We start from the raw sequence: 60,948 nt of genomic DNA, 5'->3' as shown, positions 1-60,948 counted from the left end.
ATAGTTGAAGACCTACGGTCGTTAGAAAACATCACTGCACATCATAATGGCAGCTACACTCTCCATCTTAAAGATCTAAAAAAAATATTTGGGAATGTCCGGCGGGCCAGATTGAAAAGCTCAACGGGCCGCATGTGGCCCCCGGGCCTTAATTTGCCCAGGTCTGCTGTAACGTGACGTGCAAAGAGCGACGCCTTTAGATAAAGCACACAGGCTTCCAGTTGAAGAGTCAGCACAAATTCTGAAAACAGCATCTCCATCCAGTTCAAGTCTCCTGAAGGTCCCATGCCTCCATGACGGGTCCAGGAGGGGAGCGTCTGCCCGCGCAGCACGCGAACATCTCGGCGATCTGCGTGCGCACTTCCCTCTGCCAGCAAGCGTAAACCAACGGGTTGATGAGCGAGTTGGACATCCCGAGTAGCCACAGGTGGTTCTCCAGCAACACGATAAGCTTGCAGCTGCCGCACAGCAGCTGCACGATGCTCACCACGAAAAACGGGCACCAGAGGGCGAGGAAGCAGCCCACCAACAAGGCCACCGTCCTCAGGGCCTTGACGTGGCTCCAGTAGCGGCTCCTCGCCTGCTGGGGGGGAAGCTGGCGTCCGCGGGTGCTGCTGCTGCTGTTGTTGTTGTGGTTGTTGTTGGTCCGAGAGCCTGCCTGGCTGATTTGGAAGATCTGCCTCTGGTGGCTGCAGGCGATCTTCAGGATGTCCATGTAGATGTAGACGAAGACGGAGAGGACGGGGAAGAAGCAGACACTGAATAAAACGATGATGCCCGCCGGATAGATGACGGAGAAGAAGGCGCACAGGCCGCTGTAGCCGTCAGTCTGAAGCTGGCGGACCATGACTGAGGGAGTAAAGAGCAGGATTATGGGGAAATTGCGTGTTCATTTTATATTAAAAAAAACAACAACACAACTAATGATGGCAGACTTCATGAGACACAACGGGACAAATGCTGATCCAGAGCCTTATATATTTTGAGCCTGAATATAAGGAGGATGAGCTACTATTTTTAGAAGTTAAGCGATAAACAGATCCAGAAGTAGCTCGATTGCTAAGTGCTAAACCGGAAATACAAACCACCAACATGAAAAAATAAACAATCACTTACTGTACAATTTCTGCTCTCATTGGGATGCGACTGACGGGATGTTTTAGATCAGGGGTACCCAACGCATTGGGTTAAAAAAATTTGGCCAGGGGCCGGGCTATATATATATATATATATATATATATATATATATATATATATATATATATATATATATATATATATATATATATATATATATATATATATATATATATATATGTCTTAATTAGATTATCCAAAAAAACAGTGCTCAATACCGTGGTAGAGCATAATATGTATGTGTGGGAAAAATCACAAGACTATTTCATCTCTACAGGCCTGTTTCATGAGGGGTTTCCCTCAATCATCAGGAGATTTTAATAGAAGCATTCACATACCATGGTTTATATAGGGCACAGAACGGGTAGGTACAGGCAGGCGTAGGGGCGTGGTGATTGGCTCATGTGTTACCTAGGAGGTGTTTCCTTCTGTGACGGCATGCTGATATAATTTCGCTGATTTCTCCCACACATACATATATATATATATATATATATATATATATATATATATATATATATATATATATATATGTATATGTATGATGTATCTCCTGATGATTGAGGAAACCCTCATGGAACAGGCCTGTAGAGATGAAATAGTCTTGTGATTTTTTCCCACACATACATATTACGCTCTACCACGGTATCGAGCACTATTTTTTTGGGATAATCTAATTAAGACATATATATATATGTATATATATATATATATATATATATATATATATATATATATATATATATATATATATATATATATATATATATATATATATATATATATATATATACTGTATATATATATATATATATATATATATATATATATATATATATATATATATATATATATATATATATATATATATATATATATATATATATATATATATATATATATATATATATATGTATATGTATATATATATGTACATCTATATTGATATATATTTATTTATTTATATATATATATATATATATATATATATATATATATATATATATATATATATATATATATATATATATATATATATATATATATATATACATATATATAGTCAAGGTTTCTGTGGTTTATCCGTTATACGGTGCTCAATACCGGGGTAGAGCGGAACATACGACACTCGGAGTCTATGTTACGTTTCCTCAACGATTTTTCGCCATTTTTTTCCCCTCGTGCACTAATTGACTGAAAGAGTGTCCACGTGATGACGTCACATTATCGAGAATGTGAATGATTGGCAAAATTTCCAGATAGGCAGTTCCCCTTTAAAGGGCCCGTCTAATAATCTTTTTTGACCCACAAATAATGTCTACTGGTCAAATTCCCACCTAAAAAGGCAGAGTAATTTCAGGCTTCTAACAAATTTCAGAACATTTTTAAAACGCTCACTTTTAGCTCCAAAATGTGGACGGGCCTTCATCAGCCTGCTGACGTCACCTCCCCAAAACTGGAGGCAATATCATATTGTGTAGTTTGTGTTTTGGTAGCATCTTCATCCCAAATCATGTTATTTTCAGGCATAATTTGAAGGAATAATCAAATATTGTTGCAAGGTTGTAGCAAAACAACTAAAGAAGGGGTCAGCCTGCATACATTTCCAAATGATGGCAATATGAGGAGAGTATGGACCCCTACTGTCAAATTAACTCTGCACGCACCAAAGTAGAGGAGTGTAATTTGCAACCATCATTGTAATGATTAGGACTTTGAAGAAAAAGGGTTTTGGCCAGAGTTTGGATGGAAAAAATGTATAAGACTTAGATATAATGCAATCCTGAAAATCAGGAGCACCCTTAAGGGGAGAAAAACCGAGACAGAACCTGCAGACATGAGAAGGTAAGCTGTTAGTGTTTTATTTTGCGTCCTCTTCTACTGATGTTTCCTCAAGATGCTTAAGGAAATGCTGAAAGAGCACGAGGAAACAAAGGCTATGGTGTTTGGAAATGGCGATTATTTTAGTTTTAGCTTTGCTCATAATGTTAACCGTATCAGTTTTGAAGTAATAATCGACCAAGGCGACAAAAACATGCAATTAAGTGATTTAAAATAATAGTTTTTATGTCTATGCGTGGAAATGGGCTCCAGTTCTGTAGATGATGTCACACCAAAGGGGGGCATATCGAGTCTGGCAACGGAAAGGGGGTGTTGCAATTGGTCCTTTTATCTATATTGCTACACAAGCTGAACACTGACTACTCTAAAGTATAATATCATCGAGAATAAATTAAAATATTGAGAAAAAAAAGGTGAAAGTGATTGTTTTACCTGGCAGGAACCCAATGAGGACCGAGCAAGCCCACAGAGCCGCCAGCGAGGCCGCCGCCGTGCCCTTTCCGGACAACCTGGAGTAGCTCAGCGGCGCCTTGATGGCGGCGTAGCGGTCCAGCGAGATGAGAAACATGGACAGGATGGACGCGGTACAGGGTGACATCACAAAGGCCATCCGCATCAGACAGCGGGTCTTTCCCGGGGAAGAAGGAGGAGAAGGACAGGTGACGTTGGTCGCAGGGTGGTGGAACGACGTCGACGTCGACGATGTGACGTTGCTGTGGAAGTCCTCGGTGGCCAGGCCGGTGATGGCCACGCCCACCAGGGTGTCGGCCAGTGCCAGGTTGAGGACGAAGCACCAGCTCTGGCTGCTTTTCTTGTGGAGGAGCCGGAGGAGAGCCACGGCCACCAGCAAGTTGGTGGAGATGATGAGGCAGGAGGCCATGCTTAGGATCAGTCCCATCAAACGCGGTCTCACCTCGTTTAAAGTCATGGTCCAAGTCTGTCTCATGTCCTTTTCAAACACTGGCAGCGTGATCAACAGGTCTGTTGTGTCTCCTCCCACATACACACACACACACACACACACACACACACACACACACTGCTCGCCTTGTCGTTATCAACCCTCAGCTTCTAATCAGCTAAGTGAGTTTATAAAATCTGTCTTTTTCTACTGAATCAGTTGTAGTTCAGTCATGAAGAAATGCAGCAGTTTTGCCAGACTTGTTAGTCAAAGTCAAAACCGTGTCGCCCGCAGACTCACGTTCACCCGCCTTACCTCCAGTGAGACATCTGGCATGATGGACCATTTTCCACTCGGGTTCACACACACAAACACATTCAGCTAATGATGCTTTTTTTCTCCGCCCGCACACAAAACGCCTCACTGAAATCAGTCAAAACTGGAGGAAAGCATAAGAAACTTTCTTGTAAAACATTTTTTATATATATTTTTTCGAATATTTTAAAAATAAAAACATGTTTCTATGTTTTTTATTGTATTTCATGTATTTATTTGTATGCCTTTATCCTTAAAATAATTAATTATTTATACTCTATATTATTCTTGAAATTCACCACTTAATTCTCATAATTTTTACTTATTATGTGCTAATAAAATCCCAACTTTTTTTTCAGAACATTTAAACTATTAATACAAATAATTTTTCACAAACCACAAATTTGCTGGCTTTTTTTTTTGTTCTTCAAAAGTCTTTATACAGTTTTTTTGGGGGGGAAAACAAAAAAACACTTTATTTCGTTTTTATTTTACATTTACAGTAAATTCAAATGTTTGTGTACACCTAATGTACTATTGAAATATTTTGAGATTGTTTTATGTATTTTTTTTATTCTCTAAAAATAACAGCTTTACTCTTTTAGTATTTGTACTTTTTCTTCATAAATCCCAAGTCTTTTTTAATATAACAATTTTTTTCTTTCTAAACTAAAAGTTTTATCTTGTACTATTATGACCTTTGCCCCCTCATGATTACAACTTCTTTCAAATTTGCTGGCTTTTTTAATGTTTTTTTAAATATATTTTTCAAAAAATGTCAATATTTTTTTTTTATATTTTACATTTTAATTCTAAAGTTGTTGTATATATAATGTAGCATTTAAAAACATTTATATTTCTGTGAGATCTTCTTTATAAATGACAGCTTTACTCTTAATTGTCTGCCTTTTTTTAATTCTATTTTTTAATAACACATTTAAGATTTAAAACGTTTATTCTCATACTATTGTGACCTTTTTTGTCATAATTGCAACTTTATTCTTTCAATATGACAACAATATTAACTACTTTTGTAAATCAACCATTTAATTTTTCTGATATTGTTTTTTTGTTTTGTTTTGTTTTATTTAAATAAAAATGACAAATATTTCCCCCCCTCAAAATACAACTTTAATCTCATAAAATAATTACTCTTTGTTCTACAAACCCCGTTTCCATATGAGTTGGGAAATTGTGCTAAATATAAATATAAACGGAATACAATGATTTGCAAATCCTTTTCAATCCATATTCAATTGAATGCACTACAAAGACAAGATATTTGATGTTCAAACTCATAAACTTTATTTTTTTTTGCAAATAATAATTAACTTAGAATTTCATGGCTGCAACACGTGCCAAAGTAGTTGGGAAAGGGCATGTTCACCACTGTGTTACATGGCCTTTCCTTTTAAGAACACTCAGTAAACGTTTGGGAACTGAGGAGACACATTTTTTAAGCTTCTCATGTGGAATTCTTTCCCATTCTTGCTTGATGTACAGCTTAAGTTGTTCAACAGTCCGGGGGTCTCCGTTGTGGTATTTTAGGCTTCATAATGCGCCACACATTTTCAATGGGGAACAGGTCTGGACTACAGGCAGGCCAGTCTAGTACCCGCACTCTTTTACTATGAAGCCACGTTGATGTAACATGTGGTTTGGCATTGCCTTGCTAAAATAAGCAGGGGCGTCCATGGTAACGTTGCTTGGATGGCAACATATGTTGCTCCAAAACCTGTATGTACCTTTCAGCATTAATGGTGCCTTCACAGATGTGTAAGTTACCCATGCCTTGGGCACGAATACACCCCCATACCATCACAGATGCTGGCTTTTCAACTTTGCGCCTATAACAATCCGGATGGTTCTTTTCCTCTTTGGTCCGGAGGACACGACGTCCTCAGTTTCCAAAAACAATTTGAAATGTGGACTCGTCAGACCACAGAACACTTTTCCACTTTGTATCAGTCCATCTTAGATGAGCTCAGGCCCAGCGAAGCCGACGGCGTTTCTGGGTGTTGTTGATAAACGGTTTTCGCCTTGCATCGGAGAGTTTTAACTTGCACTTACTGATGTAGCCACCAACTGTAGTTACTGATAGTGGGTTTCTGAAGTGTTCCTGAGCCCATGTGGTGATATCCTTTACACACTGATGTCGCTTGTAGATGCAGTACAGCCTGAGGGATTGAAGGTCACAGGCTTAGCTGCTTACGTGCAGTGATTTCTCCAGTTTCTCTGAACCCTTTGATGATATTACTGACCGTAGATGGTGAAATCCCTAAATTCCTTGCAATAGCTGGTTGAGAAAGTTTTTTCTTAAACTGTTCAACAATTTGCTCATGCATTTGTTGACAAAGTGGTGACCCTCGCCCCATCCTTATTTGTGAATGACTGAACATGTCATGGAATCTACTTTTATACCCAATCATGGCACCCACCTGTTCCCAATTTGCCTGTTCACCTGTGGGATGTTCCATATAAGTGTTTGATGAGCATTCCTCAACTTTATCAGTATTTATTGCCACCTTTCCCAACTTCTTTGTCACGTGTTGCTGGCATCAAATTCTAAAGTTAATGATTATTTGCACAAAAAAAAAATGTTTATCAGTTTGAACATCAAATATGTTGTCTTTGTAGCATATTCAACTGAATATGGGTTGAAAATGATTTGCAAATCATTGTATTCCGTTTATATTTACATCTAACACAATTTCCCAACTCATATGGAAACGGGGTTTGTATAAGGACATGTTTAAACTTCTCATATTACACATGTCTGCTTCTTAAATAAATGTAGAATCTTGTACTTTACTTTTTTCATAATTACAACTTTAGTCTTGTAATAATACATACTTTTTCCTCATAAATAACATGTTTTGTGTGTTCTTTGTTAAAGCCAACCAATAGTAAACACATTAACTTGTAAAAATAAACACACTTTCCTGACAGGATATTACTTCTGCAGCATTTAAAATATGTATAAAAAAAAAACAACAAAAAATGTTGTCTTTACTGGCTTCATCTGCTTGTGTTTCTGGTGTAGCCCCACCGTTCTCTCGTTCTCTGCATGGGCACCTTCTCACCCGAAAGCGGGTAACACCTACCCCGCCTTGCCTCCTCTCTGGATTCATTACCCAACACACCAAAATAGCTCTGACTGATTTCACACAATGTTGGAATGTTATTCACGGCTGCTGGACGTTTCGGGACCTTTTTAAAAGTGCTGTGTCAGCAGTTAATGTGCCCAGTGGTGGTTGCACTATGAGGGCGCCTGTTTACACCTGTACCACCTCTTTCCTGGGGACACCAAGGCCAAGATCCTGAAGACATTTTTATTGATCAGCAAGGTGATGGATTTTGTCATGGGCTTGTTTGGTTTCATGTTGTTTTGCATTGACTGTGTGTGTTAATGTATTTGTGTGAGTGTGTGTGTATGTGTGTGTGTGTGTTACAGCTTGAAGATGACATTAAGGAAACAACTCCTGTCCATTTTCTTGTACTGCGTCCAACGTGTGGCCTCGCTCTTCTGCCTGAACCCCAAACGCAACAAGAAAAACTGCCTCTCTGGGGGAGCCAGGTGAGACGATGTTTATTAGATAGTGTCAGGGATGGGCAACCTATGGGCCGTATACGGTACTGCGGGAGCCCAAAATATTTAGCTCACATAGGGATATTAAAAAATTTTAAAAAAGTTAAACAAATCTCATTTTTAAAATATGGTTAAACGATAATAAATCAATAATTGAATAAATAAGGTACCAATTGTAATATTAGTACACATAAACCGATCATTTAAAAAAAAAAAAAAAAGGTTTTTATATATATATATACATATATATATATATATATATATATATATATATATATATATATATATATATATATATATATATATATATATATATATATATATATATACGTATATATATTCATATATATATATATATATATATATATATATATATACATATATATATATACATACACGTGTATATATATATATTCATATATATATATAAATATATACCGTATGTATGTATACATATATATATATATATATATATATATATATATATATATATATATATATATATATATATATATATATATATATATATATATACTGTATGTATATATATATATATATACTGCATATATATATATATATATATATATATATATATATATATATATATATATATATATATATATATATATATATATATATATATATATATATATATATATATATATATATATATATATACACACTTAGGCCTTAGTATTCCCTGAGGAACATAGGCCGCCGACGAAAGCCTTCCATCCATTCCGGTCTTGTGCCCTTCGGTCGAGTTGTTGCCATGACAGCCCCTCAGCCCTCATCTCCTGTTCCGTGCTTCTTCTCCAGGTTGTTCTTGGTCTCCCTCTGTTTCTTTTTCCCTGTGGGTTCCATGTTAGTGCCTGTTTGGTGATTGATTTATTTGGTTTTCTGAGTGTGTGGCCTATCCAGCTCCACTTCCTTCTCCTGATTTGCAGTTCCACTGGTTCTTGTTTGGTGAGTTCCCACAGGTTGGCATTGGTGATGGTGTCTGGCCAGTAGACTCCTAGGACCCGACGGAGGCAACGGTTTACGAATGTCTGTAGTTTATTGAGTATGCTATTGGTGGTTTTCCATGTTTCTGATCCGTACAGCAGGATGGATTTTACATTTGAGTTAAATATTTTCAATTTGGTATTGAAGAAATGTTTTTTGCTCTCCATATTTTGTTTAGTAAGTTGAATGATGTTCTTGCTTTCCCTATTCTGGATTTGACATCTTCATCTGCTCCTCCATCTACACTGATTATGCTCCCCAAGTATGTAAAACTGACTACCTCCTCTAATTGATTATGGTCCATTGTTATTGGTGTATTGTTCTTGTTATTGATACGCATGACCTTTGTTTTTTGTGAATTGATCTTAAGCCCAAGAAATGCAGCAGTTATTTGTAGTTTTTGTGATTTGTCCTGCATCTGTTGGTAAGTGTGAGCCAGGAGAGCTAGATCGTCTGCAAAGTCTAGGTCCTCTAGTTGTTCGGTAAGGCTCCACTGTATGCCGGTTTTGCTGTTTTTGGTTGTTTGGTTCATGGTCCAGTCAATACAGAGGAGGAAAAGGAAAGGCGAGAGCAGACATCCTTGCTGCACCCCAGTCAGGACCTCGAAGGCCTCCGATGGGCATCCGTCATGTAGGACACGACATCGCATCCCTTGGTAGGTGCTCTTGATGATGTTGATGAGCTTTGGTGGGATGCCATAGTGTGCCATCAGCTTCCACAGTGTCTCACGGTCGACACTGTCAAACGTCTTTTCAAGGTCTATGAAATTAATATATACTGGTGAGTTCCATTCCATGGATTGTTCTATTACAATCCTGAGGGAGGCAATTTGGTCAGCACAAGATCTTCCATTTCTGAAACCAGCCTGGTTATCCCTCAGTTGTGCATCGACCAATTTCCGCATCCTTTCTAGTAGTATGTGGTTAAGCACCTTCCCTGGCGTTGGGAGGAGCATAATACCCCTGTAGTTTTTACACTCCCTGAGGTCTCCTTTCTTTGGAATCTTTATGATGTTGCCATCTCTCCAGTCTGATGGGACTTTTTCTTCCTCCCAGATAGCTTGCATGAGATGGAAAAGCATGCTGGAGGATGTTTCGATATCTGCTTTGAGAGCTTCTGCTAGTTGTATTTGTATTATATATATAGACCAATAATTTTTTTTTAAAAAAGGTAAATAAATGAAAACAAATAGAATAAAAATGGTTAGAAAAGTTAAAAAAATAAATCAATACAAATACATTTAAAAAATAAGGTGGTTAAAAAACAGTAAATCAATACAAATGAATAGACATAATACAATTTGAAAAATCACGGTTAAATAGATAAAAGCTAATAAAATGAATAAATTGTTTTAAGTAAGTTTAGTAAAAACAATTTAAAAAACTAATGCATTTAAAAGATGAGGTAAAAACGTTTTAAAAAAAGAAAAAATGTAATCACTTGTAAAAAGGAGAAATGGGGTGGCTCTGAAAATAAACAGTAAGAAAAAATAAATGACAAAATGTTTGAAAAAATAGTTATTATATAATATTTATTATATAATAGTCCCACTTGCATGCCAGCTTCCGCCATCAGTGTGGGAATGTATGTGCGAATGGGTGAATATGTGACATATAATGTAAAACGCTTTAAGTATCATTCTAGGTATAGTAAAGCGCTGTATAAATACAGGCAATTTACCATTAAATTGTCTATAAAAAAAAAAAAATTATAAAATCCATGTGGAGACAAAAATCTGCATGTGTCAGATACATTTTGTATAACCATAATAATAATACCTGGGATTTATATAGCGCTTTTCTAAGTACCCAAAGTCGCTTTACATGTAGAACCCATCATTCATTCACACCTGGTGGTGGTAAGCTACTTTCATAGCCACAGCTACCCTGGGGTAGACTGACGATAATAAATACTAATAAATACCATAATAAACACTTTTTTAAAACCTCTCATAATATAATGCGTGTACAATCACAAACATGTAAAACTGTTAAATTAATACTTTTCTAACTGTACATGCTAACATCGTGTTTATATATATATATATATATATATATATATATATATATATATATATATATATATATATATATATATATATATATATATATATATATATATATACCTGTATATACTAAAGTTCAGATTATTCTGTTTTCTAACCTTCTGTGGACCTATTAACATTATCTTTATGACAAATTCCAGTTCTTATCCTGAGAATGCACATATAGGGCTATGCTAAAATGGCAATATGAAATTTTTTTTGCCTCCCTTGTGTACATATTTGCTGATCTAGCACCTACACTCCATCAGCTTGTTTGCTCTCTGTTGCCATAGGAATCTGGTGTCTGTCATCCAGCAGCTTGCCCAGAGGGTCACTCGGGGGATGCGGACCACTCTGTGATGCATGTAACCCATGCCGCTGAACAACTACTACTTCACAAATTGGAGCAATTTTATTATTTATATTATCATTTGATGGCATTAAATAAATAATTACAACTAAGTCCTTTATGTATTGTTTTGTCTCTCTAGTACCTTATATCTGCATCCATAAAACAAGAAGTTTCTGACTACTGCAAGGAAGGCCTGTAGTCTAGTATTTTATTTTGAAACTTGTTTATTTCAGTCAAATGCCAAGACTTTGATTAATTGATTGAGACTTTTATTAGTAGATTGCACAGCACAGTACATATTCCGTACAATTGACCACTAAATGGTAACACCCGAATACGTTTTTCAACTTGTTTAAGTCGGAGTCCACGTTAATCAATTCATGGTCATTCATAGGGCTGTGAATCTTTGGGTGTCCCACGATTCGATTCAATATCGATTCTTGGGGTCACGATTCGATTCAAAATCAATTTTTTTTCAATTCAACACGATTCTCGAATTCAAAAACGATTTTTTTTCCCGATTCAAAATGATTCTCTATTCATTCAATACATAGGATTTGAGCAGGATCTACCCCAGTCTGCTGACATGCAAGCAGAGTAGTAGATTTGTGTAAAAAGCTTTTATAATTGTAAAGGACAATGTTTTGTCAACTTGCTATAATGTAAATTTGTTTTAACTATTAAATGAACCAAAAATATGACTTATTTTATCTTTGTGAAAATATTGGACACAGTGTGTTGTCAAGCTTATGAAATGCGATGCAAGTGTAAGCCACTGTGACACTATTGTTCTTTTTTTTTATAAATGTCTAATGATAATGTCAATGAGGGATTTTTAATCTCTGCTATGTTGAAATTGTTACTAATATTGATACTGTTGTTGATAATATTCATTTTTGTTTCACTACTTTTGGATTGTTCTGTGTCGTGTTTGTGTCTCCTCTCAATTGCTCTGTTAACTGCTGAGTGTTGCTGGGTCGCGTTTGGTTTTGGAATTGGATTGCATTGTTATGGTATTGCTTTGTATTATTTTGTTGGATTGATTAATAAAAAAATAAAAAATAAAAATAAAAAATAAAAATAAAAATCGATTTTTGAAAAATGACATTCGATACTGAATCGTAAAAAGTGAGAATCACGATTTGACTTCGAATCGATTTTTTCCCCACACCCCTAGTTTTTACCCTTGAATTGAAAGCTTTTACTTTTAGGTCTAACCGGAAAAGCCACTTTCACCACTTCCGCTGTACCGTACCTGATGTTAGCTTAAATGGCTACAAGGTAGCGAAACCACGGCGGCGAAGAAGTTTTCTCTTCGTTGGAGTCAACCCTCCGTGTTCGTGAAGCCATGGAAAACCACTCGAAATAGCACTTTGTGTATCTTATTGACACTCCCAGGTATGTCTTTTTTTTTGGTCTTTTTCTCAGTAAATTGAGCGGCAAACTAGAAAACCAACAGGCTAGTAATCCCGGTGAGTAAGTCCGTGCTAAACTAGACTGCGAGCCGTTAGCCGACATGAGCTAACTACGACAATGTTGCCATAAAATTATAAACCTATAGAAATGTATACATTATATGTACATATATATGACCGGTTTCGTAAATAAACTTATTTTTAATTAGCGTTACATTTTCCGTTAACGTACTGTTCGCCCACCAGCCAATAGGATCGCTTAAACGATGACATTGACAGCCCACAGCGCCATTGGGAACAAAGCAAAACATGACGACATTTTGCGTCACTTTCCGGCCGCAGTATGCTTCGGATGCTGATGCTGAGGGAGCATCTCTGAGAGGAGCGGTGGTATTATCTCCCAACATCATCATCAAGGCTTTATGTTTTCCGGCATGTTCTGTCGCCTGTTAACGCAGCGCTGCTTGGAGCTGTGTCTGGGCGGTCTGCTGCTCTTCCTGGCCGGGCTGCAGCAGGTGGAGGCAGCCGCCGCCGCTGCAGAGATGAGCAACTTGAACTGGAAGCCCTTCATCTACGGAGGGATGGCCTCGATTGTCGCAGAATTCGGTAGGTGATGCACCGCCGGACCAGATTTCCAACGCAGTACTGCAGTGCGTTTGCCTCCAGCTCCGAAGGTTTAAGTCAATAGTCCTTGCAGTAGTCAGATTTATACCTGCACCTTATTGCTCTTTTATCCTGCACTACCATGAGCTAATGCAACGAAATTTCGTTCTTATCTGTACTGCAAAGTTCAAATTTGAATGACAATAAAAGGAAGTCTAATAGTCTAACACTAAGGAAAGGTGTCCGAGAGTGAGTTTTCTATTTGTTGCATTTATGTATAGTTGGGTTTAATTGACTTAGGTCTGTGATTGCCAGGCTACAGGGCTATATGTGCACTCACTTTCACTTAAAGGGGAATTTTGTCTCATCATTCATAATCATTATATAGGACAAGAACACGTGTTTCTTTTTTATGCATTCTAACTCGTGAATAGGCATGAACAAAAGTCACTTAACAATGGAGCCGAATAAGAATTGCTCTTTTCTGCCCATAAAGTGCTCAAAAAAATAATCAGAAAACCTCTATCAACGTATTATACACGCGCTATAATTTTATCCATCCATCCATTTTCTACCGCTCGTCCCATTTGGGGTCGCAGGGGGTGCTGGAGCCTATCTCAGCTGCATTCGGGCGAAAGGTTTTATATTTAATGTAAAATTTTAGCCTCATCATAACATGTAATATTTACATATTTTGGTCATTTTAACCATACCGCCGTGTAGGGCTGGGCGATGTATAGAGTTTGTAAAATACTGTATATCAATATATTTTTAAACAAGACGTGAATTAAGAAAATATCACAATATCGATATGATTGATTTCACGTTAAAATGACCAAACGCCGCTTATTTGTTGTGTTCCTTGTTCTCCCACGCTCCTCACTCCCTCTCATGGGTGACTAAACCCCTCCCCTTCCTCCTTCCACGACGTGCTTGCACGAATAAGAACATCCATGATTGGTTGGTTGTTTACTATGATGAGTCACGGTTGGTTGAGATTAGGCCAATCAGAGGCAAGATAGGGCAAGTCATCGAACCAGGAAGAGAAATCACAACAGACATCCCAAATGACGACGAGTCGTCGGAGAGAAGAGCGATTTATATAATAAAATAATAATGGAAAATGGCAGAGGGATTCTCTTCTTTAGATTTTTCTTTTAGCGATCCAGGAAACCCTCAATGCACCTACTTGGCCACATTTGGACAAATGTATGCGTCTGGATAAAACATCCATGTGAGTTGTTTACCATGTAAGCCCAAATCCAAACTGTTCTCGAGTTGCCAAGCCGGGCATATGTCGCACGAGAAATGCTGCCAAAAATGTATTATTTGCATAGCTATGTTATTTATTTTACGTAGAAATAATGTTTTTCTATTTTATGTATGTTATGTAATTCTGTGCTACTTAAACAGTTTCTTTTTTGTGCTGTTAATACCCATCTTGACTAACTGGGTTAATAAAAGTGTCACTGACTTAGGGTTAAAAATAAGGTGCCGCAAACTAGCGTCTTTTCGTGTCTTCCTCGCCATCTCTAGGTATAAATTGAATGTCAAAGTTGACCAACTTCTTGGTTTATGGCCACAAATTTCTACAATCCAGGTGAGATGCATGATTTATAATTTATAATTAACATGTGTACTTATCTTACACAGTCATTGACACAATGACAGGCAAAATTTAAAAAAAATAAAGTGCAATTCCCCTTTAAGCAGAAGAGTTATTTGTAAGAGTTAAGTGCTACTCTGCTGCTAGTGTGTTAATAAATATAATTGAGTAACAATCTACTGCATAAATCGACATTTCAAGCATTAAACAAGCATTACCAAGAGACCTTTTAAATTGTCTTACATCGATGCCCATCATTGCTATTTGTTTTTCATCATTAGTAAGCCACCTGAGGGGACTCTGCCAGGAATAAAGATTAGTTTACATAGATATAAAGAAGTTGCATAGAAGTGCACTGCTTCATTTTGAGAGCCGTTTCTACTATATTGGTTTGCGCCTTAGAATAGAAAAGAATATCTAAACTAAATGTCCGGTATGCAGTCACCCTACCAGTCATAACATTTAAAATTTTAATATAGTTAGAACATTTGACATTGCACATATCAATAGCATTATTTTTTTTTAACTGAGTGCATTTATTGTGTAGTTATATAACGCTTTTTTTAATCTATTTGTCCTGAGTTAGCTGTATCAACAACCTTTTTTTGAGACTATTAAGATGTAATAGATACTAGTTCAGCCACAATTGTAAGCATATTGTTAAGTTAATTAACTGTATGTATTCACATGGCAGGCACTTTCCCCATCGATCTGACAAAGACGCGGCTACAGGTCCAGGGCCAGTCCCAGTATACAGAGGTCCGCTACAGAGGCATGTTTCACGCCCTCTTCAAGATCGGCAAAGAGGAGGGCATTCGGGCGCTTTACTCGGGGTAAATCTCAGTACATTAATGTTTTTTAAAACCATCACATCGATGTGTAGCTATAATGTCTCTTGCTCCTTTTGGCAGGATCTCACCTGCGCTCCTCAGACAAGCTTCTTACGGCACAATCAAGATCGGGACGTATAACTCTCTCAAGAGGTTTTTCGTCACTCATCCAGAAGGTGCGTGACAGTTACATATAAAAGGCATTGCCTTTCCCTGCTTTTTAGTAGATATTGTGTTGAAGGCGCTGCTGTCTAGTTTTCACAAGGTGTGTCAGAAAAGGTACATTTCAAATCCAAACTACAAGTTTTCCCCTTCAAAGAAACCCCCTGGCTGTCTTTCTCAGCCTTTTTTGCCATGTCTTCTTTCGCTCCTGGAAGGATACTTCATCTGCAGCTCCCGCATCACGGCTATGTTGATGTTGTCCAGGTCATTGAAACGGGTCCTTGTGATGACCCGCTTGAGTGTGAGACAAGAAAGAGTGGAATCCAGACAGATCGGATGAGTGGGGAGGTTGTTTCAGCATGGCAAAGGTTTTTTCTCGGCCAGGAACTGTCAGGTGCTCAAGATGTTGTTTTCTCTGTTCCCATTTCCCCCTTTTTTGTTCTACTCACCTCAATATTTAATGTCCAATCAGTGTTCATACAAGATAGTATTAAAAATGCAGTAGAGGAGAACAAAGGTTAAGTGGTCAAAGAAAAAAGTTATGTTCATCCAAAGAGTAGCTGCAAATGTTAGAAACGTTGATGTTTTTTGTGGAATCATAAAGGAATAAGTCATTTATATAATTTTTTTTTTTTTTACTTTTCTGTCAGATGAGACTATGGTCATCAATGTCTTCTGCGGCGTTGTCTCAGGTGTCCTGTCGTCATCGCTGGCCAACCCCACTGATGTCCTGAAGGTGCGATTTTTTGACAAATACACTAAGACTACATTTGCACTGCAAGCCAAAATGGCCAAAATCTAGATTGTTTTTAATCAGAATTTTTCCAGCTGACTGTTTACACTGCAAGTAAAATGTGATCTTTAGTAGACTCCAGTGTAAACGCGCACAGTGCAACACGATATAGCCTCAACGTCACTTGCATGCGCAGTTGGATAAAGTGAAAACAAAGGAAATTGACCAGTTAATGAACAAGGAAATCGCTACTACTACAAAATAAAATAAAAGTCGCCACACCTTAAAAATATGTTTTTTATGTAAAAATAAATGAAAGCAATAGAATGTATGAATGGATTTATATAGTGTAATGTATTTGGGAGGGTTCTAATCTTTTTATTGCTGGTAAGTAGAGGAGGCACGGACATCAGCGTGGATCATCAGCCGGGAGACATAGTCTTCCCAACGTGTCCTGGGTCTTCCCCGTGGCCTCCTACCGGTCGGACGTGCCCTAAACACCTCCCTAGGGAGGCGTTCGGGTGGCATCCTGACCAGATACCCGAACCACCTCATCTGGCTCCTCTCGATGTGGAGGAGCAGCAGCTTTACTTTGAGTATCTGATCATGCAACAAGATAATTCAAAGCAAGTTTTTGTTTAAAATAATAATGATCTGCTTGTCACCTCAACCCATAATTTTAAAGCAAGTTATAAATCAATATTTAAAAAATATAGTGGAACCTCGATTTACGAACTTAATTGTTTCTTGAACATGGTTCCTAAATTTTTACATTTTTTAGAGTAAAGCAAATTTCTCCATAAGAAACAATGTAAATATGAATAATGGATTCCAACCAAAGTTCCGTCTAAGGTGCGCAATTGCGCACTGCTCACGCGTCCTCTGGGCTCAGCAAATTTATGCAGAGCACAAAATCAAATCCCATCTAAACTCTAAACAAAGTAAACCCATAACAATTTATTCTGTATGATTTTGTGATGCATCTCTGTGAGTGACAGGTGGCGACAAGCGGCCCTAACAGACAAAACATATTCGTCAACACTGTTCATTTATTTTAACATCTGTCAAGACAGTTTAAAGACAAAAGGTCCATCAATCACTTTATTTAGCAAAACTGTTTGTTGTCGGCCACTACCAAACCAAAAACATGAGTAAAAAAGTTCTACCTAGTAAAACTGGTCATTTTCTGCCGTATAAACCAGGCTAAAACCAACTCTTTGTCATCTGTCATGTCAACAGCAGCCGCTTGCTCTTTCTAGCTTGCGCCAACACAAGCACTCATGCTACTTAGCCAGTGATGCGTTTATGGCCACACAAAAGTGCAGCACCACACATAAAGTGTAAAATTCCAGGTCGTTACACTATGACTCCTCAATCAGATGTGTGCTTAATCTACTGTCATTTATTAAGAATGTTAATTTATAGAGATGTCCGATAATATCGGCCTGCCGATATTATCGGCCGATAAATGCTTTAAAATGTAATATCGGAAATTATCGGTATCGTTTTTTGTTTGTTTTTTATTAAATCAACATAAAAAACACAAGATACACTTACAATTAGTGCACCAACCCAAAAAACATCCCTCCCCCATTTACACTCATTCACACAAAAGGGTTGTTTCTTTCTGTTATTAATATTCTGATTCCTACATTATATATCAATATACAGTATATCAATACAGTCTGCAAGGGATACAGTCCGTAAGCACACATGATTGTGCGGGCTGCTGGTCCACTAATAGTACTAACCTTTAACAGTTAATTTTACTCATTTTCATTAATTACTAGTTTCTATGTAACTGTTTTTATATTGTTTTACTTTATTTTTTATTCAAGAAAATGTTTTTAATTTCCATCCATCCATTTTCTACCGCTTATTCCCTTCGGGGTCGCGGGGGGCGCTGGAGCCTATCTCAGCTACAATCGGGCGGAAGGCGGGGTACACCCTGGACAAGTCGCCACCTCATCGCAGGGCCAACACAGATAGACAGATAACATTCACACTCACATTCACACACTAGGGCCAATTTAGTGTCGCCAATCAACCTATCCCCAGGTGCATGTCTTTGGAGGTTATTTATCTTATTTTATTATTATTTTTAAAAAGGACCTTATCTTCACCATACCTGGTTGTTCAAATCAGGCATAGTAATGTGTTAATTCCATGACTGTATATATCGGTATCGGTTGATATCGGTAATTAAGAGTTGGACAATATCGGAATATCGGATATCGGCAAAAAGCCATTATCGGACATCTCTATTAATTTATGGATATTAGTCATGAAATGCAGTTACTAGATTACAGAAACTCTCATAAAAAGATATATTTTACAGACAAAGTTACCTGAATGTACACTTTATCCTATGCTTACATCTAATTGTGCAACATGTGAATGTTTTGAGGGGAACTAAATGTGATCTCTGAAAGAGGTGCACATTCTTTTCAAGCAGGACCCCCACCCACATACAATACTAGTGCATAGGTCATGGAAAAAAAGTTTTTTTTGTTATTTTCATTGTAAGTAGGCCAAATGACCAATATTATTTTAAAAAAATCTTAGGTAAGTTCATTTGATTATGTTAATTAGATATTTAAATTATGTCAGGTTTGGTGTGTGGATGTTGCTTACATGTGCTCCACTGAATGCTCAGGGAGTTTTTGCATTGGCTCACACACGAAAGCTTAGAGTGAACGTTGGTTCCAGCCTCAACAAAAGTCCTTATTTTAGTTAAGGTTTGTACACTTTGAACACAATATCAAGTGCTATACAGTACTGTATATCAATCAAACATATCAAGAGGGGGATGAATAAACTTTTGATTAATAATCTAAAACAACAACAATGACAAACTGAACTGTGCTGTATGCGGTGCTCTGCCAACACGCGCACAAACAAAGAAGTCCCTTTGGTGCCCTCACAAACGATCAGAAACACAAAAATCCTTAACTTTAGCAACCATAATGCTACAATAATAAACATTCAAAAAAGTAAAATACACCTACAGTATATTAACATTGCGGAGGAGCAGCTCATGGGAGGAGAGAAATGAGCAGACGGTGGGGGTGGGGTTAAAGGGCCTTTGCTGTGAAATAAGTCCGCTTTGGCATATTTTTCCAGAAAAATCACAATCATGAATCTGGCTGCCTCAATCTCTTGGATACCAACAAGCACAAAATGACTGCCAGTGTGACACAAAATGAATGAAGCTTTCACAGACACATGGTTCGCACACAGAGGCATATTTGGCGCGATCTAAAAGTTCGTAAACTGAAAAGTTTGCAAATAAGAGGGTTTGTGCATCAAGGTTCCACTGTAATCAAATGAATATTATTCATATATATTCACTGTTACAGGTGGCCCTCTGAGGGCAGCCTGTGATGTGATATGTGATGCGATGTGATCTTTGATGTGGCTTTCATTGAAAATGAGTTTGACAATCCTGCAGAACGTGGACAAAAGTTCCACACCTGAAAAAAGTGACACGTTCCAATTGTTTGGTTTGCTCCAGATCCGAATGCAGGCACAGGGCAGCCTCCTTCAAGGCAGCATGATGTCCAATTTCATCAACATCTACCAGACAGAAGGCACCAAAGGCCTGTGGAGAGTGAGTGCATTCATCGTTTATGTATTTTGGCGTTAACTTAAATGTTCTCGCCCCTCGTCTTCTGCAGGGTGTCATCCCCACAGCGCAGCGGGCCGCCATCGTCGTCGGGGTGGAGCTACCCGTTTATGACATCACAAAGAAACACCTCCTCCGATCCGGCGCCATGGGAGACACAATTTTAACACATTTTATGTAAGAACACGGTCTATAGTTGGCACTTATGAGCACACTTCCCGTTTATCTCATTCACTTATGTGTGTGCAGTTCAAGTTTCACATGCGGCCTGGCAGGGGCGCTGGCCTCCAACCCCGTGGACGTGGTTCGCACCCGGATGATGAACCAGCGAGTGCTGTCAGGCGGTCCCATGTACAAAGGCACTCTGGATGGAGTGATGCAGACATGGAGGAACGAGGGATTCTTTGCTCTCTATAAGGGCTTCTGGCCTAACTGGCTGCGACTGGGTCCTTGGAACATCATTGTATCCTTTTTAACGATTACACAGAAAACATGAAACAAAATGTTGTCGCAAGAGTGGCACATGGGTCATTTTGGTGCAAAACTGGATGAAGATGCATGCCCTGCTATTATACTCCACTTGCATTAGGGACCAAGTGGTACAGTAGCCGCAATCGCCACATATTCCCAACCCCTCTTAGGTATTGGCGGAGATCCGGTAATATACTTTGATTTTTGTGCCGTTAAAGTCCACTTGCATTGGCACCCAGGTGGGGCTGTAGCCAAGTCCCAAGGCTGGTGCTACACTCTTTGCATCACAGGTTCCCAACCCTATCATCACATCACAATGCTATGGAGCTACATGCTAAAACAAATTAAATGTACTGCTAATATTTTTCCCCTCGTTTGCAATAAAGCTGCTAGATGTTTGGCAGGATTACGCAAAAGCTGCACAACACAAGGCACAGATTAGGGCTGGGCGATGAGGCTCAAAACTGTATCACAATGAAAGTGTTTCGGTCTATATCTATAATTATTGATATTTTTTACGACCTATCGAAAATAAGGACCAGGACAAAAATATATTAAATGTAAACATTGTTATTTAAAATGTTCCCTTCCTCTGATTATAATCCCCTCAGTTATCAAGCCAGAAAGGAAAGGAAATGTCAATACAACCATGGAAAAACTCAATGTTAACACAATTCTAAAAGCACATTGAACACATAAGAATAACCTCTTAACATTAAGGTGCAAAAATCGTAAAGTGTAGCAAAATAGTGCAAAGTGTGAAAATGTAAACTGAGAGAAACCTGAAAATAACAATTTTCTGCATGTTTAGTGCTCCAGGCTGAGTGCTCAGGTGGTGTGACACTACTAATTATAAGCGCCTTGTTCTGACTACAGTCCGTTTAAAAAAAATAATAATAATAATAATAATGATAATTTTGAAATGCCATTCTGTCAAGGTGACTTTTCCTCTTGTTCTATGTGGCACTCTTTTTTCTTTTTTTTTCACTTTCTCTTCTCACTCCATGCAAAGAATCAGCAGCGAGAAAACAACATGCCGCAACCAAACTGGATAGTTGATACTGTAACCTGGTTGGCTGTTGGCGTGTCACTCCCACTTCCTTGCATTGCTCAGTTAGCGAGTGCCTTTGTTCATGAAACCAACCTTGCTTCTCAACTCCTCTTTTTCCTGACGAAGAAAAAAAAATATTGAATGTTTTATCAAGCACATTTTTTATTAATATTGATCAGGTGTATATCGAGATACATTGATATTGTTTTATCGCCCAGCCCATGCACACTTTTTGTCGGTCTACTATATACAGTATCTGTGGGGTGCTGTAGCTACATGTTAGCATTACTAAGAAATCTTAAAGGGGAACTGCACTTTTTTGGTATTTTGACTATCATTCACAATCCTTATGAGAGACAAAAACACACAATTTTGGGGGTTTTTTTGCTTTTGTCTCATTCTTGGTAGCTAGCAATGCAGCTAATAGGAGCAATCAATTGTACCTCTAAATTACTTTAAAAATGCATTAAAACTTCAACAATACTTCATTTATGTTCCGTAAGCTGTACAATAACCAAGCTGTAGCGACATTGTTATTGTAAGAGCGAACACTGAGAGGAACTCTTTTTCTAGCGTAGTAACACATCAACATGCTTTAGTATTCGCTGGAAAAGTTAGCTACAGAAAGAAATAAGCTAACTTCTACGTCAAGACAAATTTTTGGGGTAAGCGCTCCATTTATGTCGAAATAGCATGGCTTCAAGTTCCACATCTACAGGTGGAATATATCCGGCTTCAAAAAGATAAGATTGTGAATCCTCATTTGTCAAAAAATAGTTGTCTTTGTTGTCTGTTACCAAGTCTGCCATGGTTAGAAAACATACGCCTTTGTTTCCAGAAGTAGGAACACACATTTGTTGCCAGAAGTCGGAAGTGGGCTGCTATGGAAACGGAAATTATTGCGCTGAAGAAATCAGTCCCGGAAATGATTAGATTGATCAAAATATGATAAATTTTATACATATTACATATTGTTAAGAACGTGTCTGTTACTACATTATATATATATATATATATACTTGCAGTGTGTATACAAAAGTTGATGGAGGGCTTTGAAAGCTACAACGGTGACTCCCATTAGCCACGCCTTCCAAGCGTTTTTTATCATCTTTAAAATCCTAAAAAAAAAAAAAATGTGTTCTTGTCTCTCATAATGATTGTGAACGATAAGCAAAATTCCCCAAAAAAGTGCAGTTCCCCTGTAAGGTACCAACAATGGCAGTAAAATCATCTTAGTTAATGCCGCCATTTTGAAATATCCTGCATGAGTGAACAGCACTTTGTAACATGTGTCACTGCCTCCTACAGGACTGGAGTAGAATAGTATCACCTGTATGGCGCTTGTACTGACTTTACTGTACTGTTCAAGCATACCTCCTGGTTTCCTTTAACCTCACCTCAGTTTTTCATCACCTTCGAGCAGCTGAAGAAACTCCCGTTAAACTAGAAAGGAGAAGTGAGACAGCACTGATCTGTCAGGACTGTGTCGGGCCAGGAAGCGCAGTGGTGACACAGCAGAAGCAGAAGAAGCACTGGGAAAGTGCTGGCACCAGTATATTCACACTCCTTTACCAGCAATGTATCACCTGCATCCAAAATTCACATTGTTTTCCTTTTCTTTGCTGTGTTCTTTTTATTTATTGTGACTGACCTTTGTTTTCACACAGTTGTGAGCACTGGAACCAGGCAGCTACTTTGTAGGTTAGAAGAACTGTAAATTAGATGAGTGGAACCTCAACTTCAGGCAAAAAGCCTCCATTTCTGCGGAAAGAGGGAAGCACCTCATATTAAAAGCTGACTGTGAGAAGGCAGCTCATCAACACTCCAAATGTATCCACAGATCTTTGGAACAATAAGGTGCCAAGCAGTTACACTAGAGTCTTTAAACTAGTGCACCTCGGTTTTCACCGGTGTGCTGTTCTAAAAGGTCAAGCAAAACCAAAGCAATTTTTTTTAATAGAAAAAGGATCCACTGACTTTTAAGTCATAAATATATATATATATATATATATATATATATATATATATATATATATATATATATATATATATATATATATATATATATATATATATATATATATATATATATATATATATATATATATATATAAAATAGCAAAACAAACGATAAAAAGGGAGTCCCACAAGGCTCTATTCTTGAACTCCTGTATTTAGAAAAAAATATTTATAAATATTGAAAAATTGATAATTTAACAAGTAATATTTCAAAATAAATATATTTGTTTTGGATTAAATCAAAAGTAATAATAGTAAAAAACAATAATGAGGAAAAAATGTATTAGCATTAACTATCTCGATTCATCGTTCAAAAAATGTTTTAACGAAGACCAAATGTATGATAAAATAAATAAACTCTTTCCATCCATCCATCTTCAACTGCTTAAAACTGTCTTTGACACCCACAAATATTGACACAAAAGAAAGTTCCCTATGCTGAAAACAACGTCAAATATATATAAATAAACGTTTAATGTCACTTTTACCTTAATTGAAGGGCATAGCCATGTGGATGCCACCTTCATACTTTGCTACAAGTGCTTTCTTGAAATTATAAGTGTTTCTCACCTTCTTTATCCAACTGCCGGCACTTGCAGCTTTAAATAAATACGCCCCATGTGGCTTATTTTGCAATCGTACTCAATTAAAATCAAAACTCTATTTGGTCATATTTGTTACGCGCAATGTTTGGCCGTGCGATAACCGAGTCAAACTTTTAGTGAACTTTTTCGTCAAACACTAAATGATACAAAAAGCGGCGCGTAGGGGAAACCAAGGTACTAGTGTGTTTGACCCAGTTTGTGTCTGTAGGGGTGTAGGAAGAAATCTGAGCCAAAGCCTTTAAGATAAAAAAAAGAAGCGAGTACTGGGATGTCAGTAACAACGCACAAAGACGCTCGGAGAGATTGACACACAAATGTGCTGAATGTATTGTCATTTGGTGTCGCATCAAGAGAAAGGAGGACCGTCAGGCCGAAAAACCCTCAACTTGATCACAGTTTAGTTTTTATGTGCTATGTAAAGCATTACCTATGTGTTTTTTATTTTAAAGCTGCAGTTTTGCCTTAAAAGTGGACACTTAAATTGGCCATAAGCATGAATATGATTGAGTTTCCATCCTCAATAGCATGAGATAAAGATTGGATTTGTATTTGCTATTACTGACTTTGCATCTCTTCATTAGACCAAATTTAATTCCAGTGTTAGCAGTTTATAGGAGAAGGCAAAAAAATGCGACCAAAGCTGCCAGTCAGTCCAAAATAACGTTGCTAGCTTCTCATCCAGTCATTACAGGATGACTGCACGTCGGTGCCTTTTGGTGCAACTTTTTCACTTTTCATTGCACCAGACAAGGTGTTAACGTTTTAGTTGCTGTCCAATGGAAAGTGTGTGTTAGTTCCTGTAGTGAGCTAGACGTTTTTGACGCGCTCTTAATAATGTCCGGACAATGACGTGAAGTTGGGTGAGCTTCCCATTTAATAACACAACATGTTACAAAATAAAACACAAGTGTAGTGGTAGGAAAAATAAACAACTGCTGCCGGAAAACAAAAGATGTTTATGTGGGCGGTAAACACCTGTAATCTCCCACCAATTTACTACATATGTGCTTTTAATGTTATACCTGTGGACACCTGGCGTAATGACATGAAAAGAAATAGAAGAATGGGCTCCAACAGTATTTCGAGTTTTGGTTGTTTTTTTAAGATCAAGCATAAAAAAAAAGACATTGGGGTTCAGATTTTGAGTTTCTTTCATTGCTTTTTGTTGGACGGCGACAGATTTGGGGGTTTTTGTCGGATTTCAAAAATCAGTGCTGTTAAAATAGATGTCTTTACTTTTTTATTGATAGAAATAAGTTGTTTTTAAGGTATCCTGACAGCACCTTAAAGTGCAGATGAGCCAATACTTGATGTGTTGCAGGGGTGTTTGTGTGTGTTTTCGTGTATTTGCAACTTTCCTTGTCGTCTCAATGTCCCTCAACTCTGCACACTTTTTGTTCAAGGTTATTTTAGAATTATATGATACACATAGTTATATTTATTTTGACGTTTTCTTGGTTAAATATTCTATTTATTTTTGAGCATCTTTGTTGAGTAAACACAAAAAATGGACGGTGCTTTCGGTTTTCCTTACAAGTGTGTGTGTTTTCTATTTATTTAGTTACACTTTTAAGTCTTACCTTCAAAGCTTCGGCAGCCAGCAGGAAATGAGATGAACTTCAGTGGAATAAAATAAATATTTAACTCCTAAAATCTTTCCTTCTCGCCAGCATCTGCCATTGGACGGTAAAGTTACATAGGAATAAAGAAAAAACCCTCATCATTCGATATTACAATTACGCCTTTTGCCTTGGTCATGTCAAACAAAATAAGTGCAAATACACTATAGGTCATCTTCATGAATTATTCATTTAAAAGGTCAAATGGACTGCAAATAATTAGTGGGGAATGTGTGCATGTTTTTTTTTTTTTTTAGCTTACTTTGTTTCGCTTTTACTTCTCTGCTTGTTACATGGATGTGTTTTCTGGTGGAGGTCTTCAACTACAGAATGGCTTGAATTAAATGGTTGTACACTCAAAATGAAAATTAAAAATACAGTACAATGTATCCAGTGTGTTTTCTATGTTTTTGAATGTTCTGTTGATTATTAAGTCAATTCCTAAAAATATATGAAAATGTACATTGGTTTTAAAATACTGTACTACATAAATGTTTTTATTGTTTATATTTAAAAGGTAAATATTTAATATATATAAAATGGTATACTTACTGTATAAAACGATTATTTCAAAAATGCTACATTTATGTTTTATGATGGTATTTATGGTATAAGTAAATATCTGTAAAACATGGAAATTATACACTGGACAGTATAGAATATTTTTAAATACGTAATAATATCTCTGCTTAGGCTGCTGTTCCCGCAACCCGACTTCAGATTAGTGGAAAAAGATAGATGTGTAGTACAACTACATAAAATAAATACATAATTATTTAATTTAAACAAATGTATGCTGTATAAACATTTTTCATAAGTATTTAATATTTTTAAGAAAAATGTAAATGAGGAGTTATCTTTATTTTCATTCTTACTCAAGATCAATGCTATACTTTTCTGGATAAGTAAAATTTATAAGCATTGCAGTGTATACGATTATATTATAAGCATTATAATATTGTGTTAAAATTATAACAAATATTACAGAAAAAAATATATGTGACTTGTGTTGATTTGAATTCCAGATACAATAAATGAAAACAACTGGTGAAGAAATTATGAAATCCATTTTTTTTGCAAGTTTTGTTCAAAACGGTATGCACTTTTGGCTCTTTTGTGAGGCAATAACTACAGTATTAAAGTTATAATTGGAAGTCATGCATTCTGCTAAACGGCCTGCATGGGGAGCTCGTTGCAACGCTGTCCATTGAAATTACGCCCCCCCCCCCCCCTTTTTTTTTTATGATAGAAAATCTTGATTTAAAAAAAATATAATATATAATAGAATTTTGATTTATAATAAATGAACACTTTTTGTACGATTAGTGTCCAAATAAATCCGTTTGATTGGTTAGTCATAAGTTAGCTCCGCCCACCCCTACCATAATTAAGTCAAGTAGCCTCAGGTGTGTTTGCTGCTGACATCTTTAAAGTGATCCCTCCTTGTAGCGTGTGACGCATCAGCACTGTTTTATTTTTTATGTTTAGTTTATAAAGATAATTTATTTATGAATAGTTCAGAACAAAAAAAAAACAAACGCTGACTTCTTTTATCAAGATCCAGCAGTGAATATGTTTCCTTAACTTCCTGTTTGTTGGTTTTACTCGTTTTTGGGGTTTTTTCATCAGTAGGAGCACCCTACGTATTTTTTTTGTTTTTCTTTTTAAATACTTGTGCATATGTTTTAGAAGTGAAAGTTCACTGACTTGACCAACATGAAGGAAGAAATCGCTGCCGCCGTGTTCTTCGTTGCCCGCCTGGTTAAACGGTACGGATGTCTGGATAAGGACAGCCGGGATCGCTTCGCCGCCGCGCTCACGTCCGCTTTGTTGGAGCGCTACAAAAACCACTGGCACCCGAACGCACCAACCAAAGGGCAGGCCTACAGGTTTGAATAGGACTCTGGTGTTACCTTTACGTGCTTTTCTAGTGTCGTAAATTGGACAACTCCATCAAGAATTGGTGTATAATTGGGTTAAAATGTATCAATTTTAAACAAGTGTCCTTGTTGAAAAATGTCCACATTTCTTTAACTTTTTTTTCTAAATCTAAGATGGTGATTAAACAAAAGTGCTCTATTTTAACTGTCAGTTAGCTAGCTAACTTTAGCATTTTTCTTTAAAACAAGCTAGCTGGCTAAAGTTTGCCTTTTTTTTAAACACAAATTAAAATATTTGATTAAATTCAAGGTAGGAGAGTCTCCGGTTTTAAATTATTAAACGAAATGTTCTTTACTTTTGCGGAAAACCCTTTTTAATATGGTAGCTAAGCTAATGTTGGTTCACGTTAGTTATTCAGCTAAGTTTGTTGGCTTTGTTAAACAAGACCGACAAATCGTTATAAAATTGAGGTAAAACAATCTCAAAAGGGTTGTTTAAATTTTACATTGTTGCGTCTTGTTTGAAATGGCTTAACAGACAGGCAAAATTCACTGATTCAAATGTTAAAGGCATTTTGGGTAGGACATGTCGACCATTTTCTTTTAGTTTGAAACTGGAATTTATCTTTATAATATCTTTTAGTTTTGGATGCATTAATACACTTGCATCTCAAATAAATGCCTTTTTAAATTAAGATGGTTACAATAATAGTGTTTTTCCAGGTGTCTACGTATGAACCGCGTGCAGCTGCAAGACCTTGTGTTGCAGAAGGCGTGCGACAGAAGCGTGGTTCGCTACGAGGACCTGGGCCTCCCTGAGGAACTGACCTTGTGGGTCGACCCTGGCGAGGTTTCGTGCAGGTCAGTGAATGTTTTTTGTTTTTTTAGTGCATGAAATAAGCAACATAGAGTGTCCGCCCTGAGATCGGTAGGTTGGAGTTCAAATCCCAGCCGAGTCATACCAAAGACTATAAAAATGGGACCCATAACCTCCCTGCTTGGCACTCAGCAACACGGGTTGGAGTTGGGGGTTAAATCACCAAAATGATTCCCGGGCGCGGCGGCGCTGCTGCCCACTGCTCCCCAAGGGGATGGGTCAAATGCAGAGGACAAATTTCACCACATCTAGTGTGTGTGTGACAATCATTGGTACTTTAATCTTAATCTTAAAAAACATTCTTGTAAAAACACGTTTTCAAAGATCTCCGTAACAGACACCCTACCTACCTTAACTATAGACCATTAGTCATTTTGTACTCCAAAGGTAAACAATTTAGAAGTGTACTCGTCTCCCAGTCTGTAGTTGTACTTTTTTTTTTTTTTTTAATTCCTACATGCCCTTTTACATTTGTCATTACCCAGAAAAATAATGTTACGTCCACAATCAGTTATTTTCTTTGTTCACGTTTTTTTTGCAATTCCTTTTTCTTTTTTTCTTTTTTTCTTTATTTTTTGAAAACCAAACAAATCAGAACAAACTTGTTTTGCATTTTTCTTAGTGACACAATTCCGACATTTTCAATGGTGCCATTTTTGTTCTAATATTGTAAACCAAGTAGTACATACATTGTAAACTCCTGACTGGTAGTACGACTGTGTGATTTAATTTCTGGTGCATCGAACAATTTTTCATCTTGCAAAATTTCGATTTTCATTTGTCTTTTTTTTTTTTCTTTTTTTTTTTGCATCTGTTGTGCAGCCGTATACTTAACTTGTTTTTTTGTTTTTTTTAACGGGAAGCCTTTTTTTAACATACTTTTAATGCTGTTTTTTTTTGTTCCCTTAACTGGTACAAAAAATATATACAATATTAATAAAGTGACAAACCACAGATGGCTGCATTCCTGAATGGCCAAGCACAGAAGGCTCAACCACCCACATTTCTGTGATTCAATCAGGGTTACTTTGGAGATCAGTTTCACTTACATATCTCAAAAAGGCACCCCACAGTTCTTGAAACTTTGCAGAACCATTCAATGTCAACCTGATCTTCACCAGTTAATACAAAACATCTTTAATCCAGCGAGTGTGGCAGGAAGGCGCTGTTGCCTTCCATTTTAAAATCTCTAGCCAATAAACGAGAACCATTTTTATTTGTTGGCGTTGTCTAGCGTTAGCAAAGTGGATTTTTCTCAGTTTACTTTTTTGACAGTTGCCAACAATTTTCAACGCGTTTACGTCAACAGGACTTGCATAAAATAGCAACAAGTCAATGTAGTAACAATTACGAGCAAACAACTCTTAAAGTGCAAGTCGTGGTTTACATTTTGAAAAATATTTTTCAACATTAAAATGCAAAGGGAAATGGTCACGTGCAGAATGTTATTTCTAGCCATACACTTTTTGTTGTTGACGTTAATGGCGGTTTACTGGTTAGCGAATTCAAGGCTTCCCCCTCCTTGCAGATATGGCGAACACAGTGCCCCCTTCTCCATCTCAGCGGTGGGCGGCTGCGGGCGGAGAACGGGTGGCGAGTTTTCCCGCCGCGTCCACGATGCCGTGGAGCGCGCCAGCCTGGGTGTGGCCTCGGGCAGTTCTTCAGAAGAGGAGGAAGATGGCGACGACGATGATGACGATGGCAGCAGCAGTGGCAGCAGCGTCCTGTCTGCCCTGTGCCCCCCGGCCAACCCTGAACCCAAGACCATCCCCACCGTCAACAACCCCAATAGCGTCTACAGGGTAGGACCCCAATCCAGGGACTTTTGTCTAACATGGATTATTTATTAATCCATCTTTTTTTTGTTATTCAGTTCAGCGAGTTTGCTCTCGGCGCCCCCAAGACGTGGCTCATGTACCCAAAGAGGAAGGCCTTCATCGGGGATGTTTTCCAGCCTCCCGCCCCGCCTCCTCCTCCTGGAGGTCCCGCACAGCAGCTCTCTGGCCAGAAGGGCCTCAACCCTTACCGGGCCACTTTCACGTTCAGTGGCCCCCGTGTGGACAAGTACCACTGGGTCAGCAAATACCGGTCTTAGAACCCACTCCAAGTCTGGACGAGGGCATCTTTGAAGTATGAATTTATGTTAAAGTTAACTTTAACTTTAACTTGAAGTATGAATTTAGTCCTATTATGTGCGTGGTTTAATTTTTTTTTTCTCTCTTTTTTTAACTTCTTGACATGTCTTTTTAAATGTAAATGTTTTTTTTAACTTGCTCACCTGTCAATAAAGTAACATTGAACTGTGACTGAAAAGAAATAAAAAAACGTGTGCAATCTTCAAACCTTGTTTTTGTGTGTATGACTAACAAATAGAAATCCGTTGTAGGGTAAAACTAACCATATTGTTCTGGGGCCGTACTTATCAAGCTTCTTAGAATTACTCCTAAGAAGTCTGCTAAGAGTTGACTTAAGAGTAAATAAATTCTTCGCTGAAAGCTGCACTTAAAAGTTAGTTATCAAGCGTCTTACTCACACTTTCAGCGAAGTGTAGGACTGAATCTTAAGTGTCACACTCAGAGCTGAATTACGACATTACTATGTGCCGTAAACGGAATTTTAGGTGACGTCATTTCTGTGTCCATAGAAATGACCAATCACGGAAGGGAATCCGTTGTCTAAGAATAAAGAAATATCTTGGAAATATTTAAGTGGACAATGGGAGTGTATATTTTGACAAACTACAAAATACAAAACAAACTAGTCCCCGTCGGCACTCACGCTACCGCTCCCTCTCTTCTATCGCCCACACACTCACTGACGTCACTCACCTCACGGCCACACACATACGCTACTGTCATAACATTTTCTTTCCAATTCATTAATTAGGCAACTAATTTGAAACTGGTGTGGGTGGCTCTATACATACTAGCCCACTGCAGCCACATGCAGAAATCAACAAGGAATCGAAAAGTATTAAATCTGTGACAAAAATAATATCCGCTCTGTCTAAACGATACCGTTTGATCAGCTGCTCGTCATCAAAAAAAAAAAAAACATTGTTCCGTTCCCTGAACGTTCGCGCACGTCTCTCTCGCCTCAGTGCCATCCCCTGCTGGCAACTCCTAACCACTTAAGACACCTCTGAAGGTCTCTTAAATATCGTGGAGAGTAGGAGTGATTCTTAGACTTAAGAACGTTGATAAAAAGCTTTTATTCTTAAGTTTGAGAGTAGGACTAAATTTCGCAAATTCTCAGGACTTAAGTGTAAAATGGCACTCCAAGAAGCTTGATAAGTACGGCCCCTGAGCAACCAGGGCGAGTACAGAGCTATATATATATATACTTAAAACTTCTACCTTGTTTTTAATGAGTATTTAGGCCTACTTTGCTACTCTATTTTAATGTTGGCCATTATGGTGGTACTTGGTGACAAAAGTTTGACAACTACTGTTGTAAAAAGTATCAACAATTCTGCTGTAAATATTTATTTTGGACATACTGAAAGAAAATAGAAAAAGCCCAAAACAAATGAGTAGTGAAAGAAAACGTTTCAAATGTTTACAGTTTCACATTCAAACTTGTCCAAAAAAGGAGTAGGAAAGAGCTTATTCAATCGTACCCCTTTCCTGTGTAGAATATTGTAGCAAATATACATTTAAATACACTCTTCATTCTTCAGCTTCAACCATTGCTCTTTCTTTAGTGTGAAAACACCATGAAACTGTTATGCTATTCCTACTACTGTTACAATGTTGAGACTGTGTACCGTGAACTTAAAACTATGCGTCCTATAGTTCTGACGAACGTCTTAACGGATGGCTCCCAAAAGGCGTAGCCTGATGGCCTTGTTGTGCCAAAGTCACCTGGACTATTATCCCTTGGACTCGCCCCCACCTTCGTGTAACCATGAAGTTGTCTGGCCCAGATAGACTTTGTTTATATAGGAAGAGAGAAGAATTATTGATTGGGGGCAATGATCATAAGATCATTGCTAGCTGATTGAGACCAATGCTGCCTTTACCTGTGACCTTTAGCTGTGGCATATAGCTCAGTTAGTAGAGCGGCCGTGCCAGCAACTTGAGGGTTCCAGGTTCGATCCCTGCTTCCGCCATCCTAGTTACTGCCATTGTGTCCTTGGGCAAGACACTTTTCCCACCTTCTCCCAGTACCACTCACACTGGTTAACTTAGTGGGTTTAACTAAGTAAAAGTGCTATGTAAATATAATTCACACACACACACTGCTAAATAAACTGTCAAATCTTTCAAGGAAGTCCTGGCCTCTGACAATTCAATCGAAGAACACGGGTAGAACCTTACACCTGTCTGGAAATAACTTCTAACACAATTTTTCACTTCCTTTTTCAGTCTTTTACACAACAATGAATGAAATAAATGATCAATTATTAATTATAAGTTCACATGAATAGTTGATTTACTGTATGGTTCACTGAACGTGATATATTATGTGTCATTCATCAATCAGGTTCAAGATTTTTTTTAATTAGTATTCCTCTTCCTTGTTCTTTGTAAACGCTTTGAGATTGAACAGTTTCCTAAACTGTATCGTGTCTATGAATATTCTCATTTATTAAGGTCTTTGAAATCTCAGGGCATTCAATGTGATCGCAACTGGACCGTTTGGTTTGTCCTAGAACACTGGTTCTCAAATGGGGGTACACGTACCCCTGGGGGTACTTGAAGGTATGCCAAGGGGTACGTGACATTTTTTTTTAAATGTCTGTCAAAAAGAACTGTGAAAAGAAATGCAACAATGCAATATTCAGTGTTGACAGCTAGATTTTTTTGTGGACATGTTCCATAAATATTGATGTTAAAGATTTATTTTTTGTAAAGAAATGTTTAGAATTAAGTTCATGAATCCAGATGGATCTCTATTACAATCCCCAAAGAGGGCACTTTAAGTTGATAATTACTTCTATGTGTAGAAATATTTATTTATAATTGAATCACTTGTTTATTTTTCAACAAGTTTTTAGTTATTTTTATATCTTTTTTTCCAAATAGTTCAAGAAAGACCACAACAAATGAGCAATATTTTGCACTGTTATACAATTTAATAAATCAGAAACTGATGACATAATGCTGTATCTTACTTTTTTATCTCTTTTATCTCTTTTTTTTCAACCAAAAATGCTTTGCTCTGATTAGGGGGTACCTGAATTTAAAAAAAATTCACAGGGGGTACATCACTGAAAAAATGTTGAGAACCACTGTCCTAGAAGATGTTTCGCCTCTCATCCAAGTAGGCTTCGTCAGTTCATGCTCACAGACTTAGATTGGTCAGATCTAGTTGAGCCAAAACCCCAAATATTTATACTCCAAAAACCAGGAGGGTGTGCCTGGGCAAGGATGGTTTCTCCCTATCGTAGTGAGAAAAAACAAGTGTTTTGATGCAAACAAGCAATCCTACTGTCAAAGCCAACAGGCAGTCGTTGAAGTGGAATTTCCCCTTGTTAGCATTAAAGTATTGTGTGGCAGAATGATCGCTGTGGATCGACTACTACCAGTTCAAAATAGTCGGAATCCCCCAAGTTAACATTCCATTCAGTTGTAAACAAATGGCATTCTGGCCACCTTCTGGGACCAAAAGGTTTCTAACTCCTGTTATGTGTTGGAGACTAAATTGTAGAGCCTTTTAGGAATGGTTGAAAGAACCGTGTTGTATGTGGGGGATAGGTGGTGTCGCAGACCACCTCCTCTGTTCAGGGATGTTTTTTCAGCCATGACATAGATGGCTTCCCTCACTCCTCTTTCATACCTTCCGGCCTCCCTGTCCAGAATCTGTACATTTTTGTTCTCAAAGGAGTGCTGTTTCTCCCTGTGGTGCAGGTAGACAGTTGAGTCCTTTGAGAGGACGGATGGTAGGAAAGAGGAGTGAAGGAAGCCATCTATGTCAAGGTTGAAAAACCATCCCTGAACAGAGGAGGTGGTCTGCGACACCATCCATCCTACACATACAACACTGTCCTTTCAACCATTCCTAAAAGACTCTGCAATTTAGCCTCCAACAAATAACAGGAGTTCGAAACATTCTGGTCACCTTCTGGCACCATTTGTTTACAACTGAATGGAATGCTAACTTGGGGGATTCCGACTATTTTGGACTGGTAGTTGTCGGTCCACAGCGATCGTTTTGCCACACGATACCTCAAGAGGAAATTCCACTTCAACGACTGTCGGTGGCTTTGACATTAGGATTGCTTGTTTGCATCAAAACAGTTGTTTTTAGACTTAGACTTAGACACACTTTATTGATCCACAAGGGAAATTGTTCCACACAGTAGCCCAGTTTCAAAGGATGGAAAGGGTAAGGATGGATTACCATGAATTGATTAACGTGGACCCCGACTTAAAGAAGTTGAAAAACTTATTCGGGTGTTACCATTTAGTCAATTGTACGGAATATGTACTGTACTGTGCAATCTAATAATAAAAATGTTCCATCAATCAATGGAAAGGATAAGGCAGGTATTAAGTAGACTAAAAATTTACCATAGTAGCAATATAAAATATAACATGTATGTAATATTTAAATATTATATATGCAGTATATAATATATACTGATATATTATATTATATTTTTTATTTATTTATTATATTTTCTCACTGTGATAGGGCGAAACCATGCTTGGCCATGCACACCCTCCAGGTTTTTGGGATTATAAATATTTGGGGTTTTGGCACAAGCCACTAGACTAGATCTGACAAATATAAGTCGAAGACTAGGTCGCACCAATCTAAGTCTATGACAGTGGTTCTTAATCTTGTTGGAGGTCCCGAACCCCACCAGTTTCATATGCGCATTCACCGAACCCTTCTTTAGTGAAAAAAATTAAAAAAATTAAAAATATTCAAATTCAAGACAAAATTATATGTTTTTGGTAACACTTTAGTATGGGGAACACATTCTAAGTAACAAAGACTTAATTTAGAGTTATTTGGACACTAGGGGAACATATTCTAAGTAATAAAGACTTAATTTAGAGTTATTTGGTTAGGGTTAGGGTCAGGGTTAGAGGGTTAGGGTTATAATAAGGCCATGCCGAATAAGGCATTAGTAAGTACTTAATACTGACTGGTTAAGAGCCAATATGTTACTAATTTGCATGTTAATAAGCAACTAATTAATGGTGAATATGTTCTCCATACTAAAGTGTTACCATGTTTTTTAACTGGTGCATAAAATTAACCGACATGAACATCACCTTGTTCAAACAACAAAACCAAAACAGTACATAAACTCACAACAAATTACACACTTGCAAATCAGTCAGCTGTTGCTGTATCCGTAATACGGCGATAGGGAGAAGTTTGTATTTACACGATGAGTCGGGTGTGTTTTGACCTCCGCCGAACCCCTAGGGTTCGATCAAACCCAGGTTAAGAACCACTGGTCTATGAGCATGAACTGATGAAGCCTACTCTTTTTGATTGATTGATTGAAACTTTTATTTGTAGATTGCACAGTACAGTACATAATCCGTACAATTGACCACTAAATGGTAACACTCGAATAAGTTTTTCAACTTGTTTAAGTCGGGGTCCACGTTAATCAATTCATGGTAGATCGGATGAGTCAAGTCGCGATCGACTGAATGTCCTGAGATTAAACTGGATCATGTTGTTTGATTTATTTGCTTAAATTATTCCGTAATGTAATTCCCTGTACTTTTGCGTTTGCTCACACATATGGAAAATTAGAGGGAATATTTTTTGGGGGTATCCATAATACGCAGACAGGGAGAAGTTTTTGTTTACACGATGAGTCGGGCGTGTCTTGACCTCCACGGTGGAGGCTCTGCCGAACCCCTGAGGCCGACTCACCGAACCCCTAGGGTTCGATCGAACCCAGGTTAAGAACCAGTGCTCTAACCCTAACCCTAAACAAATAACTCTAAATCAAGTCTTTGTTACTTAGAATATGTTCCCCTAGTGTCCAAAAAACTCTAAATTAAGTCTTTGTTACTTAGAATATGTTCCCCATACTAAACTGTTACCAAAAACATATAGCTTTGTCTTGAATTTGAAAAAAAACATTTTATTTTTTACTAAAGAAGGGTTCGGTGAATACGCATATGAAACTGGTGGGGTTCGGTACCTCCAACAAGGTTAAGAACCACTGTCATAAGTATTGTGCGTGCATACAAATCGTTCCTAATATTATATTTTTGTTGAGAATAATTGTACATTCTTGGGTGGGTTGGATGCATTATTGCTGTACTTCACTTGAGAGTTCATGCTTGCAGATATGATTATTCGTAACTGGCCCGTGTTTCGTGGATTAGGTCAAACCAAGCAACAAAGACTATTCCACATTTTTAATAAGTAAACACACATAGTCATCGTATTAATGTAATGCCCTTATTTACTCCCGAACGATCCAACAGAATCGTCGGCGATTGTTATAAAATGACTCTTCTCATTAACACAGCACAAGTAATCATATTTTATTATTAAAAAAATGTAACATGTGTGTATTCGGTTAGCATCTCATTGAAAGGACATGCTACACACACCGGAAGAAGTTCATGGACTTTATTTTGTCACGACTCGTTCCAGCCAATAGCGGGGCGTCTTTATTTCCCTCCCCGACGTCTGTGTCCAATCGGCTGCGTTGTTGTTCGGACGTGCCCCAGCGCTGGGTCACATCCGGTCGTATATATGTTGCCACGAGTTAGCGGCGAATTCGGAGTGTCCATTTTGGAAGCTGAGATCCGGCGTCTCCCTCCTTTTTTCCCCCTTTAGTCTCAAGGTAAGACGGTTTTTTTAGGGTTGTTAGTGAATTTAAACGCGATATCTTTGGCGTATATAATATCATGCACATGCGAGCGTTACATTCGACGGTTGCTTTGTTGTGCCAGAAGACCTTTTTTTTGTTGCGTTAAATGGACGCTATCCGTGTGCTAGCTGGCTAGCCTAGCTTTACGTCGAGACGCCCGATATGTACGGCGAATGAATGGACTGCGTATGTTATCGGTCAAAACGTCGCACATTGCCGCCTTTTAACATCTCATTGTATTGTGTGGTGTTGTTTTCCGTGTAACTCTACGGGGGGAAAAACATGTTAGTCGTGCGGCTGCGAGCCGGGCCTGGTCGTTTTTCTCCCCCCCCCCAGCAAAGCGCGGTTCTCTTGAACGTTAGCTTAGCGTGTTAGCATCGAGCTAGCCACTTATTGTTCGCGAGAAACTAATACTTCTCTTTATTGAACACCTCCTGGTTTAAACATGCGAAAATAATTGTCCTAATATGTCAGGGAAAGTGATTGGCTTGATGCTTTATTGAAGTGGTTCTTAACCTTGTTGGAGGTACCGAACCCCACCAGTTTTATATGCGCATTCACCGAACCCTTCTTTAGTGAAAAATAAAATGGTTTTTTCCAAATTCAAAACAAAATATGTTTTTGGCAACACTATAGTATGGGGAACTTAATTTAGAGTTTTTTGGACACTTGGGGAACATATTCTAAGTAACAAAGACTTAATTTAGAGTTACTTGGACACTAGGGGAACATATTCTAATTAATAAAGACTTAATTTAGAGTTATCTGGACACTAGGGGAACATCCATCCATCCATCATCTTCCGCTTATCCGAGTTTGGGTCGCGAGGGCAGCAGCCTAAGCAGGGAAGCCCAGACTTCCCTCTCCCCAGCCCCTTCGTCCAGCTCCTCCCGGGGGATCCCAAGGCGTTCCCAGGCCAACGTGTCCCGGGTCTTCCCCGTGGCCTCCTATCGTTTGGACGTGCCCTAAACACCTCCCTAGGGAGGCGTTCGGGTGGCATCCTAAGCAGATGCCCGAACCACCTCATCTGGCTCCTCTCTATGTGGAGGAGCAGTGGCTTTACTTTGAGCTCCCCCCGGATGGCAGAGCTTCTCACCCTATCTCTAAGGGAGTGCCCCGCCACCCGGCGGAGGTACTTAATAATGACTAGTTAAGAGCCAATATGTTACTAATTTGCATGTTAATAGGCAACTAATTAATGGTGAATATGTTCCCCATACTAAAGTGTTACCATGTTTTATTACTGGTGCACAAGCATCAGGGTTAGGGTTATAATAAGGCCATGCCGTTTAAAGCATTAATAAGTACTTAATAATGACTAGTTAAGAGCCAATATGTTACTAATTTTCATGTTAAGCAACTAATTAATGGTGAATATGTTCCCCATACTAAAGTGTTACCATGTTTTATTACTGGTGCACAAGCATCACCTTGTTCAAAGAAAAAAAACAATAAAGTGCATGAACTCACAACAAATTACACAAATCAGTGTGACTTCTGCTGTTGCCGTATCCGTAATACGCCCGATAGGGAGAAGTTTTTATTTACACGATGAGTTGGGTGTGTCTTGACCTCCGCCGAACCCCTAGGGTTCGATCGAACCCAGGTTAAGAACCACTGCACTAGGGGAACATTCTAAGTAACAAAGACTTAATTTAGAGTTATTTGGTTAGGGCCAGGGTTAGAGGGCTAGGGTTATAATAAGCCATTACTTAATGACTAGTTAAGAGCCAATATTTTACTAATTTGCATGTTAATAAACAACTAATTAATGGTGAATATGTTCCCCATACTAAAGTGTTACCATGTTTTTTTTACTGGTGCACAAAATGAACCGTGCATGAACATCACCTTGTTCAAAGAACAAAACCAACACAGTGCATAAACTCACAACAAATTACACACCTGAAAATCAGTGACTTCTGCTGTTGCCGTATCCGCAATACGCCGATAGGGAGAAGTTTTTATTTACACGATGAGTCGGGTGTGTTTTGACCTCCGCCGAACCCCTGAACCCCAAGGGTTCGATCAAACCCAGGTTAAGAACCACTGCTATTGTCATGGTGTAAGCGCAAATAACTGCGTTTTTTTTTTATCAATGGGAAGCTGCCCTGTTCATATTAAAACAACTTTAAAGGTGCTTCAGCTCTTTCATATAAAGTAAAACATTTCTAGACTGTTGATTGGCAGGATTTTAATTGTATGTATTCGGTTTTCCCTACCTCAATTTAGACAAAACACTACTTTACTATTGCCTACATTTCAATCAATCAAAGTTTATTAATATAGCCCTAAATCACGAGTGTCTCAAAGGGCTGCAAAGGCCACACAACATCCTCAGCTCAGATCCCCCATCAGGGCAGGAAAAAACTCAACCCAATGGGATACAATGAGAAACCTTGGAGGGGACCCCCCACACCACCCGGGCGACTGGTGCAATGGACGTCGAGTGGATCTAGTTAATAGTGTGAGAGTCCAGTTCATAGTGGGACCAGCAGGGGATCATCTTGAGTGAGTGGAGACAAGTCAGCAGCCAGAGATGACATCAACTGATGCACAGATGAGTGGTCCACCTCGCGTCTAGACTTTGAGATTAGTCGCAAGCTGTCCAAAGTCGGGACCCGGGGCGGACCCCTCATCTGTGCATCAGTTGGGGACATCTCTGCGCCGCTGACCTGTCTCCGCTCAAGATGATCTCCTGCTGACCCCACTATGGACTGGATACTCACAATATTATGCTAGATCCACTCGACATACATTGCATTGGTCGCCCAGGGGGGGTCCCCACATATGCGGTCCCATCCAAAGTTTCTCATTGTCATCCCATTCGGTTGAGTTTTTTCTTGCCCTGATGTGGGATCTGAGCAGAGGATGTCGTTGTGGCTTGTGCAGCCCTTTGAGACACTTGTGATTTAGGCCTATATAAGTAAACACTGATTGAACAGCTAGTGCGTCATCTGTGGGGCAGAGCAGAAAAGAGACGGCAGATCAACTGGTCTAAAATGGGGGTCTATTTAAAGGCTAGAGTATACAAATGAGTTTTAAGATGGGACTTAAATGCTTCTATTTACACTAGGGCTGCAACTAACGATTAATTTGATAATCGATTAATCTGTCGATTATTACTTCTATTAATAATCGGATAAAAGAGACAAACTTTATTTCTATCCTTTCCAGTATTTTATTGGGGAAAAAACAGCATACTGGCACCATACTTATTTTGATTATTGTTTCTCAGCTGTTTGTACATGTTGCAGTTTATAAATAAAGGTTTATTTAGCTATACAAGTATAACCCATTTATTTATTTATTTAAGAAAAGAAAAAAAAAATTGCCTCTGCGCATAGCATAGATCCAACGAATCAATGACTAAATAAATCGCCAACTATTTTTATAATCGATTTAATCGATTAGTTGTTGCAGCCCTAATTTACACCCATGCTTGTTCTTGTTTCAGCTTGTGAACAGTTCACCCTCCAAAATGTCCGACACTGACAATCTACTGATGGAGACATCGGAGCAGAACGGCAACGAAGACGACCAGAATGGAGCAGGAACCGAGCTGATGGCTGAGGACGAGAGTGGCGGTGGTGACGGAGGCAAGATTGATGCTAGCAAAGGAGAGGAGGATGCTGGGTGAGTAGTCCCATGCGCCATAACCATTTTATAATGCGGCGTCGACCTCTTAAGAGAATTCAAAGAAGCGCAACGTGAAACCAACTTCCCTAGTTTCTACCATTCACACGTCAGATACTTATAGCTACTTACTTATATTGTCAAATTATAAGTACATTAAAAAATATGCATACAAATGTTTCTAGCTGACTGGAATTATATTTAATTGTGGGATACATACAATGTAATACAAAATAATCATTATGAATCATCACTACTGCTGTAGTAAAAAAAAAAGGAATGTGTTTGAAGGTCCGACTGGAATATTTGTAAATACACAAATGAAGAAAATAATTGCGGATAAAATTGACAATTTTGTTGTGAAATTTAACTGTCCTAACTACAAATTATAAAATGTGTTTTATTTAAAAAAAAGCTAATAGACTCATGAAATTCAGTATGAACAATTTTAAGTCGATGACTCTTATTTGATTTTTTTAATAGTTCCCATATAACTCATTGTAATATTTTTACAAATGTACAAATATAATTCAATCCAATTTATTTCAAACACAACCAACCAAATAAAAATACTTAAGCATCTTTACTATCTTCATCTGCAAAAAAACACTGGTAGTATACAAAAAGAAAAATAACATGGTGTCTCTGAAAATGAGGTAAGAAGCTTCATATTGCATGCAGATATAATAATTTACCATGGATTAATAAAATAGTACATTAGATAAGTTATCTTAACATATCTATATTGTGTTTCTAAATTTTTTCTATCTTGGATTTTTGCCATCAACTCAGAAGGTATTTAAACAAAAATTATGCAGCTTTAATGGTCTTACAGCTAAAATATTTTTCTTCAAGATGCTGCGCCTCTCTTGTAGCACTTTTGCTTTACATAAAGTGTGACTAGATTATCTTTACATACAAACGATAACAGGAAGTGTGTGTTTCTGTGTGTTGGATTTGCAGCAAAATGTTTGTGGGCGGCCTGAGCTGGGAGACGAACAAAAAAGACCTCAAGGACTACTTCAGCAAGTTTGGCGAGGTGTCGGACTGCACCATCAAAATCGACTCGGCCAGCGGACGCTCCCGAGGCTTTGGTTTCGTTCTCTTCAAAGACTCTGCCAGTGTGGACAAGGTATGACCCCACCCCGTTACAATACTGCAATATAAATGTTATGTCATACTGACTGTGTGCGGTCCACAGGTGCTGGAGCAGGGACAGCACAGGCTCGATGGCCGCCAGATTGACCCTAAGAGGGCATTGGCTATGAAGAAGGAGCCCGTCAAGAAGATCTTTGTCGGCGGCTTGAACCCTGAGGCTGCCGAGGAGAGTGTCAGGGAATACTTTGGCACTTTTGGAGAGGTTTGTTGATAGCAACCAGTGAAGTTCAGACCATACAGAAACACTTAACCACATATTCCTCTTCTTTTTAGATCGAAACAATTGAGCTTCCCCTTGACCCCAAGACAAAGAAGAGGAGGGGATTCATCTTCATCACATACAAAGATGAGGCCAGCGTGAAGAAGTGCTTGGAGAAGAAGTACCACAACATCGAGGGCGGAAGGGTAAGTACTTGCATTTTAATTTTGATGTGGGAGCTAGCCTCAGATGTTTGACCTCGTGTTACTTTCCTACACAGTGTGAGCTGAAGATCGCTCAGCCAAAAGAAGTGTACCAGCAGCAGCAACAGCAGCAGCAGTATGGCGGACGTGGCGGTGGCAGCTTTAGCGGTAGAGGAGGTAGGGGCCGTGGAGGTGAGGTTTTTCTTCTTTTTTCGGAAACAAACCTTAAATATTAAAATGACTGTTTCCTCCTGTCTGTAGGTCAAAGCCAGAGCTGGAACCAAGGCTATGGAGGAGGCTACTACGGCAGCCAAGGCTATGGTGGCCAAAGCTATGGCTATGGAGGATACAGTGGTTACAGCGGCGCCTATGACTACCCCTCTGGTTACTATGGATACGGCCCTGGTTATGACTACAGTAAGTCTCTTAACATATTTGGTTTTAATTAAATAAGATTTAATAAAATGTTTTGTATACATAAACATGCTACATCTCAAGGTTGTTTTGTCACAAAATAACTCTCTTTACCAAAAACATATATTTAAATTAACTATTTTTTATTTGTTTTTTTTAAGTCCTTATGCATATTTTGTTTTAAGATGTACAAATATTGATACATGTTCTCTAAAAGTTTTGAAGATGTTCCATTCATGTACAATATATTTGACAGTTTACATAATACTGAAGTATAAATAATTGATTGGTGTTTGCAGGCCAGGGCAGTGCCAGCTATGGTAAAGCTCCAAGAAGGGGCCACCAGAGCACCTACAAGCCGTACTGATGGTGTGAGGTATAAGCTTGCACTTCAATGGCTATTTTTAAAACCATAAATGTGACAAAGTAACATGATTTATTTAACATGTAGGATCCAGTGAAACAGGCGGCTTGATGGACTAAGCACCCTGGGTCCCAACACAACCTCTTTTAAGACAGAAGACCATTTGTACAGAAAACATCTGAAATGTAACTTTTTTTCATGTTTTATTTTATGCTTTCATTTCTAGGTTTCATTTTCCCATTTGGTGGTTTTTTTTTTGTTATTTTTTTTCCTTCCCCTCCAGCATTTCCATTGAAAGGAAGTGTAATTTTACTGTACTTTTTTGGTACCTGTTTTGATTCTAATGTTATTGTAAGGGTATTTTACATGTCGGCTGCCTTTTACAGGTTGGAAATCTTAGCATTGTAAAGGAGCTTTTTTGACAAATAAAAAAAAAACACTTTTCAGTAATTTTTCTGTGGTTCTTGAACTTGGGAAGGTCAGCGTTGCCAGATGATTAATTGCAGTATTGTACATTTACATCTATCCATTTTCTACCACTTGTCCCTTTTGGGGTCGCGGGGGCTGCGGGGGCTGTTGCAGCCTATCTCAGTTGCATTCAGGCGGAAGTACACCCTGGACAAGTCGCCACCTCATCACAGGGCCAACACAGAGACAACATTCACACACTAGGGCTAATTTAGTGTTGCCAATCAACCTATCCCCAGGTGCATGTCTTTGGAGGTGGGAGGAAGCCGGAATACCCGGAGGGGAGAACATGCAAACTCCACATGGTTAGTGCAGGATCGAACCCTGGACCATCGTATTGTGAGACAGACTCACTAACCCCTTATTCACTGTGCTGCCCTGTATATTTGCAAATGTTTTGTAATTTTACCTTTATGTATGATCACTAAGACCATGATGTATCATTATTTGACTCTTAAGATTAGTTGTCATTCAGACGTTGACTTCAGATGTGCACTGCAGAACAAAATTACCTTGCATACTGAAATGTAAATAAACTAAGGTTAATGGGGCAGTATAAATGTAAGAACGGAGTATTAATGATACGTAACAAAACTTAACCCTGAACAGGCTGAGATCATTGCAGTTAATTGCGCGCATATATTTAATGTTAAACCACATATTGTAGATGTTCTGTGGTTTGTGTATCGTCGCACGTACCTCCTTTTCGACCGGGCGGGGGCGCTGTTTCTTCCAACAGTGCGGTAGACTGCAATACTTATGTTATACGCTACATACAAGGTCTGTAGTGTTTTACTATAGCAGATGGTGTACGATCATTTTAAATTGTGATGATTTAATTCCAACTGTTAACTAAGGTATAAAAAACCATTAAACTGTTTTTGTGGTGTTTTTTATGTCTTTGATTTAGTTTGCTGTTTTGAAAATATGCAGTTCGGCCACACGGAGACAGTAGAGAACCTTTAATTTAAAAAAACCCAACAATGAACAATTGAAATTCCAACAGTCATTGAAAATCCAAATCGATCTATTTAGTCGGTTTTAACGTTTTAACCTCAATTTGCTGTCAATATTTAATTTAGTGACATTTTGGGAAAGCACGTTGATTTAAAACATAATTATATATAATCGACTTTTTATGTACTTATAACTTTTTTTGCCATTATGTACGTATTGTAATACGTACATAATACGTACATAGATTGCCTATTATTGGCTATAAAAGGTCAATAATAGGCAACTTGAATGCGCGTTTCCGTAGTGTAGTGGTTATCACGTTCGCCTCACACGCGAAAGGTCCCCGGTTCGAAACCGGGCGGAAACACCTTTTTTATTTTTATAACTTGCCTTTTAAGATATAGTTACAAAAACAAATAGAGTAGAATTTTAGTGTATGTGCGTATAACATTATACTTTATTTTTTTCTAAAATACATATCTTAAAAGACATGTCTAAAAGAGTTACTTCGGTAAAGTTAGAAAGAGATTGGAACATTCAGAAATAACAGCTCAGTCGCTAAAAACCGAAACATGTTTAAAGAACAAACAATACTTCTTTCTAACGTCTGTAAAAAACATAATAGAAAATAAAACAATATATGAATGAATTATTATACATTGTGAAGTTTGTAATAATTTCCGGCGTACAGTAGAAGGTATCCTATTGGTTAACAGTACTAGACTGTGTTTGTTAAAAATTATAAATATTTTTTTGCATTTTTATGAATAATTTGTATGAGGGGCCGTTAGGGACATTATTCAGAATTACCTCTTACATACACTACTGAAATGCTCTCACATAAACAACTGAAATTTTTTTCTTTTATACACACTACTGAAACACTCTTATAAACACTACGGAAATGCTCTTACATACACTACTGAAATGCTCTCACATAAACAACTGAAATGTTTTTCTCTCACACACCCTACTGAAACACTCTTATAAACACTACTGAAATGCTCTTACATACACTACTGAAATGCTCTCACATAAACAACTGAAATGTTTTTCTCTCACACACCCTACTGAAACACTCTTATAAACACTACTGAAATGCTCTTACATACACTACTGAAATGCTCTCACATAAACAACTGAAATGTTTTTCTCTCACACACCCTACTGAAACACTCTTATAAACACTACTGAAATGCTCTTACATACACTACTGAAACACTCTTATAAACACTACTGAAACACTCTTATAAACACTACTGAAACACTCTTATAAACACTACCGAAACACTCTTATAAACACTACTGAAACATTCTTACATACACTACTGAAACACTCTTATAAACACTACTGAAATGCTCTTACATACACTACTGAAACACTCTTATAAACACTACTGAAACACTCTTATAAACACTACTGAAACGCTCTTATAAACACTACTGAAACACTCTTATAAACACTACTGAAACACTCTTATAAACATTACTGAAAAACTCTTATAAACACTACTGAAACACTCTTATAAACACTACTGAAATGCTCTTACATACACTACTGAAACACTCTTATAAACACTACTGAAACACTCTTATAAACAGTACTGAAACACTCTTATAAACACTACTGAAACATTCTTACATACACTACTGAAACACTCTTATAAACACTACTGAAATGCTCTTACATACACTACTGAAACACTCTTATAAACACTACTGAAACGCTCTTATAAACACTACTGAAACACTCTTATAAACACTACTGAAACACTCTTATAAACATTACTGAAACACTCTTATAAACACTACTGAAATGCTCTTACATACACTACTGAAACACTCTTATAAACACTACTGAAACACTCTTATAAACACTACTGAAACACTCTTATAAACACTACTGAAACATTCTTACATACACTACTGAAACACTCTTATAAACACTACTGAAATGCTCTTACATACACTACTGAAACACTTATAAACACTACTGAAACACTCTTATAAACATTACTGAAACACTCTTATAAACACTACTGAAACACTCTTATAAACACTACTGAAACACTCTTATAAACACTACTGAAACACTCTTATAAAAACTACTGAAACGCTCTTATAAACACTACTGAAACACTCTTATAAACACTACTGAAACACTCTTATAAAAACTACTGAAACGCTCTTATAAACACTACTGAAACACTCTTATAAACACTACTGAAATGCTCTTACATACACTACTGAAACACTCTTATAAACACTACTGAAACACTCTTATAAACACTACTGAAACACTCTTATAAACACTACTGAAACATTCTTACATACACTACTGAAACACTCTTATAAACACTACTGAAATACTCTTACATACACTACTGAAACACTTATAAACACTACTGAAGCACTCTTATAAACACTACTGAAACACTCTTATAAACACTACTGAAACGCTCTTATAAACACTACTGAAACACTCTTATAAACACTACTGAAACACTCTTATAAACACTACTGAAACACTCTTAGAAACACTACTGAAACGCTCTTATAAACACTACTGAAACACTCTTATAAACACTACTGAAACGCTCTTATAAACACTACTGAAACACTCTTATAAACACTACTGAAACACTCTTATAAACATTACTGAAAAACTCTTATAAACACTACTGAAACACTCTTATAAACACTACTGAAATGCTCTTGCATACACTACTGAAACACTCTTATAAACACTACTGAAACACTCTTATAAACACTACTGAAACACTTATAAACACTACTGAAACATTCTTACATACACTACTGAAACACTCTTATAAACACTACTGAAATGCTCTTACATACACTACTGAAACACTTATAAACACTACTGAAACACTCTTATAAACACTACTGAAACGCTCTTATTAACACTACTGAAACACTCTTATAAACACTACTGAAACACTCTTATAAACACTACTGAAACACTCTTATAAACACTACTGAAACACTCTTATAAACACTACTGAAATGCTCTTACATACACTACTGAAACACTTATAAACACTACTGAAACACTCTTATAAACACTACTGAAACGCTCTTATTAACACTACTGAAACACTCTTATAAACACTACTGAAACACTCTTATAAACACTACTGAAACATTCTTACATACACTACTGAAACACTCTTATAAACACTACTGAAATGTTTTTGTCTCACGCACACACACACACTTGGAATTATTTTTCACTAGTATGTATAAAAGGATTTCACCTGTGTGTGTGTGTGCTTTTTTCTAATCTAATCCATTTGTTGGTGTTCCCTAGCCGCTCAGGCAAATCATATTGTCTACAAATGCATTTCCCTGTATGACTTATATTGTCTTAGCTGTTTTCATGTGATCTGATTGTTACATTCTTATTTCAGAGTCACCACACAGCTGCATGACCATTTCAACAAAGACAGAATAAACAACCTCTGGATTCATGGAACTTCTCTGCACACAAATATATTAATTGGAATATTTAATCAATTTCACATAGAAACATTGTGAATATTATTTTCAACAGTGTGTTGAAAACAACCTTTTTTGGCTCAGAAAGGTTCCTTATGTCTCATTATTCATATACTTTCAATACTTGTCGGTGTGTAATTCCAGACATAGATGTAAACATTAATGAGACAACAATGAACATTTTTCAACAAGTGAACCCACTTGAATATGATGGCAACTAGACATTTTCACTTCAATTCTGCACTTTATTCAGTGGACAACATGGGAATTATAAGGTTTGTTAAAATGTTTTCTTCACTTGTGCAGTGTATTCTGCGAATTAACATTTTGTTTAAACATTTTGTGAAAAATAAATAAATAAGGAACCTGTTATACAGACCTGTATGAAGTTGCCCACTTATAAATACAAATATCAAAATAACACCGCAATACGTTTGTCCTGTGAACATTTATGTTTCTACGGTTGAGGTTTTTAAGTTATTTTATGTTCTGACTAGTAATGTCATCCAGCCCCCACCACCACACACACTTTGTCAAAATCTCCCCAAACTTGTCCCAAACGTTTGTGATACACAATTTTTTTGTCTTATGATTATTGTATTTAGTTTAGGGGCTAGGTGTAAATATTAACACATTAAGTTAAACTATAATTTTAGACAAACTGTTAAGAATTCTACATGTTTATCTACGTTTTCAGATACTTTATTTTGAAGCATTTCATGACAGTGTCACTTCCGCTTCCTTCCTGTAGGGGTCACTTCCGCTTCCCTTTTGACGTGTGTTAATGTATGCTGACTTGTTTTCTCTGCTACGTTTAATCGGTGCTCTAGTCTTTGACGATGTGAGTATGTTGATTATTATATAAGACTAATTTAGTTTATTAATAGACATCACTGTGTTCGTGTAACATTTAGGGGTGTTTTAATAATATTATTGATGCTGTGTTGTCAGAATGCTACGAGCTAACATCTCCCTGTTAAGGATAGCATTGCTGCTGCTAATGTGGCTAGCTCATATGCCATTGTGGAAATGCAGTATATTATGTCTCTAGTATTTTACTTTGAGCATATATATAGGCATGTATATATATTGTTGTTTAGTTAAATGACATAAATGTTGATGGGTGTTTGCTTGTGGTTTACAGATACTAACTAACTAACTAAATGAACCTACACCAATATGCACCATTAAAGTTGGAGGAGTCCAAATGATGACTGTGTGTTCTCTGACCGGAACCCCAACGTGGTCAATATCCGAAAAAACCAGTCGCAGAGTTTAATACTCAACACAAACAATATCTATTGTCTGACTACAAGAAGCATTGGAAAGTATATAAATAATAAGGCATAGGGAACCTTTTTTGAGCAAAAAAAAAAAAGGATATTTAATATGTTTATGTGAAATTTATTGAATATTCCAATTAATATATTTGTGTGCAGAAAAGTTCCATGAATCCTTGTTGAAATGGTCATGCAGCTGTGTGGTGACTCTGAAATAAGAATGTAACAATCAGATCACATGAAAACAGCTCTTACACATAGTGGTAAAATGCTCGTATACACAATGGTAAGATGCGCTCATACACATAACTGAAATCTCTGCACACATACTACTGAAATTGTTGTCTCTCACACGCACGTGTAAAAAGCACACACACACACACAGGTGAAATCCTTTTATACATACTAGTGAAAAATAATTCCAAGTGTGTGTGTGTGTGCGTGAGACAAAAACATTTCAGTAGTGTTTATAAGAGTGTTTCAGTAGTGTATGTAAGAATGTTTCAGTAGTGTTTATAAGAGTGTTTCAGTAGTGTTTATAAGAGTGTTTCAGTAGTGTATGTAAGAATGTTTCAGTAGTGTTTATAAGAGTGTTTCAGTAGTGTATGTAAGAATGTTTCAGTAGTGTTTATAAGAGTGTTTCAGTAGTGTATGTAAGAATGTTTCAGTAGTGTTTATAAGAGTGTTTCAGTAGTGTTTCTAAGAGTGTTTCAGTAGTGTTTATAAGAGCATTTCAGTAGTGTTTATAAGAGTGTTTCAGTAGTGTTTATAAGAGTGTTTCAGTAGTGTTTATAACAGTGTTTCAGTAGTGTTTATAACAGTGTTTCAGTAGTGTATGTAAGAGCATTTCAGTAGTGTTTATAAGAGTATTTCAGTAGTGTTTCTAAGAGTGTTTCAGTAGTGTTTCTAAGAGTGTTTCAGTAGTGTTTATAAGAGCATTTCAGTAGTGTTTATAAGAGAGTTTCAGTAGTGTTTATAAGAGTGTTTCAGTAGTGTTTATAACAGTGTTTCAGTAGTGTTTATAAGAGTGTTTCAGTAGTGTATGTAAGACCATTTCAGTAGTGTTTATAAGAGTGTTTCAGTAGTGTTTATAAGAGTGTTTCAGTAGTGTTTATAACAGTGTTTCAGTAGTGTTTATAAGAGTGTTTCAGTAATGTATGTAAGAGCATTTCAGTAGTGTTTATAACAGTGTTTCAGTAGTGTTTATAAGAGTGTTTCAGTAGTGTATGTAAGAGCATTTCAGTAGTGTTTATAAGAGTGTTTCAGTAGGGTGTGTGAGAGAAAATTTTTGTTGTTGTTTATGTGAGAGCATTTCAGTAGTGTTTATAAGAGTGTTTCAGTAGTGTGTATAAAAGAAAAAGATTCCAGTTGTTTCTGTGAGAGCATTTCAGTAGTGTATGTAAGAGGTAATTCTGAATAATGTCCCTAACGGCCCCTCATAAATTTGTATGGCTCTTCAATGACTTCATAATTGTGCATCCCAGTATCGAGCCAGCTGCACCTGCAGGGATGGTCACTCACCAGTTGTTTATACTAAAGGTCAGTGACGTGCAGTCAGGGGAGGCAGGTGAGGCGGGGCCTCACCTGCCATCATGGAAAGAAAAAAATTTAAAAAGAAAAAAATATAATTAAATTGTTATATGTATCCAGTGATTATACTATAAAGTTATTTTCCATTGAACTTCACCAGTTTAAGATTATTTTTATTCAAAATCGCTGAATTTTCACATTTGCCGTTCAAATACTGAGAAGAGACTTGCGGTGAGTCACCTGCCAGTTGGGCCTCGCCATGGATTGCGCAATGACTTGGCTAACTGCTGGACTGCTGTGCTGAGGCTCGCTGTAATCCCGCCTCCTGGTGGTAGAGGGCGGTAGTGATCCCAGATATCATTCTTGCGACTACTCGGCTGCAGAAGAAGTGACAACAAGCAGCAACAGTTAGCAGCAATCGTTTATTTTTTCCTCTCGCCTGGACTATTAACATGGAGGATTACATATCTAAAATAAAACAGTTTTCTAAACTGGACTTTACATCGAAGCAGGAGGTAATAATTAAAAGAAGATCTCCATCGAGACAGAGAGACTTTTAAAACTGAAGAAAGATAAGGAAGACTTCTATAAACAAGTTATCGATGCTTTTGTTCAAAAGGAGCGGCGCATGGACTTCATTTATAAGTAAAGGTAAGACCATAATAAAGTTTTTTTAATCAAATGTGCTACATAAATATACATACAAATATACATACATATTAACAAACATACAGACATATTAACATACATACATATTAACCTACATACATACAATCTAACATACCTACTAACATATATACATACAAACATACCTACATATAAACAAACATACATATTAACATACATACATATTAACAAACATACATACATATCAATATATATATATATACATACAATTTAACATACCTACTAAGTTAGTAGGTATGTTAGATTGTATGACGTGACGTGCAGTCACTGTAGGCAGGTGAGGCGGGGCCTCACGTGCCATCATGGAAAGAAAAAAAATGTAAAAAGAAAAAAATTAATTAAATTGTTATATGTATCCAGTGATTATACTATAAAGTTATTTTCCATTTAACTTCACCAGTTTTAGATTATTTTTATTCAAAATCGCTGAATTTTCACATTTGCCATTCAAATACTGAGAAGAGACTTGCTGTGATCAGCAGCCAGTTGAGGGACGTCACTGCGTTGTGCCTCAACATGGATTGCAGACTCGGCTAACTGCTGGCCTGCTGTGCAGTGAGACCGTATTGCTATATGAACTATATTATACATTTCCATAGTTTAGTTAGCTGAGGTATATAATGTACAGTGTATTTTGTCAACAACTGTATGTGTGTAAGTATTTCTTGTGCTGAGCAATCATAAAACTGCTGCGAAGACGCACTGGCTGAGGCTCACAGTAATCCCGCCTCCTTGTGCCGGTTAATGCACCCCCCCGTAGAATGCACCCCCCGACGGGAGCGCCACATCAACCAAAGCCCACACCCAAACCCTCCACGTGCAAGACCGAATCCACCCAAAAAAGTCATTCAACAAGAAGCCAAAAAGTGCAAAAACAACAATGTCCGCGCTGGAGGAGCCGCGAATGACTGCAGGGCCACAACATTAGGTACACCTGCAGACTGCAGCACGGAATTCATATTTCATTCATTCACAACTCCTCCAACACGAACACCACTGTTCCCGCACCCCCCGGCCTCCCACCAAACAACTTCTCTAAATAGATTCAATCCTGCACGTGGAAACTCCAATTGTGGGCTCCAGTTGATACAACACTCGCGTCAGGGGGCGCACCCCACGGCGGGGGCGCACCAATCCAGCACAACAGCGGCGCATGGACTTCATTTATAAGTAAAGGTAAGACCATAATAAAGTTTTTTTTATTAAATGTGCTTTTTTGTGTGCTACAGTTTGTATGTGTAAAGTTAAAGTTAAGTTAAAGTACCAATGATTGTCACACACACACTAGGTGTGGTGAAATTTGTCCTCTGCATTTGACCCATCCCCTTGCTCACCCCCTGGGAGGTGAGGGGAGCAGTGGGCAGCAGCGGCGCCGCGCCCGGGAATCATTTTTGGTGATTTAACCCCCAATTCCAACCCTTGATGCTGAGTGCCAAGCAGGGAAGAATGCTGGTATGAGCTTTTAAACATAACCCGTTAACTGCTGCCAATCAAATGGTGAATACGAAGAAAAAAAATTCATATGTTTGTAAATCTGACTGTGATGAAGCCTCACCAGCCATGAACCTCACCGCACGTCACTGCTACTAACATATATACATACAAACATACCTACATACATATTAACAAACACACATACATATTAACATATATACCTACTAACATATATACATATTAACATACATACATACAATCTAACATACCTGCTAACATATATACATACAAACATACCTACATACATACACATGAACAACATACATACATACAATCTAATCTAACATACCTACTAACATATATACATACAAACATACATATTAACATACATACAAACATATTAACAAACATACACACATATTAACATACATATATACAATCTAACATACCTACAATCTAACATACCTACCAACATATATACATACATACTAACATACATACTAATTAATATATATACATAAAATCTAACATACCTACTAACATATATACATACCTACATATTAACAAACATACATACATATTAACATACATACATACAATCTAACATACCTACTAACATATATACATACAAACATACCTACATATAAACATACATATATATTAACAAACATACATACATACATATTAACAAACATACATATATATCAATATACAGTATATATACATACAATCTAACATACTTACATATAAACATACCTATATATTAACATACATACATATTAACAAACATACATACATATGAACATACATACATATTAACAAACATACATACATATTATCAAACAGACACACATATTAACAAACATACACACATATTAAGATACATACATAATATGTACAGTATGTTTGTTAATATGTGTGTATGTTTGTAAATATGTGTGTCTGTTATGTATTACATATTAACAAACATACATACATAATAACAAACATACACACATATTAGCAAACATACACACATATTAACATACATACATATTAACAAACATACATACATATGAACATACATACATACATACATACATATTAACAAACAGACACACATATTAACAAACATACACACATATTAACATACATACATATTAACAAACATACATACATAATAACAAACATACACACATATTAACATACATACATATTAACAAACATACACACATATTAACATACATTCATAATATGTACAGTATGTATGTTAATATGTGTGTATGTTTGTAAATATGTGTGTCTGTTATGTATTACATATTAACAAACATACATACATTATAACAAACATACACACATATTAACAAATATACACACATATTAACATACATACATATTAACAAACATACATACATATGAACATACATACATACATACATACATATTAACAAACAGACACACATATTAACAAACATACACACATATTAACAAACATACATACATAATAACAAACATACACACATATTAACATACATACATATTAACAAACATACATACATAATAACAAAGATATACACATATTAACATACATACATATTAACAAACATACATGCATTTTAACATACATATTAACAAACATACACACACATATATATATATAAGCATTTAGACATACTGTACGCACACACAAACACACACACACACACACACACACACACACACACACACACACACACACACACACACACACACACACACACACACACACACACACACACACACACACACACACACACACACACACACACACACACACACACACACACACACACACACACAGCCATTTCCAATTCCGATACCAATCATCCATGAGTAAGAATGGCCAATACAGACTTTTTTTGTATCTTTTATTGTGAGTGTTATTGACAGGTGAAGAATATCAGCATCGGTTCATGAACAATGTCACATTAGTAAACTTTGATTCAAAAATGTATAATATGATTTCTGTGTGGAGTTTGCATGATCTCCCCGTGAGTGCGTGGGTTCCGCTTCAAAGGGTGTACCCCGCCTTCCGCCAGAATGCAGCTGGGATAGGCTCCAGCACCCACCGTGACCCCGAGAGGGACAAGCGGTAGTAAATGGCTGGATGATGATATTAGTCCCAACAAGAAGAGAGTGTAGAAAGTGTGTGAGACATCAATGCCAACAATGAGTGAACTAGATCTCAGCAATGGGAAACAACAGAGTGCTTTTTGAGCGCTTGGAGCGTCTGCATGAGCTTCCACAAGCAGGCGTCCAAACATCAAACATACCGCCTGACTTCACATGTTGGCCATTGGATTTTTTCTCCTCCTCAGCTGACCTCCTCCTTGGTGTCTCCTCCTCCTCGCTCCTCCATCTTGCACGTAGAATCCTGGCTGCAGTGAGGAAAGGATCTGGAGGTCCTTGCTGACTCTCCTGGGCTCTGCACGCTGATGGAGCCGCCATGGAGGAGGTCCTGTCCACAATGGTCGGAACATCCATCAGCTTCCTGTTTACAAAGGAAGTAGAAATAATTAGGAATAATTAAATATGAATTTGTGTTTAGTTACTGACTGGTGGCTTACACTAACAGGACACCCAACCAATGTTCTTTTTTCTCTTCAGTAAATGCTCCTTTTAACCCCACCTTCCTCTCCTCTTTCTTTACACACACACACACACACTCACACACACACGCACACACACACAAACACACACACGCACGCACACACACAAAGAATGTTTGTGTTCATGGTTCAACCTATTCCAACATTAGGTATGAATTTATCAGCAAGATAGTTTTACTCAGTCGATATGTATTTTCTTAATATATACATACATATGTATATATATGTGTATGTACTGTGTGTATATATATATATATATACATACATATTTATAGACACACATACATATGTATATATACACACATATACATGCATACATATATACATACATACTTAAATAAATACATACATATGTATATATATGTGTATATACTGTGTGTATATATATATATACATACATATATATACACACACGTACATGCATACATATATACATACATACTTAAATAAATACAAACATATGTGTATGCATTTATTTATATATACATACATACATATATACTTTATATATACATATATGTATAGATATATATGTATATATATACAATGTATATACATATATACACACACATACTGTATGTATATATATACACACATACACATACATATATATATTTATACATACATACATACTTAAATAGATACATACATATGTCTATGTATTTATTTATATATACATATGCATGTATACATATATACATACATATATGTATAGATATATATATGTATATACACACATATACATACATACATATATGTATAGATATATATGCACACACACACACACACACACACACACACACACACACACACACACACACACACACACACACACACACACACACACACACACACACACACACACACACACACACACACACACACACACACACACACATCATATTTATAATAACGGTTTTGTATTAAAAAAACAAACTATTTTAATAACTAGAGCACAGTGATTCTTAACATTATTTTTTTTAAATCCAGAGGGTGAGCCGAATCAGCCCCAATATGTAAAAACATTTTCTTCATCCCATTTCTGACATTTCATTAAAAAAATAATTAAATCCGCACAAAAATTTTGAAGTTATGTTGCTAACTAACTTTTTTGGGTGTATCTTTTATGACGTCTGATAGATGAGTGACAAACTACGCACAATACTATTTTTAGATGATTTATTTGTATCGTGAGCAGTATCACATTTTGCACAATTAGCAAAAATAAATAAATACTAATATATATATATATATATATATATATATATATATATATATATATATATATATATATATATATATATATATATATATATATATATATATATATATATATATATATATATATATATATATATATATATATGTATTTATAAATGATACATCAATATTTTAAATATACAAAGAATGATTAAAAAAAAAATACATTCCTGTTGAAAAGATTTACTTGCTGGTAATTGGCTGCATAACTTACTTGTTAGAGGCAATGATTGCCCTAAAGCAAGTGTCAACATGATGAATATGGTCCAAATATATAGTTCTGTACGAGAATAAAAAGGACAAAACGTCCATTGCGCTACTGGTGTTATGTTAATAGGGTGTGACACTGTGTCATCCTGTTGGTATTTGTGTTATGAAATGATGTCACGGTCCTCGTATCAACAATGTCATGAGATACTACATGATTGTCAAGTAGGCATTTAAAAAAAAAAAAAAAAAGTTTATAAATGTTTTAAATAATATATGTTTTTATGTGTTATATTATTTATTTTATCAGTGGTTTTCTATCATTCAGGTGAAAGGTCCATGGGACGTTGTTGGACTTTTTTTTTTTTTTATTTACTTTTTTTCGACAGGAGGTCAGCGGTGTCGTCCACTGAGGACCAGGGCAGGTTTCTGGTTCTCACTGGATCTCATGGCTTTTCATCTGGGTCGAAGGTAACAACACTTTGGACTTCCCTGCAGAGGATCTGTGATGCAAACATGAGCACAAATAGTTTAAGGACAGGATAGGATTGACTTTTCTCACAATGTGTGGTTGCAGTGCAGATTTTGACATACAGTAACAAAAATAAAGCGCAATGAAAAACTAAAAAAAAAAGAGGAATAAACAATACATACTGCGGACTAACCCATATTTGGCTACATTCATGGATGCCACATTGTGTGTACTTTAGTACTTTTAAGGTTACAATGTGCTGTCTTTGGAGTTTTAGCATTATTCTTTTCTGCTTTAATAAATATCCTACAGACAGGAACCATTTTTCTATAACCAGTCTTTGATGATCCATCCATTTTCTACCGCTTGTCACTCATGTGTCTTCTATCTGCCAATCAGCTAAAACAGGGGTCCTCAAGCTTTTTGACCTCAGGGCCCAAATTTCCCCTACAAAGGGGCCCGGGGCCCCACGCAAATCTTAACACTGAATTAGTAATCTTACTCTTAATTTTAATTGTAGTCAAAATATAAATCTAACATACTTACAGTTTACAACCTTGTCATATTATATGTAAGCCTATATTAATCACAAATATTATTATCAAGACATAGGTCAGGCTGATTAGAAAAAAAAAGTACGTTTGGGCGGGTGGGGGGGTTCGGGGGCGGTCTTCCCGTCCGGTTGCGGGGGGTCTCCGGGCCCCTCGGGCGGGGCGTCCCGCCTTTCTGTCCGTGTGGGGTGTGGTCTCTCGCTGGCTTGGGGTCTGGCTGCCCCCTGCTTTTCTCGTGCCTTGTCCTCTGCCGGGCGCGTCTGTCTGCGGCCTGCTGCTGGCCCTTGTGGGCGGCGCGGTGGGCCAGGCTCTGGGGTTTCTGTCGCTGTCCGGCTTGGCTGCGTGGGGGCGGTGGCCCCTGGTTCCCTGGGCACCACACCTAGTGTTTGTGGGATGGGCTCTCGGGGAGGCTGGGGCCGTACTCTGGCTCCCGCACACACTGGGAGTCAAATGTATTGTACATGCAAATTCACATATACTCACACACATACATACACACATACATAGGTACCTACGCTCCCACATACATATACAAATAAATACAGTACATATTTACACACTCAAAGTTCGTACATCCACACGCACATTCATTATACAAACATACTGTATACACATACTGTACATATACATTCACTGTAAAAACATACATATACACATACTATACATATACACTCACTGTACAAACACACACATACACATACTACACATATACATTCACTGTACAAACACACACATACACATACTACATTCACTGTACAAACACACACATACATATACTGTACATATACATTCACTGTACAAACACACATATACACATACTGTACATATACATTCACTGTTCAAACACACATACTGTATACACATTCTGTACATATACATTCGCTGTACACACATATACACATACTGTACATATACATTCACTGTACAAGCACACATACACATACTGTACATATACAAGTACATATGCACACATACACTCATGCACATAATCACGTTTCATCAAACATATATTAACGTTGTTGCCCTAGAGTAAACTGGGTATAACACATGGCACACTGACAAAGCTTAACCTATTGTTACTATAACAATCTACAAGGTTAATGTAGGTTGCTTCTCTTTCTTCCCCTCCATTTTTCTGCATTCTTTCGTATCTCAAGTTATCATTACGTATATGTATTGTTGCATTTGAACAATTGTATTGTTGATAATAAAGGTAAAGTATTGGTATTGTTTATTATCAATAGCACTATTTCTATTGGTATTCATATTGCTCCATTTTTAGTGTAATAATGCTCATTGTCATTTCTGTATTTTTATTTTTATTTTCGCTAACTGCTTATTTGCTATTACTTCTACCATCATATTTGTACATGTCGTATTTGCTGATGTTGCTCTGTTGTTGTTGTTGTTGTTGTTGTGTTTGCTGTTGTTGTTTTTGTCTCTCTGTCTAATCCCCCTCTTGTCCCCACAATTCCCCCCTCTGTCTTCCTTTCTCTCTCTTTCTATCCCCTCCTGCTCCGGCTCGGCTGCACCAAATGATAATATAAATACATTTAATAAAGTCAAAATACAAGTAAGGCAACAAGAGAAGTATCCTACACTTCTCTTTTGTAAAGTAAATCTGAACAGCCGATATGGGCATCTACATCTGCTATATGATTTGCCCGAGAAGCTGGGCAGGACATTATAAAAAAAAATAAAAATAAAATAAAAAGTACTAATCAAATATATTGCAAAAGAAGGGACTCATACAAACTACTGAAAAATACATGTAAACATACGCAGTGCTAACATAAATAAATAAATAATAACTAAATTAGCAATACATAATAATATTTATGTTGTGTACACAAACTGTAATTAAAAACAAATTAATTAATTAATAAATAAAATGAATGAATACCACTTTAGTCATAATTTTCGCACTTAAGAAACTTCTCTATGACTCCAGCTCGCGTCTTCTTCTGTTTGTTTGAGAATGACATTACTGCCAAAAGTGGTGGAAATGTGTATTACAACTGAGTACCGCTGCGACCCATACGGACCACAGCTGAGAAACAGATGTTCTTAGGTAGCCCTCTTGGGGGCGCTCGCGGCCTAAAAATGGGCCCTATGATTAAGATACTCTGAGCTAAAACATGAAAAAGATATAATTAAATATGTGAAAGGAACAATATGCTATTACTACTCAGTGGCCTAGTGGTTAGAGTGTCCGCCCTGAGATCGGTAGGTTGTGATCTCAAACCCCGGCCGGGTCATACCAAAGACTATAAAAATGGGACCAATTACCTCTCTGCTTGGCACTCAGCATCAAGGGTTGGAACTGGGGGTTAAATCACCAAAAATGATTCCCGGGCGCGGCTCCGCTGCTGCCCACTGCTGCCCTCACCTCCCAGGGGGTGAACAAGGGGATGGGTCAAATGCAGAGGACACATTTCACCACACCTAGTGTGTGTGTGACAATCATTGGTACTTTAACTTAACTTTAACTTATCAAA

At 37.3% G+C, this 60,948-nt stretch overlaps 4 protein-coding genes, 2 long non-coding RNA genes and 1 other non-coding gene across 8 annotated transcripts; 5 read left to right on the top strand and 2 right to left on the bottom strand.

Annotated features, from left to right (window-relative positions):
* Nucleotides 1–265: 265 nt before the first annotated feature.
* On the bottom strand, nt 266–3,889 carry LOC133649967 (glucose-dependent insulinotropic receptor-like). The gene is made up of 2 exons (XM_062046682.1): nt 3,412–3,889; nt 266–849 (listed from the first exon to the last, which is right to left on the bottom strand). The coding sequence occupies exons 1-2, from the start codon at nt 3,875–3,877 to the stop codon at nt 266–268; spliced, it is 1,050 nt and encodes a 349-aa protein (XP_061902666.1). The 5' UTR covers nt 3,878–3,889.
* A 3,595-nt stretch (nt 3,890–7,484) lies between these two features.
* On the top strand, nt 7,485–11,273 carry LOC133649845 (uncharacterized). Its single transcript, XR_009826159.1, has 3 exons — nt 7,485–7,542; nt 7,650–7,772; nt 11,127–11,273. It is a non-coding gene; the product is annotated as an uncharacterized LOC133649845 (long non-coding RNA).
* Nucleotides 11,274–12,880: 1,607 nt separating this feature from the next.
* Nucleotides 12,881–23,696, top strand: LOC133649843 (kidney mitochondrial carrier protein 1-like). Its single transcript, XM_062046520.1, has 8 exons — nt 12,881–13,206; nt 15,504–15,642; nt 15,721–15,815; nt 16,452–16,537; nt 20,049–20,144; nt 20,212–20,336; nt 20,409–20,622; nt 23,084–23,696. The coding sequence occupies exons 1-8, from the start codon at nt 13,023–13,025 to the stop codon at nt 23,126–23,128; spliced, it is 984 nt and encodes a 327-aa protein (XP_061902504.1). The 5' UTR covers nt 12,881–13,022; the 3' UTR covers nt 23,129–23,696.
* LOC133649844 (uncharacterized) lies at nt 21,161–23,445 on the bottom strand. The gene is made up of 3 exons (XR_009826158.1): nt 23,333–23,445; nt 23,079–23,267; nt 21,161–21,798 (listed from the first exon to the last, which is right to left on the bottom strand). It is a non-coding gene; the product is annotated as an uncharacterized LOC133649844 (long non-coding RNA).
* Nucleotides 23,697–27,343: 3,647 nt separating the features above from the next.
* On the top strand, nt 27,344–31,023 carry LOC133649842 (maternal B9.10 protein-like). The gene is made up of 4 exons (XM_062046518.1): nt 27,344–27,813; nt 28,528–28,665; nt 30,210–30,483; nt 30,555–31,023. Exons 1-4 carry the CDS (start codon nt 27,641–27,643, stop codon nt 30,774–30,776), a joined length of 807 nt encoding a protein of 268 aa, XP_061902502.1. The 5' UTR covers nt 27,344–27,640; the 3' UTR covers nt 30,777–31,023.
* A 6,270-nt stretch (nt 31,024–37,293) lies between these two features.
* Nucleotides 37,294–43,908, top strand: LOC133649841 (heterogeneous nuclear ribonucleoprotein A/B-like). 2 transcript variants are annotated; one of them, XM_062046517.1, is made up of 9 exons: nt 37,294–37,457; nt 40,942–41,120; nt 42,084–42,252; nt 42,322–42,480; nt 42,552–42,683; nt 42,758–42,857; nt 42,942–43,097; nt 43,394–43,470; nt 43,546–43,908. In XM_062046517.1, exons 2-8 carry the CDS (start codon nt 40,966–40,968, stop codon nt 43,459–43,461), a joined length of 939 nt encoding a protein of 312 aa, XP_061902501.1. In that variant the 5' UTR covers nt 37,294–37,457; nt 40,942–40,965; the 3' UTR covers nt 43,462–43,470; nt 43,546–43,908. The 2 variants fall into 2 exon arrangements, with proteins under 2 accessions (XP_061902501.1, XP_061902500.1); XM_062046516.1 differs by having other exon boundaries at nt 42,758–42,872.
* Nucleotides 43,909–45,177: 1,269 nt separating this feature from the next.
* Nucleotides 45,178–45,250, top strand: trnav-cac (transfer RNA valine (anticodon CAC)). Its single transcript has one exon. It is a non-coding gene; the product is annotated as a tRNA-Val (tRNA).
* Nucleotides 45,251–60,948: the final 15,698 nt, after the last annotated feature.

This window comes from Entelurus aequoreus, linkage group LG05 (assembly GCF_033978785.1).
Source record: "Entelurus aequoreus isolate RoL-2023_Sb linkage group LG05, RoL_Eaeq_v1.1, whole genome shotgun sequence".
Taxonomy (NCBI): domain Eukaryota; kingdom Metazoa; phylum Chordata; class Actinopteri; order Syngnathiformes; family Syngnathidae; genus Entelurus; species Entelurus aequoreus.
Note: the sequence above shows the minus strand (reverse complement) of the source record. Positions and strands in the feature narration are given on the sequence as shown.

Excerpts from the sequence above, each read along its gene's own strand:
- LOC133649843 (XM_062046520.1), top strand. The coding sequence starts at position 13,023 with ATGTTTTCCGGCATGTTCTGTCGCCTGTTAACGCAGCGCTGCTTGGAG. Across the intron at positions 13,207-15,503 it reads CTCGATTGTCGCAGAATTCG|GCACTTTCCCCATCGATCTG; the intron begins GTAGGTGATGCA and ends TTCACATGGCAG. Across the intron at positions 16,538-20,048 it reads ACCCCACTGATGTCCTGAAG|ATCCGAATGCAGGCACAGGG; the intron begins GTGCGATTTTTT and ends GGTTTGCTCCAG.
- LOC133649967 (XM_062046682.1), bottom strand. The coding sequence starts at position 3,877 with ATGGGACTGATCCTAAGCATGGCCTCCTGCCTCATCATCTCCACCAAC. Across the intron at positions 850-3,411 it reads CCTCATTGGGTTCCTGCCAG|TCATGGTCCGCCAGCTTCAG; the intron begins GTAAAACAATCA and ends TTACTCCCTCAG.
- LOC133649841 (XM_062046516.1), top strand. The coding sequence starts at position 40,966 with ATGTCCGACACTGACAATCTACTGATGGAGACATCGGAGCAGAACGGC. Across the intron at positions 41,121-42,083 it reads AAAGGAGAGGAGGATGCTGG|CAAAATGTTTGTGGGCGGCC; the intron begins GTGAGTAGTCCC and ends TTGGATTTGCAG. Across the intron at positions 42,684-42,757 it reads ACAACATCGAGGGCGGAAGG|TGTGAGCTGAAGATCGCTCA; the intron begins GTAAGTACTTGC and ends TTTCCTACACAG.
- LOC133649842 (XM_062046518.1), top strand. The coding sequence starts at position 27,641 with ATGAAGGAAGAAATCGCTGCCGCCGTGTTCTTCGTTGCCCGCCTGGTT. Across the intron at positions 27,814-28,527 it reads ACCAAAGGGCAGGCCTACAG|GTGTCTACGTATGAACCGCG; the intron begins GTTTGAATAGGA and ends GTGTTTTTCCAG. Across the intron at positions 28,666-30,209 it reads CCTGGCGAGGTTTCGTGCAG|ATATGGCGAACACAGTGCCC; the intron begins GTCAGTGAATGT and ends CCCTCCTTGCAG.